The sequence below is a fragment of the Myotis daubentonii genome, chromosome 6 (assembly GCF_963259705.1).
Source record: "Myotis daubentonii chromosome 6, mMyoDau2.1, whole genome shotgun sequence".
NCBI classification, from domain to species: domain Eukaryota; kingdom Metazoa; phylum Chordata; class Mammalia; order Chiroptera; family Vespertilionidae; genus Myotis; species Myotis daubentonii.
This window is the reverse complement of record NC_081845.1, coordinates 98257232-98327447: the sequence shown is the minus strand read 5'-3', so window position 1 is coordinate 98327447 and position 70216 is coordinate 98257232. Positions and strand designations below refer to the sequence as shown.

Genomic DNA, 70216 nt, shown 5'->3' with positions numbered 1-70216 from the left:
TACTGGAACTTGCCTGCCTAAGGGCTATGGTTGTATCCCATAAAATGATGGCAAGGCCTGAGCACAAGCAGAGTATATTTTCTTGGGATGGGCTCTCACCTGACCCCCGCAATTTCCAAATTATCTCGTCTCTTTCATTTGTGTGCGGCTCCTCTTCCAGATCCTGAACCCTGAATCATGCGGGATGTGGGGGAACATACACATCTACACATATTTTTGTTCATCAGTTTATGTTTATCTTTATATCCCATATATGAGTGAGATCATGTGATATTTATCTTTCTCCAACTGGCTTATTTTGCTTAGCATAGTGCTCCCCGGTTCCATCCATGCTGTTGCAAATGGTAAAATATATTTTTATTGATCCAGAGAGGAAGGGAGAGGGAGAGAGATAAAAACATCAATGATGAGAATCATTGATTGACTGCCTCCTGCACACCCTCCACTATCTTCACATTTTTGGATTCTTTTTTCTTTTTGTTTTTCCAGTTGGGTATTTTTTGCTTCTTTGTATTTCAAATCTTTGACTTGATTCTTGTGATCCTCTAGTCTGCTGTTGGAACTCTGTATAATATTCTTTATTTCAGTCAGTGTATGCTTAATTTCCAGTTGGTCCTTTTTTATATCCTCGAGGGTCTCACTAGATTTCTTGAGCATCTCAATAAATTTATTGGCAGTTTCTAGAAAATTCTTGAAAAACCTTATAAGTGTGGTTTTGAACTCTATATCCAGTAGTTTGCTTTCCTCCCCTTCTGAATTTGTGACCTGTTTCTTTGTCTCCACATTTTTTATGCTTCCCTGTGTTGATAGAGTGGCTTTGTGTGTTAGGTGTCCTTTAGGGCCCAGTGGTTCAGCCTCCCCAATTACCTGAGTTGGACACTCTTGGTGCACCCCATTGTGGGCTTTGTGTGCAGTCTTGTTGTAGTTAAGTCTTGATTGTTGTAGGTATCACTGGGAGGAATTGACCTCCAGGCCAACTGTCTGTGAGAATCAGCTGTGTCTGCAGTTGGAGAACTTCTGTGCTGAAGACACCCTTTTGGGGCAAGACTTGCTTTAGTGGGACTTTGGTGCTCACTGAGTCTGCCCCCTGAGTGTGTCCCTTATGGATCTGAGGAGTTGTAATCTGGATGGTCCCACTCTGATCACTGGGTACACTGGCTCTTGGATCTCTAAGGAGGTGCTAATTTAGCCTCTGCCTGAGGCTACCCAGCAGGAGCTATGGAGAGATCTGCAGATTCCTCTTCTTTGTTTGGGGTTTGGAGGTGCCCAGATGAGGCCCAGCTGTGAAGCAATGCAAGCTGATGTGGGGCCTTGGGCCTTCTTTTGCAAGTTCTGGGTCTCTGACCCAGCTGCAGTTTGTTAGGTAATTTTCAGATTGCACAGGGCCAGGCCTTTCATGTGCAAAAGCCTCTGCCACAGCTTGGGTGGGGCGGGGTCTCAGGGAATCAACAGGGTGACGCAAACAGTTATGGTTGATCCTCAGTCCTACCCTAAGAGGCCCCATGTCTCAGTGTCCTGGTAATCGCTGCAAGCACCTCTGAAAGAAAGCTGCCCCTGAGTTCCGACCTGAGAGAAAGCTGCCCTCAAGTTCCAACCGATGCCAGACAGTCCATTTTCTCCCCATATGAGTCTGGGTCCCCAGAGACTTGCCCGGAACTAGATTTCAGAGCAGTCGGGAGCTTGAGACTCCCTCCCGATTGAAAAAGACAACCCTGTCCTCAGTTGCCAGCCCTTTCCACATGCGCCTCTGTACCTCTGCATTTTATTTCCGCATCTCCTGAGTCTCAGTGTGCTTTTCTCTTTCCTTCTAGTTGTAGAATTTCCACTCAGGCAGCCTTCCTGTGGTTCTGGATGATGTCCATTTTATGTTTTAGTTGTATTTTTGAAGTGGTTGGGTGAGGCAGCAATTTCTGGTGTTTACCTATGCCGCCATCTTGGTTTCTCCTTGCCTACGCTTCTTATCTCGTCATTTTTATGATAGCCACTCTAATATGTGTGAGGTCATATTTCTTTGTGGGTTTGATTTGCATTTCAAGGATGGCTAGTGCTATTGAATACCTTTTCATGTTTCTGTTGGCCATTTGTATGTTTTCTTCCTCTGCCCATTTTTAATCAGGTTTTTGTTTTGTGTTTTTGTTTTGTTATTGGGTTATATTAGTTCTTTATCTATTTCAGGTATTAACCCTACATCAGATAAAAGATTTGCAAATATTTTCTCCTATTCTATACATTGCCTTTTCCTGTGCAGAAGACTTAGTTTGATGTCATCCCACTTAGTTTTGCTTTTGTTGCTTGTGCTTCTTGTGTCATAGTGAGGAAATCACTACCAAGGCAGTTGTCAGACAGCTCATTTCCTGTCCTCTCCTAGGGGCTATATGGTGTCAGGTCTTACGTTTAAACCTCTAACCCACTTTGGTCCCATTTTGTGAGAAGTCTAAGACGTTAGTAACCCTCTTATGCCTGTGTTTATCCAGTTTTCCAACACCATTAACTGAAGAGATTATCCTCTTGCCCTTTGAATGTTCTTGGCTCCCTTGTCAAATATTAGTTGACCATATATGTGACAGTTTATTTCTGGGTTCTGCTCTATTGGTCTATGTGTCTATTTTTAGGCCAGTACTGTTTTTGAATACTGTAACTTCCTATATAATAAAAGCTTAATATACTGCCCTGCCCTAGGCCTGAACTTTTGTCTGTATCCATAGGTAAGATATTTGGTTAATCTCTTCCCATCTCCCCACCTGCCTTTCCTCTGAGATTCATCAGTCTTGTTCCATGATTTCATGCCTCTGGTTCTTTTTTTTTTTTTTTTTAATCCTCAGTATTGGGCTAGGACGGTGGTTGGCAAACTGCAGCTCGCAAGCCACATGTGGCTTTTTGGCCCCTTGAGTGTGGCTCTTCCACAAAATACCACAATCACATGTACAGTGCAATTGAAACTTCGTGGCCCATGTGCAGAAGTTGGTATTTTGTGGAAGAGCCACATTCAAGGGGCCAAAGAGCTGCATGTGGCTTGCGAGCCGCAGTTTGCCGACCACTGGGCTAGAAAGTGCTCAGGCAGGCCAACCCGTGAAGCAAGGCAGGCTGGTGCTAGTGCTGTATCTTGGGCCTTTTATTGCTAGGTTTGGGGCATGCTGATGCCAGCTGCAGCTTGTGTGAGAGATTTTAGCAAATTCTGAAGCCTGAGCCAGGACAGGCCATTCATATGGAAAAGCTGCTGCAAACAGTTTGGGTGGCGCTGGATCTAAGGGAATCACCAGGGCTGAGCAAACAGTGTGAGTCACGCTGATAGCAACTCAGATATGGCTGCCAGTCATCTCTGCAGTGGGTAAGGTCCCAGCACAGGAACAATGACCCCTGTGAGCAAGTTACCTGGGAGAAAACCATCCAAGTTCTTACCCCGATGTCAGACAATTCAGTTCTGCAGTGTTTGTGTCTGGATCCCCAGAGTGATTGAGTCCAGGCAAGTTCATGCCTTAGCCCTTTATGAGGAATACCTGGGTTTCCAGCAGCCTCAGTGTCAGTTAGCCACAATCCTTGCTGGTTTTTACAGCCCATAGTTACAGGGACTTCTCTTCCCAGCTCTGGAAACTTGGGCTGGGGGTCTGCTGTGGGGATGGGACCCCCTGCTTCTCACAGGTGGCCTCCGCAGAGATGATCTCCCTCCCAGTTAAAAAAATGGCACATGTGGATGTTGGATCATGTCGTTCCACACCACCACCCCACCTACCAGTCTCAATGTGCTTTCTTCTTTAATTCTCTATTTATAGGACTTCCATTCAGTTATCTTTCAGGCAGTTCTGGATTATGGTTGTTCTGTATTTTAGTTGTTATTTTGATGTGGTTGTGGGAGGTAGAGTGTATCAGCATTTACCTATGCTGTAATCTTGTTTATTTTAAAAGTATAAATTCTTCTACTTTTTAAAATGTGTTTTCTTCCATCTCTTTCATCAAAGTCTGTAGTTTTCAGTAAACAGATCTTTTTCCTCCTTGGTTAAATTTATTTCTAAGTATTTTATTGATTTTGATGCTATTGTTAATTAGATTTTTTAAATTTTTTCAGATGTTTGTTACTGTATAAAACTTATCTGCTTTCTGTATGTTGTTTTTGTAACCTGCAACTTTGGTTCTAACATCCTTTGTAGTAAAGTCTCTTTTGTCTGGTAGAAGTATTGCTATAGCAGTTTTTTAAAATTTTCATTAGCATGAAATATTTTTTTCAATATCTTCACTTTCAGTCTTTTAATCTAAAAGACACTGTGTATCTTTTAATCTAATGCGAATCTATGATAAGCAGTATATGCCTGGATCTTTTTTTACATCCATGCATCCACCCTATTTGATTGGAGCCTTTAGTCCATTTATATTTAAAGTAATTATAAACAGGTATGTAGTTACTGCCATTTTATTAATTGTTATGATGTCTGTGGTTCTTCTCTGCTCCTTTCTTTTCTTGCTCTCTTCTCTTGGGTGTTAATGATTTTCTATAGTGGTATTTTGGATTCCTTTCTCCTCTAAATTATTACCTATATTGGTTTTTGGTTTGTGGTTACCATGTGCTTCATATATACCAAGCTATGTTTATAGAAGTATATTTTAAGTTGATAGTCACATAAGTTCAAATGCATTCTAAAATCACATTTTTTTTTTACTCACCTCCCTACAGTGGTCTTTGTCATCAATTTTTACCTTTTATGTATTCCTTTATTATTTACATAATCTTACTGTTTTTAACTTTTAACCTTTATATTACCTTTGTAATTGGTTGACTCAATACTTTTACTGTTTGCCTTTGTCAGTGAAATTTATCCTTTCCAAAATCTTATTTTTAGCATTGCCCCTTGTTTTTCTATTTAAATCCCTTTAACATCTTTCATAATGCTGGTTTAGTGGTGATAAAATCCCTTAGCTTTTCTTTTCTTAATATATGTTATTGATTTTTTACAGAGAGGAAGGGAGAGGGAGAGGAATACAGAGTTAGAAACATTGATGAGAGAGAAACATCTATTCAGCTGCCTCCTGCACACTTGCCACCGGGAATGTGCCTGCAACCAAGGGACATGCTCCTGACCAGAACTGAACCCAGGACCCCTCAGTCCGCAGGCCGATGCTCTATCCACTGAGCCAAACTGGTTAGGGCCCTTAGCTTTTTCTTGTCTGAGAAACTCTTTATCTCTCCTTCAATGTTAAATAACCTTGCTGGGTAGAGTAGTCTTGGTTCTATGTTTTCCTTTGGATATTTCATGCCAATCCCTTCTGACAGGTAAACATTCTGTTGAAAAATCAGCTTAAAGTTTTATGGGAGCTGGTATGATGCAGATGTTGGTACACTTGATGTTGTGCCAGAGATTCCCTAAGCTACCCTCATTTTTTTAAAATTTATTGATTTTTTACAGAGAGGAAGGGAGAGGGATAGAGAGTTAGAAACATTGATGAGAGAGAAACATCGATCAGCTGCCTCCTGCACACTCCCTACTGGGAATGTGCCCACAGCCAAGATACATGCCCTTGACTGGAATTGAACCTGGGACCCTTGAGTCCACAGGCCAACGCTCTATCCATTGAGCCAAACCGGTTGGGGCGCTACCCTCATTTTTAAAATAAATACATATTTTTGTTGATTTCAGGAGGAAGGGAGAGGGAGAGATAGAAACATCGATGAGAATCATTGATCAGCTGCCTCCTGCACGCCCCCTACTGGGGATTGAGCCTGCAACCCAGGCATGTGCACTTGACAGGAATCAAACCTGGGACCCTCTATCCACTGAGCTAAATCAGCTAGGGCTATCCTCATTTTTTAAATTGTTTTCTTTTTATTGTTCCAGTTGAGTGTTTTCTACCAGGTTGTCTTCAAGATCACTGATTTGATCCTCTGTTTTGTTTAATCTGCTGTTGATCCCTCTAGTGTAATTTTCATTTTTAGTTATTGCATTCTCCAATATTGGTTGGTTCTCTTCTATGTTATTAGTTCTCTTCTCTTTTCTCTTTGTTGAAGTCTTCATAGATTTTATCTATTCTTCTGCTAACTTCGTGAGCATGCTTACAGTCAGCGTTTTGAACTTTGTATCTGTTAGATTGTCTCTATATCACTTAGTTCTTTTCCTGAAGTTCTGTCCTATTCTTCATTTGGAACATGCTCCTTTTGTCTCCTCAATTTGGCTGTTTATTTCTGTGTATCAGGTAGATCCACTACATTTCCACCATTAAACAGTGGCTTTATGTAGAAGGTGTAGGGCCCAGTGATGCACTCTCCCATGGTCACCTGAGCCAGGAGTGTTGCATGTGTCCTCTTGATGTAGCTGGACCTCAATTGCTGCTGGCTCATTGGTGGGTGGGGCTGACTCTCAGGATGACTGTAAGGGCCAGCGGCAACTATAGCAGATGAGCTGATATTCAGTGGCCGACCCCGCAGAGGAGTCATTCATTAGGGCTCTGTTGCTAGCCAGGGCTGCCCATTAGATCTGTCAGTCATGGAGCTAGTTGTGTGTGTCTCTACTGCTCTCTGGCCACTGTATTGGGTCTGGAGCCTCTTGGGAGGGACTCAAGCATGGGCTGAGGTCACCACCACTTCTGTCAGGCTTAGGGCCTCTTGCTATAATCCACAACGTAAACCACCGCTTGTGCCAAGTGTGGAAGTGCTTGGAAGAGGCTGTGACGCAAACTGAGGCTGGCTGGCACTTGTGCCAGGCTTGGAGCCACTTGGTAGGAGCTACAATGTGTGCTGAGACTGGCCGCCATTCCTGCGGGGTTAGGGAGTCTGTAACACAAGCGGGGGCAGATGCTCACGAGGTGGGTCTAGAGCAGCCGTGGGCAAACTACCGCCCGCGGGCCGAATCCGGCCGTTTGAAATGAATAAAACTAAAAAAAAAAAAAAAAAAGACCGTACCCTTTTATGTAATGATGTTTACTTTGAATTTATATTAGTTCACACAAACACTCCATCCATGCTTTTGTTCCGGCCCTCCGGTCCAGTTTAAGAACCCATTGTGGCCCTCGAGTCAAAACGTTTGCCCACCCCTGGTCTAGAGCCACTGAAAGAGGCTGGGGCCAGGCAAGTGGGTTGGGTAGGGCTAAGTCTCAGGGAGACCCTGGGATGGGGTGAACAATGTTAGTTTAATAGAGAATGAGACTGCATGCCTGTCTGGGCTGGGCCGTCTGGGTGGTAAAAGAACTCAACCAAGGAACAATGGCACCTACCAGTGCTTCCATCCCCTGGGAATACCCCAATCCCTGCCCTACCAGCTCAACCTTGAAGCTAATCAGCTTAATTCCTTCCAGTTGCTCCTAGGCACTTCTCAAACTGCTGCTCCTGTGGTGATTAGGGTTAGGCAGTTTGTGTGCAAGCCCTTTAAGAGCAGCATATAGGTTTCCCAAAGCCTTTTATCTCTCTGATTCAATCCCTATTGGTTTTCTTTTTAAAAATATATGTATATTTATTTCAGAGAGGGACAGAGATAGGTAGAAACATTAATGATGAGAATCACTGATCAGTTGCCTCCTGCAAAGTCCCTATTGGAGGCCAAGCCCACAACCCAGGCATGTGCCCTGACTGGGAATCAAACCCTGACCTCCTGGTTCATAGGTCAATGCTCAGCTACTGAGCCACATCAGCCAGGCTCCCCACGTTTCCAAAAGCTAGATGCTATGTGGGCCCCTCTCCCCATACCTAGTGCCCTGGAATGAGGAGCCAAGATATCCCATAATCACCATCCAGTGGGTGTGGAACTTGCCCAATCTGCATCTCCAATCCTCCTATGTATCCTAATGCGGCTTCTACATTGGTATCCTTAGTGATAAGAATTCTGTTCAGCTAGTTTTTGGGTGGTTTACTGATGGATGTTCAATAATTTAGTTATAATTTCAAAGTGTTCATTGGAGATGAGTTCAGGCTGTTACCTACTCCACCGTCTTGTTTTTCCTCCACCTTGCATGATCCTTTAAATGTGCGGTTGCATTTGGTTTATTAGTATTTTATATAAAAATTTAGCACCTTATCAGAACTATTGGCCTATTGTCTTTTCTTGTAGTGTCCTTTCTGGCTTTGGTATCAGGGTAATGCTGGCTTCATAAAATGAGTTTAAGAGTGTTTCTGCCTTTTCAATTTTTAAAAAGTTTGGAAAGGATTAATTCTTTACATGTTTCATAGAATTCACCAATGAATCTATCTGGTCTGGACTTTTCTGTGTTGGGAGGATTTGATATTCAGTCTGCTCAGAATTTTCTATTTCCTCATGATTCAGTCTTATTAGGTTGTATGTTTCTAGGAATGTATTCCATTTCTTCCTGTTAACCTGGTTTATTTGACATATAATTGTCCACAGTGGTCTTTTGTGTTTCATTGTTCTTCTGTGGTCAGTGGTAATGTAGTCTTGATGAGAGGAAGAGACCACCTCCTTCCCTACGAGAGGAAAATTCCATTTACCAAGCTTCTTGCAGTTGGACATAGACATGAGCTTCCAACAGTCAGATGACCCCATGACGGACTGACTCAGAATGTGGTGTCACCAAGAGGCTGGGGCTGTGCAGAATTCATTTGACAAAGGTGGTGTGAATAGGAATAGTGACATCCAGTTTCCAAGAGCATCAATGATAGCAGCGCTAGCAAGTTTCCAGGGTCCATGAGTGTCAGTGGTGTGAACAATGGTGTCTGTGCCCAGGAGCAGGGGTGCATGCGGGACACAACTAGTCTCTCTCACATCAGTGTTTCTCTCTCCCTCTCCCCCCCCCCCCCACACCACTCCCTCCCTTCCACTGTCTCTGAAAAGCAATGGAGAAAACAAAGAACATCCTCAGGTGAGTAGTGACAAAAAAATGAATAAAATAGGAGGACAATTGCACAAGTGATTTCCAATTCCATAGAGTATTCTTTGGGAAAATTCTGAGAAACAAAGATGTTAGCACAAACCTGCAATGAAAAAAGTTCTACGAGGGAGCTGTCCTTGAGCTGAGCTTGTATAAGTAGGGAGATCTTTAAGTGGAGAAGTTTTAGAAACATTCTGTCTTGAATTGTGATATGAGTAGCCTAGACATAGGATCCTCCTCCAGGTCAATAACTAGGATGTTGTAGTACCTCAACTCTTGACCATTCCCTCCTCCTCCCCACTAATGCCCCCTTTTCCCAGATCACCTTTGATGTCACTATGGAAAATGGAATGACCTGAGTCAGAAAGCTCCAACCCTACCATGCCCTGTCTCCTGGGGAAGCCACTTCCCTCCATGGGCTTCTTTATGTCTACTAGAAAGCTATTAGGTTAGAAGGCCCAGAACCTCCCAGTACTAATCTACACTAATAAAAGAGAAACATGCAAATTGGTGCCCACCAGCCAATCAGAGCAGCTATGCAAATTAACCCAACAAAGGAGGTGATTAATTTGCATATGCAGGCCCAGAGAGAAGACTGAAGGCTCCAGCCAGAGTGAAGACTGAAGGCTCCAGCCAGAGTGAAGACTGAAGAGGCTTGGCTTCTCACTGCAGCCGGACCAAAGGCCTGGGTCCCATGTGCCAGAGGAAAACCGGTGCCAGCAGTCAGGGGAAGGCAGGCCTATTGCATGAAATTCGTGCAATGGGCTTCTAGTATTCTATAAGTGCACAGCTTCTAGGGCAGTGATGGCGAACCTTTTGAGCTCGGCGTGTCAGCATTTTGAAAAACCCTAACTTAACTCTGATGCCGTGTCACATATAGAAATTTTTTGATCTTTGCAACCATAGTAAAACAAAGATTTATATTTTTGATATTTTATATATTTAAATGCCATTTAACAAAGAAAAATCAACCAAAAAAATGAGTTTGCTTGTCACCTCTGACACGCGTGTCATAGGTTCGCCGTCACTGTTCTAGGGGCACCCAGTGATTCCATGTGACAAGTGTGTAGGAAATGGTGCAGGTAGAGGGAGGGACAACCTTAGCTCTCTTTATCTCAGCCACCTATCACTTTTCTGTTCCTCAAATGTATCTTTTCCATCCCTGAGTTTTTTAGTCCCTTATTCTTCCCTCATCTGGTATACTCTACCATATCTACTCACCACAATGTTTGGTCTTGCCTCTTCTAGTTTCTGCTGAAATGTTACTTCCCCAGGGATTGACTAGCCCCCCACCCTTCATCCCACGCAAGGTGCCACTGTGGCCAATAAGCATCATGTCATTGCATATTCACCCCAACCTCGGTAAATTCCATGAAAACACTTCTTTTCTTAGTGCCCATAATAGTATAGAATTAGTCAGGATGCTCCAAGAAACAGATCCAGTAGGATGTATGTGTATATATGGAGAGAGGGAGCGAGACTGACTGACTGATTTATTTTACGGAATTAGCTTCTGCAATTGTGGAGTGATGGCAAGTTCAAAATCTGTAGGGCAGACCTGTGGACTGGAGACCCAGGGAGGAGCTGATGTTGCTGTATGTATCCAAAGGCAGTATGAGGCTGAATTCCCTCATTTTCAGGGACTTCAGTCTCCTCTTAGTCAAGGCCTACCCATGTTATCATCAAGGATGATCTGTTTTACACAAAGTCTGCTGATTTCACTTTAATCTCAACTAAAAATACCTTCACAGTAAGATCTAGACTGGTGTTTGACCAAATACTAAGTACCACAGCCTAGCCAAATTGGCACATAATTAACCATCACAAGTACTTAGCATAAATGCATAATTATATACATATTTTATTTATATACTAGAGGCCAGTGCACAGAATTTGTGCACTGGTGGAGAATGTGGCCTGCAGGGATCAGCCTGGTGTGGGAGCACCACTCATCCCAGTCAGCCAAGCGGCGCTTCCACTGTGTGTGTCATAGTGACTGGTCAACCAGTCGTTCTGGTCATTCCGCCGTTCAGTCGCTGGGATTTTATTATATAGGATATTTATATACCTATCATACATATGTTTATATGAGGGGAGTAAATGAACTATCCATGTCCCACCTTTGGCCACTGAACGCTTCCAGGTTGGCTCCTGTGTCCTTGATGCGTCCTTATCCTTTGACTGAGCACTGACAACACAACATGCCCAATGCTAGAGTGTTTCTTATGCATGTATCATAATTTATTTGACCATCATTCTATTGTTAGGTAGTTTTTTATTTTTGGTTCATTTTCTATTATAGGTATCCTCCATTTTCTGAAAGTCTCTCCATTGTACCTACATTAATATGGTAAGTGTTTTCCATAAAAGCAAACATCCTCTTCATTTTTCTTAGGCTAGCAAAAAACAGGTACAAATGTAGATCTTTCATAAAAGTGAAGTGGCAGCCTGGTCTGTGTGGCTCAGTGGTTGAGCATCAACCCAGGAACCAAAAGTCACCAGTTCAATTCCCAGTCAGGGCTTATGCCTGAGTTGTGGGCTTGATACCCAGTAGTGGGCATACAGGAGGCAGCCTAATGATGTTCCTATCTCTCTCCTTCTTTCTCTCTTTGAACTAAACAATATATATATATATATATAATGTTTTAATTTATTTCAGAGAGGGAGAGGGAGAGAGACAGAAACATCAATGAAAAGAATCATTGATTGGCTGCCTCCTACACAGCCCCCACTGGGGATTGAGTCTGAACCCTGGGCATGTGCCCTGACCAGAAATCAAATCATGACCTCCTGGTTTATGGGTTGACAGTCAACCACTGAATCGCACCAGCCAGACAATAAAAACATTCTTTGTTAAAGTGAAGTGGCATCGATGACCTTTGAGGAAGTAGGGAAACTTCATGACACCACTTCAGCTTATAAAAGGTTTCCTAGGAATGCACTACTTTGGACAGTGGTGTAAACAGCATATAATAGTACTAGCATGTAAAGTTTCATATATGAAAAAATTAAAGATAGTAAAATGATCCCATCACCAACTTTAGTAATTATCTCTCCCTTAGAGAATTACAGCAGCCTGGACAGGGGTTTGGATTAGTGAGACCTGTTTAGATAAGCAAAGCAGTAAAAAATATCTTCTCCATTAATTCTGTGGGAACAGTTTTCAATAGTAACATACATGTACAGTAGTGAAATACAGGTTCTCCTCCCCATCAACTGATGGTGGCTCTGAGCATGCCCTTTGGCTGTGGGGTGCTATGAAACCTCAAAAGTATTAGAATGACTCACTGGGGAAAATAAAGAAGCAATTAACCCAAAATAAGGTTTAACAACACACACTTATCACCTCACAGCACTGTGGGCCAGCAGTCCAAGCATAGCCACTGAACTGTCTGCCTCAGGCTATACACAAGTATGCAACCAGAGCTGGATCTGAAGGCTCAACTAGGGCAGGATCTACTGCCAACCTGACTTACACATTTGTTGACAGGATCCAGTTCCTGGGGGGGCTATTGGCCTGAGGGCCTCAGATCCTCAAGGGCAGTTGGACAGGAGACACCACTCAGTTTTCTACCACGTGGGCCACCCGCTTCCTCAAAGACAGTGAAGGAGAGTCTCTTCCAAGAAGAAAGAGATTTTGATAACCTCCTCATGGATGTGATATCCTTTCACCTGTGCCACATTCTATTGGTTAGAAGCAAGTCACTAGTGCAGCCGGTGTGGCTGAGTGGTTGAGTATCAACCTATGAACAAGGAGGTCACGGTTTGATTCCAGGTTAGGGCACAAGCCCGGTTGTGGGTTCTGTCCTGTGTGGAAGGTGCAGAAGGCAACCAATCAATGATTCTCTCTTATCATTGATGTTTCTATTTCTCTCTCCTCCTTTTCTCTCTGAAATCAATAAAAAAAAAAATTTTTTCCCCCAAAGAAGCAAGTCACTGGATCCATCCCAAACTCAAGGGGAGCAGATTTCACAAGTGTTTATACCAGTGTAAGAATCACTGGGAGCCACTGGAGAAGTCTGCTTACCACACAGCAAATAGCTGACACCCTAACACAGAATGTTTGGTGCTTAAGCAGTTTGTGTCTCCTCATCAAAAAGGCTACTCAGAGTGAATATGAGGCAGGATCCTCCAATGCCACATACCCCAACCTGCATGTCCATAGGGTGCCCAGTTTTCTCCACTACAGAATAATAGAAGGAATGGGACTCATGTCTTCTCTTTACTTGCTAACACTAAATTGAAAATTTCCCAGGCAGCCTGTTTCTTAACTTACAGCATATGATATGGTTTTTCACCTGAGTCCTGTTGAACAACAGGAAGTGACTCCAAAGGGACCTGCTTTGCATTGCAACAAAAAAATTAAGATACTTAGGAATAAACTTAACCAAGGAGATAAAAGAACTGTATTCAGAAAACTACAGGATGTTGAAAAAATAGAGGAAGATTGCTGGGGTCCAACCCCAGCGGGTCCAGGGGTTCCCCAAAGGTGTAGACGGAGTCGGCGAAGAAAGAATGACACGGAGACAGTGTTCAGTTGATCAGCAGCCTAGCCAGGATCTCCAGCCAAATTCTGGTCTCGATCTCCAGAGAGGTTCTGCTTCAGATCTCCAGCCAGGTTCTGTAGCCATGTTCCCTCGCTAGGTTCTCCAGCCAGGTTCAGTCACCAGGTTCTAGTCAGGTTCTCTTGCCAATTTCTGTAGTCAGGTTCAGTCCAGGATCTTTTGCCATGTTCTCTCGCTAGGTTCTGTCTCTAGGTTCTGAGTAGGTTCTGTCTTCTGAGTTCTGTGTTCTAAGTTCTGTGTCTTGCTGTCTTGTTACATCTGTATTTATACCAGTTGATTCAATCCTATCAATCTCTATTACAAAGGTTAGGGCGTTTCTTATCTCCATTCCAGGGAGTAAAGATTATGTAGCTTAAGCATGATTGTTCCTAGTTAAAGGGATTAATTACCCGCCTGGCACTTAGTTGAGGGGTTTTATTTCCTCCCTAACTTCAGGGGACAATCCCTACCTGGGGATTCAACCTTTCTCGGAGAGGTGACCTTGGTTAAAACACAGCGCCAAGAAGGTGAGCAAACATTTTAAGAACAGTATGCCATATATGCCAGGTCCTTTGAAACAGCAAGGATGGACCGGCTCCCGGCAGAAGATATAAATAAGTGGAAGGATATACCATGTTCATGGATTGGTAGAATCAACATCATTAAAATATCCACACTACCCAAGGCAATCTACAGAATCAATGCAATCCCTTTTAAAATACCAAGGGCATATTTCACAAATCTAGAACAAATACTCCAACAATTTATACGGAACCAAAAAAGGCCTCAAATAGCCACAAAACAAGTTTTAATAAATTTAAGAATGAAATCATATCAAGTATTGTCTCTAATTACAATAGTATGAAATTAGAAATCAAGTACATGAAGGAAACTGAAAAACTCACAAATACATGGAGGCTAAATGACACACTATGAAACAATGAATGGGTTAACAACGAAATCAAAGAAGAAATCAAATGATACCTTGAAACAATAAAATGAAAATACAATGACCCCAAATCTGTGAGACAAAGCAAAAGCAGTTCTAAGAGGGAACTTCTTAGCAACACAGGCCTACCTCAAGAAAAATCTGAAATAAACAAACTTACATCTAAAGGAACTAGAAGAACAAAAACAAACAAAGCCAAAGTGAGTAGAAGGAAGGAAATAGTCAAGATCAGCATAGAAATAAACAAAAGTCTAAAAAAATAATACAAAAGTTCAATAAAACCAAGACCTGGTCTTTAAAAAGATAAAATCGATAAAACTCTACCCAGACTCATAAAGAAAAAAAAGAGGATCCAAGTAAATAAAATCAGAAATGAAACAGAAGTGACATCACTGGAATACAAAAGATTATAAGAAAACTAGTGGCCCAGTGCACAAATTCGTGCACATTGAAAGGAAATTAATTAGAAATATTTTAATATCACTATTCGCTCTCTCTCTATAATAGAAGTGTCAACCTAATTCATGATCGACAATGACAGATCGAAACACACGCATTCAATTGGCACCAGCAAGAGCTTCATATATATCATGCATGCACGAGTCAACTTAGCCTTTTATATATATAGAACTAAAGGCCCGGTGCACGAAATTCATGCACTGGGGGTTGGGGAGTCCCTCAGCCCAGCCTGCTCCCTCTCACAGTCTGGGAGCCCTCAGTGGATGTCCTACTGACAGCCACAGTCTGGCAGCAGAGGCTCAGAGCAGGTGCTGTGTGTGTGTGTGTGTGTGTGTGTGTGTGTGTGTCCGTCCACTGGGGGCCTGCCCCCAGCCACACCGCGGAGGCTTGGAGCAGGCACCCTCTGTATTGATCTCTCAGGCTCCTGGCCTCGCCTGCGTGTTGTTCTCTCCCTTGAGCTGCGGCCAGGGCAGGGTGCTGCCCACAGGCCGCACTTGCCTGATCGCAGGTCCCCGCAGCAACCCGCGAGCAGGCCCTACTGGGTGCTGCCTGCTGTGGGCGCTTGCCTGCTCGCCAGTCGCCAAGGCAATACCTGCTGAGCTCACGTTGCCAGGGTGACGCTGGCAGCGTCCTGCCCTAGCCGCTATGCATGCCGCCACCTTTGTCGCAGAGTGATGGTTAATTTACATATTACTCTTTTATTAGATAGGATAAACTTGCTTAATTAGACCTGCTTTCTGATTGAAACTTTTTCCAGCCCAGTGAAGCACCCCAACTTCTCTTTCAGGTAATTTCAAGGTCCACCATTTCTTTTCTTTTTAAAATATATTTCTTTATTGACTTCAGAGAGGAAGGGAGAGGGAGATAAACATCAATGATGAGAAAGAATCATCGATCAGCTGCCTTCTGCACGCCCCCCACTGGGGATCGAGCCCACAACCCGGGCATGTGCCCTTGGTTGCATGGGCCATGAAGTTTCAATCGCACTGTACATATGTACCCGCACGTGGTATTTTGTGGAAGAACCACACTCAAGGGGCCAAAGAGCCGCATGTGGCTCGCGAGTCGCAGTTTGCTGACCACTGGGCTAGGGCAAGGTCCATCATTTCTGACTTCTTTTCAAATTTCTAAGCTTTCTAAATCTCCATTTTCCGGATAATGAAAAGAAAATAGGATTCCACCGAACCTCCTATCTACCTAAACCAGGACTTCTGTGAGGATCAAATGAGATGAGGCACAGGAAAACGCTTCACAGACACTTGGTTAAAGTGTAACATGTTTCCACCTGTGTTCTCGGGCTGAAGAAACCACAAAGAGGCTAGTCGTCACTAGGAAGAGGAAGCTGGGCGTTGCTATGTGACGTCATTACCCGGCGCCCACAGTGACCATTTCTGGGCTGGGCTGTGGGTTGCATTTTGCACCACAGGGTCTCGGCAGTGTTGGCTGCGAATTGGTGGGGTGTCGCTCGGGGTGGTGGCAGAGCCTGTGTCCCACTTGGGATAGGCCCAGTGATGCTTTGTCAGCGCCAGGTCCGCAGTGCCGTTTCTCTGTGCACATCACAGCAGCTCCTGTGTTGAGCATCTGCCCCCCGGTGGTCAGTGCACGTCATGGCGACCAGCCGGACAGTGGGAAGGACACTTAGCGTACTAGCCTTTTACATATAGAAATACTACGAGTTTGGCTGGTATGGCTCACTTGGTTGAGCATAGTTCCATGCACCAAAAGGTCACCAGTTCAATTCAGGTTGTAATTCTATCCCCAGAAGGGATGTATATGGGATGCAGAAATTGATGTTTCTCTTTCATATCAATGTTTCTCTCTCTCTCCCTTCCTCTCTCTCTAAAATCAATACAAACATTTCAAAAAAAGAGTATGTATGGCCCTAGCCAGTTTTGCTCAGTGGATAGAGCATCACCCTGCAGACTAAAGGATCCTGGGTTCGAATTCAGTCAAGGGCCCATGCCCAGGTTGTGCGCTCAGTCCCCAGTAGGGAATTTGCAGGAGGCAGCAGCCGATCAATGATTCTCTCTCATCACTGATGTTTCCATCTCTCTCTCCCTCTCCCTTCTCTGAAATTAAGAAAAATATATATAAAAAATAAAATTTTAAATTACCTATTTTTAAAAAAAGAATATGTTTAAAAAATACTATGAATAATTATATACCAATAAATTAGATGAGCTGGAAGATGGATATATTTTTAGAAATATACAGCCTTCCAAAACTTAGTAAAAAAGAAACAGAAAATCTGAACAGACTAATAACTACTAATAAAATCAAATCAGTAATCAAAAAACTCCGAATAAACAAAAGTCCAGGACTGAATGATGTCACAGGTGAATTTTACCAAACATTCAAAGAATACCTATCCTCATACTCCAAAAAATTGAGGGAAGACTCCCAAGCTCATTTTATGAGACCAGTTTTACCCTTATTCCAAAACTAGACAAAGACATTACAAAAAAAAGAAAAATATACACCAGTGGTCGGCAAACTCGTTAGTCAACAGAGCCAAATATCAACAGTACAACGATTGAAATTTCTTTTGAGAGCCAAATTTTTTAAACTTAAACTATATAGGTAGGTACATTGTTATTAACTTTAATTAGGGTACTCCTAAGCTGGCCTTTGCTAAAAACGACCTCAATCCGATTGAGGTATGTTTGCTGAGGTCGACCCCTTCCAACTCTCCCATCCACACTCATCTTGTATACTTGTTTTGTTTATCTTTTGTCAACCGCGTGCGATATGCGGACCGAATAGCACTAACCACTGCACAATGAGACTGCTGACTGACTGGCTCACTCAACCCGTGCATGAATCACACGCACCTCCCACGTGCTGCGTATCCCACGGCCCGCCTGCCTGCGCCGCGTCTCCTGTCGCCCGAACCGACTTTACACGCCCCACTTTTTCTAACGCCACTTCTTCAAAATAGACTCGCCCAGGCCAAAAACCGACCTCTGTGCATGGGCCACGAAGTTTCAATCGCACTCTACGTGCGCACCCACACGTGGTATTTTGAGGAAGAGCCACACTCAAGGGGCCAAAGAGCTGCATGTGGCTCGCAGCCAAGGTTTGCCGACCACTGCTATAGACCAAAAGCCTGATGAACAGATGCAAAAATCCTCAAATATTAGTAAATTGAATCCAGTTGTATGTTAAAAAGATCACAAACGACGGTCAAGTGGGATTTATTCCTGAGATTTATTCCTGAGATTAGTTCAATATCCACAAATCAAATAACATGATACACCACATTTAAAAATGATGGGTAAAAATCATGTGATCATATCAATAGATGCAGAAAAAGCATTCAACAAAATCTAGCATCAATCTGGCTGGTTTTGCTCAGTAGTTGGTTGTCAACCCATGAACCAGAAGGTCAAGGGTCAATTCCCGGTCAGGACACATGCCCAGGTTGCAGACTTGATCTCCAGTAGGCAGCTGATCCATGATTCTCTCTTATCATTGATGTTTCTATCTCTCTCCCTTCCTCTCTCTAAAACTAACAAAAACATTTTTTTAATCCAACATCCGTTTATGATAAAAACTCTCAGCAAAGCTGAAATAGCGGGGACTTACCTCAACATGATAAAAAGCATATGTGACAAGCCCACAGCTAACATGATACTCAACTGGAAAAAGCTAAAAGCATTTTCCTTATGATCAGTGTACCTGTCCAATTTCCCAACACCATTTATTGAAGAGACTGTCCTTACTCCATTGTATGCTCTTGCCTCCGTTGTCAAATATTGAGTTGAATGGCTTGGATCGATTTCTGGATTCTCTGTTCTGTTCCATTAGTTTATATGCCTGTTCTTGTGCCAGTACCAGGCTGTTTTGAGTACAGTGGCTTTGTAGTATAACTTGGTATCTGGTATTGTGATTCCTCCAACTTTATTCTTCTTTCTCAAGACTGCTGTGGCTATCCAAGGTCTTTTATTGTTTCCATATAAATTTTTGGAGCGTTTGTTCTAGATCTGTGAAATATGCTGTTGGTATTTTAATAGGAATTGTATTGAATCTATAGTGAGTCATCAGCTGTTAAAGTGTGTATACATTTTTTGGGAGACACCCTGGGTATACACACTTTTAATAATTATAAAGGCAGTGTTTATACTTCAACTGTATTTTCAAACTTCTAGTAGCATTTCATGATGAATTTCCTTTATTCAAAGCTTAGTCTGGCTAAAAAGAAAGGAACATCAATTGAGCTACCAGCTGTTAAAAAGTGTATACATATTTTGGGAACACCCTGTAGATGAGAGGATTAGAGTACAGAATCAAAAATCCAGAAATAGATCTAACTATGAAGGAATTTCACACATGACAGGAATTTCTCATTCACCTAATCCAGCGGTTCTCAACCTGTGGGTTGCGACCACTTTGGGGGTCGAACAACCCTTTCACAGGGGTCGCCTAAGACCATCGGAAAACACATATATAATCACATATTGTTTTTGTGATTAATCACTGTGCTTTAATTATGTTCAGTTTGTAACAATGAAATTGGGGGTCACCACAACATGAGGAACTGTATTAAAGGGTCGCGGCCTTAGGAAGGTTGAGAACCACTGCCCTAATCCATCTAATGCGTCCTGTTCAGTACAGTAACGACGAGCCCCATGTGGCCACTGAGCACCTAAAATATGCCTCGTCTAAACTGAGATGTGATGTAAGTAAAATATACACCAAATTTCAAAGACTTAGTATAAAAACAAGAACATAAAATATCTCATTAACAATTGTTTAAAATTAATTACATGTAAAAATATTTTTTTATAGAATGGGTTTAGTTGGTGAAATTAAATTTCACCTATTTTTTTTTTTTACTTTTTAAAAATGGAGCCACAGATAAAAAACTTGAGTGGTTTACATTACATTTCTAATGGACAGAACCGCTCTAAGGAAAAATAAAGAGAGATGGCGGCGTAGGGAGTAGACCTGTGTGTGCTGCCTCCCACAACATCATTGAAACTACCAACTATAAGACAAACAACCACCACTCAGAACCCTGGGGAGCTGGCCCAGTGGAAGCTCTACAGCTGGAAGGGAAGAAAGAAGCGCAGTGGGACTGAGTGGGAGCTACGGAGGCGCCAAAGACAGAGGTACACAGTCACGCTCCAGGCGGGCTGCAACCGGATGCACGGTTTTTTTTCGTTAGGAAGCGGTTACGAACCCTCGAATCCTCTGGGCTTGCTCGGGGCGGGTCTCTGAGGCCCCAGGCCCCACGGGGAGAGGCGGCGCAGCCCTGCAGCGGTCGGAAAGCGGGGAGGCTCTGGCCCACGGCTGCTCGCCGGCACAGGGGGACGCGAAGACCCGGTGTCCCAGAGAGGCGAGGAGGCGCCGCGGAAACGCCGCCATTGCTGTTTGCCCCGCCCTGGCGGCTTCCTGAGACCCCGCCCTACTCAATTTACATCCCCATACAGGCTGTGCCAGGTGCACAAAAAGACCCACCTGCGCTTTTGCAGCCTAGCACAACAAATTGCAGACTTCAGCTCCTCCCACCCATGGGAGACGCGCTCAAGAAGCAGACCCAGGAGAACCAAAATGGCGGCGTAAGGAAGAGACCTGTGCGTGCTGCCTCCCACAACAACATCGAGGCTACCAACTGTAGGGCAAACAGCTATCATACGGAACCACGGGAAAGCTGGCCCAGTGGAGGCTCTACAACTGGAAGGAAAGAAAGAAGAGCAATGAGACTGAGTAGGATGTGCAGAGGCGCCAAGAACAGAGCCCAACCCAACAAACTGCAGATTTCGGCTCCTCACATCCGGGAGGTACGCACTCGGGGGGCGGAGTCAAGTTCGAGGCAGGCTGGGGTCGGGCCCGGCTGGGCTGGTGATGTGGAACCACTGTACCAGCAGGCGCACAAGCACGCCCACCGGTTCCAGTCTCGCGTGGGACGCTGGGGGACGGCAGACGGGCAGTCTGTGCACTTGGTGGAGGGCAAAGTCCGAGCAGGCGTACTGGATGTTCAGCCACCAGGAAAGCCTGGAGATTTTGTCTGGTGGGGAGCCGCCCGGCAGGGGACAGAGTGCCAAACTTTGTGTTTCCCCAGTGAGGCTGGGATGGCCCCGGTGAGGCCGATACAGCCCCGGTGAGGCCGGGACGGCCCCGGTGAGGTCGGGATGCCCCCGGAATGGTTGAGACGGCCCCGGTGAGGTTGAAACAGCCCCGGTGAGGTCTGGACGGCCCTGGTGAGGTTGGGACAGCCCCGGCGAGGTTGGAACGGCTCCGATGAGGTCGGGACGGCTCCAGTGAGGTTGGGACAGATAATGGGGACCAGTATAGACTGATGAACAGGGGTAGAGGCAGAGGCAGAGCAGCACTGAACAGACTGCCAAACTACAATGGGAACCCTGGGGAGGGTTTGGGCGGGGGGTGGGGGGTTAAGAGATCAACCGAAGGACTTATATGCATGCATATAAGAATAACCAATGGACACAAGATACTAGGGGGTAGGGGCCGGGGGAATGTCAAGGGGGGAAAAAAGGAGACATATGTAATACTCTTTGTAATACTTCAAACAATAAAAATTATTTTAAAAAATTAATTAATTAAAAAAAGATAAAGAGTTAAATTTAAAAATAAAAAATACTATACGAGAACCTAGGAAAGTAAATTAGAATCTGAGGATCAGGATGGATTTCTTAATGAGGACAACTTGTCACATGTACACGTGTACGTAGAAATAGATAAAAAGACAAACAACCCAATAGGAAAAACAGGCAAAGAGCAGGATTGGAAATGCACAGAAAAACAAATCCCCGTGACAAACAAAGAACAAAAAAATACTCTAAATTACTAAGAGGAAATGCAATTTAAGTGACTAAGACATCTCTTTACTGGCTGGGGGGATGGCCAACACAGATGATACTGTCGGGGATGTGGGAAAAATAACAGGCTCCTGAAAAACCAACATCGCAATACCCATTAAAATTAAAGCTATAGAACACCCTTCAACACAGGAACCATTCTCAGAGTAAGAAATCCACTATACATATTGACATATGTTCAGAGAATCTGTATTGTAACACTATTTATGCAGCAGCAAAAATTAAAAAAGGAAACTAAGAAACATTCAATAAATTAATAAATGCCATCTGCTGACAAAAGGCTGAAAAATGTATGGTACCTGCAACATAAGTTAGGCAATCATTAAAAACGTTAAATGAAAAATATTCGCAAAATTTTTTACACTTGAAATATCAACACTGGCTCCGTGGTAGGGATAGACTATCTCATAACATGCTGGTGCAGGCATAAATAGGTTCAACCTTATGGGAAGACTCTATTAGACGTTTAAATGTCCATGCCTTTTGATCCAGCAGCCCAACTTCCAGAAATCTATCTTATTACTTTACTAGAGGCCCGGTGCATGTAATTCATGCATGGGTGCGATACCTAGGCCTGGCTGGCGATCGAAGCATGAGTGTCTGGCATGGAAAGGCAGGTCCTAGCTGACCTCTGGGCCCCTCGACCCCCACGCACCCCCTTCTGCCTGAGTCACAGTGCCCAAGTCTCCATGCGCAGATGTGGTGAGCGTGGCCAGACACTGTAAGCCAGAGTGCAGCTTGGGCCTCTAGGCTGCCCAGTGGCGCCATACAGAAGCCAGGCAGGCAGCGCACTCTCTCCTGGTCAGCCTCACAGACCCTCACCTGTGGCAACCCATGGGGAGCCCGACCAGCCGCTGTGGTCCCAGTGGCTGCAGCCCAACTCACCCGGAAGAGGCCACATGGGTACAGGGCTGGATCCTTGCAGGTGCCCAGCACCTGAACATGGGGGCTTCCTTGGCACGCAAGCCCTGGCGTCCCAGGGGAGGGTAGCAGGGGGAGTGAGAGCGAGCTTGGCAGACCCCCCTCATTCTCACTGCACTTCCATCCCCATCACCCCTGCCCTCAGGTAGCAGGCCCCCGTCTGGGTGCTGCAGGAGGTTGGTTGCCACCACACAACCCCAGCTCCCCATCCCAGCCTGGGGCCCCACCCTGATTGAGTGATCAGGGCCTGCTGGCCACTGATCATTGTCTTTGGGGCGATTGGTCAGGGCCAGGCCCACTGCCAGGCTCTCTCAGTGCCTGGGAGCTGGGCAGCAGCCCTACCCCCCGTTGCCGCCGCTGGTTGCTATCTGTGGGGCAATTGGTGGGGTAATCAGGCCCCTGCTCACCCGCCTTGGCTTGGTGCCACCCACTCACTTGCCCCACCATCCACCATGGTCCCGCTCTCGTCAGGGCCCATGGGGGTTGGAAGCACCTCCATTGCCACCCATTGCCAGCACTGTGTTGCCAACACCCGCCATGTTCCGTGCCACCCCCTGGTGGTCAGCACACATCATAGCGAGCAGTCAAGTTCCCACTCAAACACCGGTCAAACAATTTGCATATTAGGCTTTTATTATATAAGACTAGAGGCCCGGTACACAAAAATTTGTGCGCTCAGGGGGAAGGGGGGGTCCCTCAGCCCGGCCTGTGTCCTCTCACAGTCTGGGAACCCTCGGGAGATAACGACCTGCTGGCTTAGGCCTGCTCCCGGGTGGCAGAGGGCAGGCCCAATCCCTAGGTGCAGCCCCTGGTCGGGCTCAGAGCAGGGCCAATTGGGGAGTTGGGGCGCCGCCCCCTGTCATGCACAGAGCAGGGCAATCGGGAGGCTGTGATGCCACCCTCAGTCACGCTCAGGGTAGGGCCGATTGGGGGGTTGGGGCACCATCCCGTCACACTCAAGACAGGGTCAATGGGGAGGTTGCAGCACCACCCCGTCACGCACAGAGCAGGGCCAATCAGGGGGTTGGGGCACTGCCCCCTGTCACGCACAGAGCAGGGCCCATCAGGGGGTTGGGGCGCCGCCCTCTATCACCCACAGAGCAGGGCTGATCAGGGGGTTGGGGCGCCACCACTCTCACACTCAGGGCAGGGCCGATGGGGAGGTTATGGCTCTACCCCGTCACACACAGAGCAGGGCCCGTTGGGGGGAGGGGGGGTTGGGGCGCCGCACCCTGTCACAGGGCCGATCAGGGGGTTGGGGCGCCGCACCCTGTCACACACAGAGCCACAGGGCGATCAGGGGGTTGGGGAGCTCCCCCCTATCAGGCACAGAGCAGGGCTGATCAGGGGGTTGGGGGCGCCTTCCCCTGTCACGAACAGAGCAGGGCGGATAGGGAGGTTGTGGCCCCACCCCCTGTCACACACAGAGCCGCAGGGTGATCAGGGGGTTTGAGCGCTGCCCCGTCATGCTGATCCCGGTGCCGGGAGGCCTCACGGCTCCGCTGATCCCGGTGCTGGGAGGCATATTACCCTTTTACTATATAGGGTAGAGGCCTGGTGCACGGGTGGGGGCCGGCTGGTTTGCCCTGAAGGGTGTCCTGGATCAGGGTGGGGGTCCCCACTGAGGTGCCTGGCCAGCCTGGGTGAGGGGATGATGGCTGTTTGCAGCTGGTCACACATCCTTCAGGGTGGGGGTCCCCACTGGGGTGCCTGGCCAGTCTGGGTGAGGGGCTAAGGGCTGTTTTCAGGCTGGGGGTGACTGAAGCTCCCAACCGCTCCTTTTTTTTCTTTTTTTTTTATTCTGGGCCAGCTTTACCTTGAGGCCTGGCTCCAGCTCTTAGGCCTCCACTGCTGAAAGTAGGTTTCTGGCCTTTGCTTACAATGTTGCGATCCTGCTGGCTGAAGCCCGGCAGCTTCTATATTTGTTACATAGTTGCTTAGAGTTGCAGCTCAGAGGCCTGCAGTGGCAGGCGGGGAATGTTGGAGTCCTTGTCACTGAAGCAAGCAAGCCTCATGTTAGTTTCAAGCTGCCTGGCTGCTGGCCGCCATCTTGGCTGGCAGTTAATTTGCATATTGCCCAGATTAGCCAATGGGAAGGGTAGCGGTGGTATGCCAATTACCATGGTTCTCTTTTATTAGATAGGATGGCATGACAATCTAAACATACCTGTGCAAATATATCAAATCATTATGTTGCACGCCTTAAGCTACTACAACATTGTATGTCAATTATATCTCGAAACTGAGGGGGAAAGATATATGTACAAGGATGTTCACTATAGCCTTCATTTAGTAAGACTTGGAAAGAACCTAAATGTGTACTCTAAATAATATAGCTGAGCAAGTTATGTCTACAGAATAAAATAATAACACAGGCTTGAAAAAGAATGAGGTAGCTTAATATTACTGAACTAAGACAGAAAATAGTATAAAGTACAAAAAGCCCAAACTGAAGACTGTGTATGTTTGAAATTTTTCATAATTAAGGGAGTGGGAGGGAGGAATTAGGTACGTTGCCTTTTTCTAAGAAATCTGAGCAGTTGAAACCTCTCCACCTGCACTGCTAATATAGCTATTTCTTCTATACGATTCATTAATTTCAAGCCATCTTCTAGTCTCCTTTCCTGATATAAAAACAATATTAAAAATATGTTTATAAATTTTCATCTCATTTAAAAAAACCCACCTCATTATAATTCACTTTTTGCATCCCTTGGCATAAATCAGCATTACAACACTCATCAATCTCCCTGCAAAGCCAGACTACCTTAGAATTGAGGCATTTTGTGAACTAGAACAAGTACTGCTGCTACAGTTTCTAATGGCCCAATAGCAATGATGGGGTTAATAAATGTCATTTTCCCAAGTTTAATCCTCTTCAATCATTGGCTACTGAAAAGAAAAGTGAGCAAAAGAACAGTGAAGAAAAAGTAGACCGCCTGTATTCAGCACGTGTGATCACAAATCTTTATAACTCGCACATCTGAATATTTTCTGCAAATACATAGTTTCTGGCTCCCAGGATGAGGCTAAACGCCGAGCACTGTTTGTAAAGAGCATCCCAACTTACACGGGCCACGTCGGGCCTCTGGCCACCGCCCTGGGGGGAACATCAGAACAGGTGCCTCCTTCAGGCCGACTCCGCAGCCAGGGGCGCGGGAGAGGAGGCGCGACCCTTCCGCACCCAGGGCCCACTCCCGGCCCGGCTCCTCCCGCCCGCCGCCCTCCCCCTCCAGCCCCGGGCCGCGCAGCTTCCGGAGCAAGGCCGCCGCAACGCAGTCCGAGTCCACACAAGCGCCATCGCCGCGCGGAGGCTCGCGCGCAGCCCCAACACGGGAAAGGGAGCGGCCGCGGACGGAGCGAGGCGCTGGGACCCAGGCGAGCAGCAGAGGCGCAGGGCCGCTCCCGCGGGGTTCCCACTCCGGGGGCACCAGATCACAGGGCGAGGGGCACGAAGCCCACGGCGGGGAGGATTCACTCCCAGGTGGTCAAGGCTAACCCTAACCCAGTCGGAAGTGACGTGTCCACTGAGACCTGCAGGTCCGCCCCGTAAATGGCCGCCGCAACTAGGCAGCTTCTCCCGGACTGGCCAGCCGAGGCAGGTGTAGCTCCAATCCGCCCCCGCCCGGCTCCGGCAGCTCCCTGCGCCACCCAGAACCAACCGAACCCAGCCCGAGCCGAGCCGGAGCCCAGCCCAGCGCAGCCGGGTGGGTCAGCTCACCGCCCGCGTCCGTCGGCGCCCGCGGGCACTGGGCCTCAGAGCTCAGCCACGCGCATGCGCGGCCCTCGGTCCAGTGGACTCCTCGGGCCACCTGGGCGACCACGTTTCGGCCCCCTGCCCCTCCGGGTCCCTTCTCGCCCGGGACTCCGGCCGGCGTCCCTCACCTCCGGCCTCCCGCCTTCCTCCGCCGCAGGCAGCGCCAGGCCAGCGGCCGCCCGCGGCCACCCGCTCCCAGACACGAGCCTCCAGGAGCGACTTCCGCTTCCGGCGAGTATTGTGTGTCGCGCTGCGGGCGGGGCGGGGGGAGGAGGAAGGAGGCAGCTCTCCGGAGGCTCCGCGCCCCGTACTGCCGGATCCGAGGCCGGGAAGGTAGGTGCCGTCCCGCCGCCGGGCCCGGGCCCGGGGTCCGGCCCCGCACGCCGCGTCCCAGCGCCCGCGACCGCGTCGCCGGCCCGCACGTACCCTCAGCCGCCTCCACCCGCCTCGGGCCGGGGACGTTGGCCGCCCCGGCGACGTCAGCGCGTCCGGCGTTGCTTGGCTACCCCGCCGTGCCCCCTTCCCGCCGCCGCTCGCCTCCCCCGTGAAACTGACGTCGTCCCCGCGGGTCTCGGCTGCGCCCCGGCTGCGGGCACCCCACCTTCAGTCCTCTCCGCTCCTGGACACGCACCCCGCCCTCCCGGCCAACCTCTCCCCTCTCCAGCCCCGGCGCCTGACCGGCCGGGAGAAGATGGAGACGGGGGTGGGACCGAGCTGTGGCCCACGCTCAGGAGCGGGTCGCCAGGTGGGGCCCCGGACAGTGTAGACGCAAATGAGGACGTGCCTGGAGTTGGCGCTTCGACAGACACGAGGAACAGGGAGAGAAAGGTCCAGCCCGGCGGCGCCGCGGCCCCAAGTCCTCGCCTCCTTCCCTCACCTCCCCGTGCTCTCCGCCCCGTGGCAGCCCAGTCCCTCACTGCATGCAGTTGGGTCCGCAGGGAGGAGGCCGCCCTGTGCTGGAGACCGGGCCTTAGGTGGGGACGCTTCGCGGGTGCACAATCTCCTGGCCGAGGGAGGAACTGAGATTCGAGTTAGTTACTACAAATTAAAGACCTCCTGTGCGCCCTCAATGTATGCAGGCATGAGGGTCGTTATGAACCCAGTTCCCTCTCAACACAGGCCTACCCAATTGCTTTCCCTCTGTCCGGCCCCATGCAGGGAGGGAAGGTGGACAGGAGGGGTCGCGGAGATAGAGAAACCAGCCAGTTCTTGGGGGAAAGCGATGTTTTACCAGCAGAGGACCAGCCTTCTGCTTTAGAAACCCTCTGATACACTTCTCATTCTCCGGAGGCTTCACCTGAGGGAGATTTTGATTGCCTCTTTACTTTTCTTCCCCAGCCATCCAATACCCATTAGCTGGATGCACAGTGTGTCAGGAATTCGTTATTGATAGCTGTTTCATAAGACTCCAGTCACTGCTGAATATTTAAGAGACTTTTCGGCCCTCTTTTCAAGAAGTTGAAGTTACTGGCCTGGGCTCAGTAATACACTCTTTAGTGTAGTTGCCATGAATTTATCACTTTTCAGTAGTTCTAAATGTCCAAATGCACAAATAGAATTGGGATATTGTATAAATCGTTTCATTCCAAGAGAAGGGCACACTTCCTCTAGAGCAGTGGTCGGCAAACTGCAGCTTGCAAGCCACATGCGGCTCTTTGGCCCCTTGAGTGTGGCTCTTCCACAAAATACCGCGTGCAGGCGCGCACGTACAGTGTGATTGAAACTTCGTGGCCCATGCGCAGAAGTCGGTGGGGAGGTGGGGAGGAATAATCAGTTTGCTGCATAGGAAAAAACATTAGATTGATGGCTGGGAGTCACAAGTTTTGGAGCTAGAGAAACAAAAGCGAGGTTGAATCTAATGGAAGAAAAGATGTAAAATACCAACGTGGGGCTAAACTAGAATTAGGGTTTTACATGTGGGTAAATGTTGGGGCAGGAATGCAGAAAAAGAAAGATTTAAACCTCCAACTAACATTTTTCTCTGCCTCCTTCCTATCCCTAAGTTAAATAATGGCAGAGACGAGTCTGTTAGAGGCTGGGGCCTCTGCAGCATCCACAGCCGCAGCTCTGGAGAACTTACAGGTGGAGGCCAGCTGCTCTGTGTGCCTGGAGTACCTGAAGGAGCCTGTCATCATTGAGTGTGGGCACAACTTCTGCAAAGCTTGCATCACCCGCTGGTGGGAGGACCTAGAGAGGGACTTTCCTTGTCCAGTCTGTCGAAAGACCTCCCGGTACCGCAGTCTCCGGCCTAATCGTCAACTAGGCAGTATGGTGGAAATTGCCAAGCAGCTCCAAGCTGTCAAGCGGAAGATCCGGGATGAGAGCCTCTGCCCTCAGCATCATGAGGCCCTCAGCCTCTTCTGCTATGAGGACCAGGAGGCTGTATGTTTGATATGTGCAATTTCCCACACCCATCGGGCCCACAATGTCGCACCACTGGACGACGCCACACAGGAGTACAAGGTGGGGAACCAGACACATGAAGTCAACGTGGGGCAAAGGGAGGAATACAGTAGAGGGAGGCTCTCTAGGTAGAGGATCGTAAGCTCCTGAGAGCAAGACTGTGTCTGGGTCTCACTCTGTAGTTCCCTCTAAGGTGCATACACAGGGGACACAAAGTACATCTGCCCAGTTATCCCCAAGCATGAAGAACAGTGGTGAGGAGTACCCCAAAATTTCTCTCTGACCTTTCTAACACATTTGAGCATGAGGGATCTTGGACTATAACATCCTATATAATAAAGAGGTAATATGCAAATTAATCCTCATCCCCTCACAAGATGGTTGCCTACGACTGGACAAGCAAGCTGCATGGGGTAACCAGGCCAGTAGGGGGGTTAGTGAGGGGTGACCAGGCTGGCAGGGGGGAGGGCAGTTGGGGGCAACCAGGCCAGCAAGGGGGGCAGTTGGGGGTGACCAGACCGGCAGGGGGGACAGTTGGGGGCGATTAGGCTGGCAGGGGGAGCAGTGAGGGGTGACTAGGCTGGTGCGGGGGGCAGTTGGGGGCAACCAGGCCGGCGTGGGGGGCAGTAAGAGTTGCCAGGCCGGCAGGGAGGGCATTTAGGAGCAACCAGGCTGGCAGGGAGGGGGCAGTTAGGGGCAATCAGGCTGGCATGCAGAGGCAGTGAGGGGTGATCAGGCCGGTGGGGGGGGGGGGGGTACAGTTAGGGGCAACCAGGCAGGCAGGCAGGTGAGAAATTAGGAGCCAGCAGTCAGACATCCCCCAGGGGGTTCCGGGTTGGAGAGAGTGCAGGTTGGGCTGAGGGGACACCCCCCACCCCTGCACGAATTTCATGCACCAGGCTTCTACTCTATATATATAAAAGCCTAAGCCACCGTTTGACCATTCAACCAGTAGCTATGATGCACACTGACCACCAGGGGGCAGATGTTCAATGCACAGGCATGGAAACATGGAACAGACTAATGAATCTCAGAGGGGAGGAGGGAAGGCAGAAAGAGATTAAGCAAAGGTCTTCTATGCATGCTAGAGGCCCAATGTGCGGATTCATGCATCAGTGGGGTCCCTCGGCCTGGCCTGCGGGGATCAGGCTGAAACCGGCTCTCCGACATCCCCCAAGGGGTCCCGGATTGCAAGAGGATGCAGGCCAGGCCGAGGGCCTCTAGTATTTCTCATAATGAATGAGAACACATAGAGAAGATCCACGTTAGGAAGAACTGAAAAGTGGTCTGGTTTCCTCATTCTGTCCCCTGCTCAGACTATCCTTTCCTTTCCCATTGGTACTGGGAAGACTGTCATTTCAGTTTAGACTGAACCAGTCTGTTGTTTGCATCTTCCCCAGATAATGGATAACATGACATCTGGTTTAAATTATTGCTGGGACAGAGAGTAAATGTTTGAGTAACAGAAATTAGAGCTGCTAATGTCTTAGCACTTTATCAAGTAGTTTAATTAATTATGTTAATAAAATCCTAATAAAGAGGGAATATGCTAATTGACCCTCGCGCCCACAGCCAATAAGGAGGGAATATGCTAATTGACTGTCCCACCCTCAAAGATAGCAACGCCCAGTCCCCTCAGCCGCATGCCTGCCTCCGGAGTCCCCCAATCCCCTCAGCCGCCCAGGGCCAGCCTAAGGCACAGGAAAGCCTCAGATGGCGGCTGCCCAGCCACCCAGGGCCGCCCAAGGTGTAGGCAAGCCTCGGATGGCAGCTGCCTGGCCGCCCAAGGCTCAGGTAACCAGGGCCAGCCGAGGTGCTGCCGGCAGTGGCAGCAGCAGAGGTGTGATGGGGCGTCGCCTTCCCTGATCACCAAGTCACCTCCCGCCCCTGAGGACTCCTGGACTGTGAGAGGGGGCAGGCTGGCTGAGGGACACCCCCCCTCCAGTGCATGAATTTTCATGCACCGGGCCTTTAGTCTTGGAAATAAGATTTAAGGTTGTTTATAAGTAAGATTTCATTATATTTTCAGGTGGTTAGAGTTGAATGGAAATGCAAGTTTAAAGACGGACATCAGGGTCCAGAAGGTCACTTTGACAGTAATAGGAGTTACTTGAGTTAGAAGGTGGATGGGGTTGGTGACCGCTGGACCACTGAGGTTCAGTGAGAGGACATTTACCCCCGTGTAAGACCCTAATTCTAGCTTTAGTCCCACATTGGTATTTTACATCTTCTCTTCTGCTAGATAGGAAAAAAAAATTGGTGAGTAAGGAGGGTGATAGAGACAGGCTGGTGGCAGGAAGAGAGAACTGTAAGAAGTTAACATCACAAGTGACAGGCAAGGGAGGAAATTGGCTCAAGAGCTGGGGAGATGGGTAGGATGCAAACAAATGGTTTAAAACAAATGGGTTAACCTCTGAATGTAGGCTCTGCCAGCCAATCTCAGATGTCACCTCTCCCACTTCCTACCCTCAGGAAAAACTGCAGAAGTGCCTGGCGCCTCTGGAGCAGAAGCTGCAGGAGATCACCCGCTGTAAGTCCTCAGAGGAGCAGAAGCCTGCAGAGCTCAAGGTAAAGGCAGGCAGTGAGCCAAGCATTAACACATTATTTAATCCACCAGTTCTGATTCATTAGAAAAATGGTGGTATTTTCTCAGGCTTGATTGTCTTTAGACACTGTACTTACATTACTTGTCATGAATTAAGTATTGAGGAGGAGTTTGGAAGAGGTAAAGGACAGGCGGAATGTCTTACATCTGGCGAGTTCAGAGGGTCTGTGCCTGTTGGTCTCCTGTGCTGTGTACAGCAGGGAGGAGGCTGCTCTGCTGAGTGTGCAGGGGTAGGACTTTCTTAGAGGGATGGAGGAGAGGAGAATTTAGAAGGTTCACTCGGGAGAAAGGGAGAAGGAACTGACCGAGACCTCCCAGAAGAACTGTCCAATGACCTTCTCTTAACTCCAGTGAGCTCGGGAATGACAGGTGTGTTCCGGGATGCTCTTCCTCTTTCCTTCCTCAACCTGCGGAACCCTGTCCATGGTCGGGCAGCGGGAAAGGCACTTTCTGTGCAGCTTTTCCCGACCCTTCAGAACTTAGCTTTCTTCCTTTTCATATATTCCGGCATCTCCTTCAGAGCACCACCATGTTTGCAGCGTGGTGTTTTTGTTTCTGTCTTATTTCTTCTAATGGTCAGTGAATAAGTATTAATAGTAGCAGTAATAACTAGTATTTATTGAATTCTGTACATTAATTCATTAGATATTCATGACATTCCAAGCTTACAGAATTGTATTAGGTCTTAGGGTTCTGCCCTGGTTGGAATCCTGAATTCAACTAGACTTGGCACAAGGGGGACATAGAGAAGCCAGAAGTCCCAGCGGTCATCTTTGGCAAGCGGGAACTCAGTTCCTCGTCAGGTAGCTGTTACACACACTCCCCCTCCCCAAGTGTACACAGGTGGGAACAGCTTGGATAGTCCAAGGCTAATCCAAGATCACACAACCAGTTTGTAGCAAAGCTAGGGATACTAGTTCTGCATGAGTCAATAAATATTTCTTAAGCTTCCAGTAAAGGTCAAACCATGTATTTGACACTGGGAAACAATGATGAACAGCCCTGCCCTTCTTGATCTTACAGTCAAGTAGCAAAATAATGACATGGTATAAAAAGCATAGGTGCCAGTTCACGAGGGGACAACACAGAAATTTGACCTCATTAAAGGATGCCAGAAGAAATGATGAGCTTTTGGTATCACCAGAAATTAAACACATATTTAAAAATAGTAGAAACAGTAATTTCTTAACAATGACATTTCAACAGAAAGCAAGTATTGATACCTTAGTCCTTTATACATTTTAACAAAGTAAGCATTTGATTTTTGTTGTTGTTAAACCTTACCTGAGGATATTTTTCCCATTGATTTTTAGAGAGAGTGGAAGGGAGGGAGGGAAGGAGGAGGAGAGAGAGAGATAGAAACATCAATGTAGGAGAGACACATGGATTGATTGCCTCCTGCAAGCGCCCCAACCAGGGTCAGAGATCGAACCCTCAACCCAGGTATGTGCCCTTGACTGGGAATCAAACTGGAAACCCTTCAGTGTGTGGGCCAATGATCCTCTAACCATTGAACACACCAGCGGGGCTGAAATTTTTTTTAATTGAACTAATTTTGATTGCAAAGGTGGGTTTAAAAAGAAATTCTTGCCCTAACTTGTTTGACTCAGGGGATAGAGCATCAGTCTGCAGACTGAAGGGTCCCAGGTTTGATTCCTGTCAAGGGCACATGCCTGGGTTGTGGGCTCAATCCCCAATAGGAGGTGTGCAGGAGGCAGCCGATTAGTGATTCTCTCATGTTTCTATCTCTCTCCCTCTCCCTTCCTCTCTGAAATCAATAAAAATATATTTTTAAAACGTTCTTTGATCTTTTGAAAGGCTCCAGAGAAACTTAAAATAGGTGAAAACGAAGCTTCTTCCCAGTCATTAACTTCCCTCTTCCTGTTGATCCTCTTCCTAAAGGTAAAGGATCTAGAGGTGAACAAAAATTTTAAAACCTTCAAAATACAGAACTGTGGTTTTTACAGATGTAAGCTACCATTTCAATGGTTTCAGAAACTATCACTAGCCTTTCTTTTTCTTAAATTCTCACCTGAGGATATTTTTTCTATTGATTTTCCGACAGAGTGAAAGGGAAGGAGTGGGGGAGAGAGAGAGAGAGAGAGAGAGAGAGAGAGAGAGAGAGAGAGAGACACGAGATGAGAGAGACACATGATTGGTTGCCTCCCACACAGTCAAACCCAAAACTGCCTGATCAAACCCAACACCAAGGTACATGCCCTCAACCCTTCAGTCCATGGGCCAACACTAACCACTGAGCAACTGGGCAGGGCATCAACCTTTCTGTAGTGACCATTTGAGTTCTCCTTCCTCCTCCCTCATCCATCTCCACCTCCAGAATCAGACCCAGTGCCCTTTTATTTTATTTTTTAAATATTTATTGTTGAAACTATTACATATGTTCCCCTTTTTCCACCGTCGACCCACTCCAACCCACCCATGGCCTCCACCCCAGGCCCTCACCACCCCACTGTCTCTGCCCATGGGTTATGCATATATGCATACAAGGTCTTTGATTGATTACCTCCCACCCACCCACCCTCCCTTGCCTCCCCTCCGAGATGACCCAATGCCCTTTTAAAACTAATGTGTTAGGGTGACGAAGGCCTGGGGTGGGGTGGGACCCTGGTAGAGGAAAAAAGAGGGACATCTGTAATAATCTCAACAATAAAGATTAAAGAAATAATAATAATAATTTGTAATTAACCATGCTGAAATGATAATTATTCATAAAATAATCTACATAATTTTAAAAAGAAACTGTCATGCAGATTAGGCCAGGACGCCATAACGGTTCACAACCAGACTGGAGGAGGTTGAGCGGGCAGGTGAGGCCCAGAGCGGAGACACAGACACGGCCAACAAGCTGCCGCACCGGCTGGGGCTGGGGCTGGGGCTGGGGCTGGCCCCGGGAGCCGGAGCAGACACAGACAGGGACAGGGGGGCCGGCCCGAGCACAGGCCCGGAGAGGAGACGGTGAGCCCGCCTCCCGCGGAAGCAGCTCAGCTCCCTCCTGGCTCCCTCCTGGCTCCCTCCCGGCTCCCATGGGCGCCAGTGGCTGACTTCCGCCTCCTGCAGAAGCCACACGGCTCCCATGGAAGCAGCGCGGCTCCCAGCGGCGCACAGCGGTTCCCTCCGGCTCCCACGGAAGCGGCGGGCGGCCTACTGTGTGCGATATCGCGCGATGGGCTACGAGTATTAGTATAATATAATACAACAAAAGAAAAGTGACGTGTAATGAAACCTGCTGTGTAATATTTAAACATGAGTACCCTGAAAGACACTGCAGTATAGCTTTGTCCTTTCACCTACGCGATAGCACAACAATGCCACAAATGCGAATTCAGACAGGTCATTGTGAGCCATGTTGACTCAAATACCACAAGCACTTAGCTCTTGGTGACATAATATCTCAAAATGATATTCCAAATATAATTTCACACCCTCTTTAAGAACCACTGCACTGCAAATACAGAGTGAAAAAAGAGAAGGGACTATGGGGTTATATGAAGGAGAACTATTTTGCTACCTGTTTATCAGTTATGAATTCTAAATTCCACCCATTCATCACCCCTAAACACACACCCAGGCTGTGCTTTATGTGAAGGTATGTGTTGTGGGAATGTGGGTTTTTTTGTGGGGTTTTTTTTTTTAAAGATATTTTTATTGATTTCAGAGGGAGGAAGGGAGAGGGAAAGAGATATAGAAACATTAATGATGAAAGAGAATCATTGATTGGCTGCCTCCTGCACGCCCCCTGTGGGAATCAAGCCCACAGTCTGGGCATGTGCCTTTGACCGGAATCGAACCCGGAACCCTTCAGTCTGCAGGCCGATGCTCTGTCCACTGTGCCAAACCAGCCAGGGCGTGGGAATGTGTTTTGTTCCATGTGGTTCTGCAAGGGCAGCAGTGAAATGGGAGCAGCGGCCGCTACCCCACTGGAGCTCATCAGCCTCTCCTGGCAGCAGGCCTGGGAGGCCACCCAGGCTGCAGGGCCACTGCAGTCACCACAGCCCTGCCTTTCAGTCCCAGCCACTTCCTCCTTCCACAGTCCTGTCTCTGCTTCTCACCTTGCTCCCTTTGTGTGGGGTGATTCCTCCCCGCCAGCCACATGACGCTGGGAGCAGCCTTCTTTGGGGAGATCGCTTCTCGTTGCAGTGGAAGTACAGAGGTGGGATGTGCTTGCTGATAACCCTCAGAAAGGATTGTGGCTGGTGTTTGAACCCTATATTAGCAAGTTCCCGGAATGCGAAAGGTTCAAGTCTATGTGCTGGCTGAGAGAAAGCATGTTTCAAATTTTAAGCAACTCATTTACTAAGAAACTTTGGAACCTGTTCCTGGGACAGCAGTTATCAAGTCTCAGAAATGACTTGAAACTGTTTCAGGTTCAGCCTGAAGTCTGTATATTTGTTACAGCCCATTGCTAGAATCTTACTGATTCTTTTTCAGTTAATTCTATCTGATCGTATTTGTATCAGGTAGCTATCTTGCAACATACAAATGATGACAGTCATATCGCTTAACTTGCCAGTATTTGTATTTTCCTTTTCTTTATTTTTTTTAAATATTTTTTTATTTCAGAGAGGAAGGACGGGGAGAGAGAGAGAGAAACATCAGTGATGAGAAAAAATAATCGACTGGCTGCCTCCTGCACGCCCCTACTGGGGGCCCTTGACCAGAATCAAACCGGCAGCCTTCAGTCCACAGGTCGACACGCTCTATCTGCTGAGCCAAACTGGCTGGGGCTGTATTTTCCTTTCTTAACGAATTACAATAGCTAGAACTTTATCATCAGATATTTCTGATATCTGAAATAGTTTGTCATTATATTATTGAGTTCTTATGTCTTGAATTATTTTTCCTAAAACATAAAAGCATGGCTTTTTAGAAATTAATGTAATTTAAGAAAATTAAAACTTTTAAACATTGATTTTTATCTTCCCACTGGTCTTCACTCCCAAGTCCTCAGCGGGATAGAGCTATTCTTTATAGAAGGAACTGACAGTGGAGAGAAACAAGTGTCTCGTTAAACTGTTTGTGATGACACTGGAATTCATACGCATGGTCGGTAGGGAAAGGGACGCTGTGCCCCTGCTCAATAAGCAGCACTCTCCCTCTTTTCTCAGAGGCTGGTGGAGAGTCGCCGACAGCAGATCCTGACAGAGTTTGAAGAGCTGCACAGGCGGCTGGATGAAGAGCAGCAGACGTTGCTGTCGCGACTGGAGGAGGAGGAGCAGGACATTCTGCAGCGCCTCCGAGAAAATGCTGCGCACCTGGGAGACCGGCGCCGCGACCTGGCCCACCTGGCTGCTGAGGTGGAGGGCAAGTGCTTGCAGTCGGGCTTCGAGATGCTTAAGGTTCGACCTTTGCTCCTGCGTGGCCCCTCAGGTCGGGCACAGTCTAGCTTTGCACAGGCTGTTTTGTCAGCCCGGAATGCTCACTCCTCTGCTCTGCTTCTTTAAACCCAGTTCTTCTAGACATAATCAAAGGATCTATTTCTACAGAAAAGCTCCTCTGATTGCTCCCATTTCCTTCTAATCATTTTTGTGTTCTTATGTCTTGTCAACAATTATGTGCGTAATTTGTACCAAAGAAAAAAATCCACTCTTTTGAGAGGAGGGAAATCTAGTCTGAATTTGTGGGGAAAAAACTATGCATTAAAAAAGTGTGTAAATGCAGTTACTTTGAAGTCCTAGAATTTGATTTACCTAGTGCTAAAAAAGAATAGAAACCGCCCCACTGGTGTAGCTCAGTGGTTAAGCATCGACCTATGATCCAGGAAGTAATGGATTGATTCCCGGTCAGGGCAATACCCAGGTTGTGGGCTCAATCCCCAGTAGGAGGCATGCAGGAGGCAGCCAATTGATGTTTCTCTCTCAACATTGATATTTCTCTCTCTCCCTTTCCCTTCCTCAATAAAAACATCTTTAAAAAAAAAACACAATAGAAACCTAGTTTGAAGGACACTTAAAATGTATTAAAAAAATATATTGTTTTTGATTTGTAAACATCTCAAAAATGTTTGAAATCATTTGTTTTCTTAAGGAGATGCATGGTGTTAGCAAGGCTGTAGGAAACATGTTTCTTACCTTAGAGATCAGACCAGCAGCATTGGACTCAGCGAGGCGCCGTTGCACATTGATTTGCATGCTGATGTACTCCTTGGTGTTTATTCTCATGTCCTTTCATGTATGTGTGTTCTGCCTTCCACATTAAACTGGGAAATCCTGGGGGCAGAGATTTGTCTTCTTTGTCTTCTGGACCCCAAGTATTCGCAAATCAGGATTGGCACACAGTTATTAGTGTTTATTAACCAATACCAAACGGGGGATACCAACCCATAGTGGGAAGTAGGACCTACTCCTCTGCCACCAGTCTGGAGCTATCTGCACTGATCCTCAAGGAGACAGGTGTTGTGGTTGGTACTTGGGGGACAGAGTGAAGAGCAGACACAATCCCTGCACCCTGCATTGAGCTCCCAGTGTCCTTGAGAAGCAAAGACAAACATACAAGAAACCATTTGGAAGGAATAGAAATTGCCAAGCTTCGTGATGACCAGAAGTTGAAAGTGAGGAGGAAGTTGGGAGAGATGTACTCAGACCCCTCTGGAGCTCTTCTCCTTGCATTGCAGCCTCCGTTTGCCCTGTTTCTGTTTTAGAGATCTGGAACTTTTGGGAGGAGGGGGACCCTTTTGCCTGTAGGACCCTTGACTACCAGGACCAATACTGCTTTCTTTTCTCCTTCCCTCTAGGATGTCAAAAGTACCCTGGAAAAGTAAGTGATTCCTGCAACTCTTTAAGTGAGTTAGATCTTGGCTTAGAGACTTACAGTACAGTAAGGAGTTGGGGGGATAAGATGGGAAAGTCATGCAGCTTCTGGGTCGGATATGGGAAAGGGTTATGCATCCATGAAGCCAGTTAGAGAGCAAATCATGGGGAATAGTAGCCCTTTGAGCATCAGGACTTCCTTATTAAGGAAGCTACCAAAATCATGTAGAACCAGGTTCTACCTGTGCCTGGATGTAGAATTGTGTCCAACCAAGATGGAAGAAGGAAAGGGTTGGGAGGGGGAAGGGTAATTACCCATTTGCATGAAATATAACAGATACCTCCAGAAAGTTCTGAGGCTCGTTTTAAGGATTTGTCCAGGGGACCATATGGCTCTCCACAGATTGGCAAAAGACAGCAATACACAAGTGCTTGTCCTCAGGGAGGAGGGAGGAGGTGGGAGGATGGAGCGTCCCTGTGACCTGCCCTTTCTTCCCCTGTCTCCCTGCCCCTCCTAGATGTGAAAAGGTGAAGACCATGGAGGTGACTTCAGTATCCATACAGCTTGAAAAGAACTTCAGCAGTTTCCCCCGACAGTACTTTGCCCTAAGGAAAATCCTTAAACAGCTAATTGGTGAGTTGTTCCCAAAAGGAAAAGAGCAGAGGGAGTCAGCAGAGAGCAGCAAGTCTTCCCATGGGCTCAGTTACCATCTGTCCCTTTCCCCGCCCACACCCACCCACACCCAGCCCTTTCCCTGGCTCTCGGTCACTGAGTCACAGCACTCGCAGTGAAAAGCCTCGCTGTCATCTAATCTTAGGCCCACGCTTTTCTGAACAGGGGCCCAGAAAGGTTAAATAATTTGCCTAAAATTGGTCCACTCTAGAGAGTGAAGGGAATGTCATTCATTTTTACTCAGAGAATAGTCATAAACCAGGACGGTTCCAAGAAAACGGGTATCAGGTCACCCTGCCCCTAGTCCTTCTTCACATACGCTTTCCGTTCTTTCTGGCCCTTGAACTGTGCCTGGTGCTTCTCTGCACCGTGAGATGATGATTATGTCGGGGGCTGTGGATGGAGGACCAGGGAGGAGGAGTCTAACCCACCAGCCCTTGCAAAGGCAAGAGCGAGTTAGTCACCTGCTTCTTTAGGGCGGGTGAGACGTGAAGCAGTCTTCCCTCCCCTCCCTTAGGTGACACCATGGATGGAGAAAGTTAACCAAACCACAGTGTTCTGGGGGCCTTTAAGGGAACAGGCTCTGTAAGGCAGGCTGGAAGACTGAGGCAGGGGCGTTGAGCTATTCCCGTCCTCATCTAGCTCCCCACTCTGGCTTCTCCCGCCAGCGGATGTGACCCTGGACCCTGAGACTGCTCATCCTAACCTAGTCCTGTCGGAGGATCGTAAGAGCGTCAAGTTTGTGGAGACAAGACTCCGGGACCTACCTGACACACCACGGCGCTTCACCTTCTACCCTTGCGTCCTGGCTACTGAGGGCTTTACTTCAGGCCGACACTACTGGGAGGTGGAGGTGGGCGACAAGACCCATTGGGCAGTGGGTGTGTGCCGGGACTCTGTGAGCCGAAAGGGCGAGCTGACCCCACTGCCTGAGACTGGCTACTGGCGGGTGCGACTGTGGAATGGAGACAAATATGCAGCCACTACCACGCCTTTTACTCCTTTGCACATCAAGGTGAAACCCAAGCGGGTGGGCATATTCCTAGACTATGAGGCCGGCACACTGTCTTTTTACAATGTCACAGACCGCTCCCATATCTACACCTTCACTGATACTTTTACTGAGAAACTATGGCCCCTCTTCTACCCAGGCATCCGGGCTGGAAGGAAGAATGCTGCACCACTTACCATCAGGCCCCCGACAGATTGGGAGTGACAGGGAGGGATGAGGCAGGATCAAGAGCTATGGGCCTTCCTTCCTGTGACCTGCTGGAGCAGCTTCGCGTCTGCCTGTTCCCGTCCTGAACCATCTGGGAGAAGCGCCTGGGTTTCTAGAGTGGTTTATGTGGAAGCGTAGGTAGGACTGGTCTGGGGTGAGAGCACAGCTATGTCTCCTCCTGTCAGGTGGGGAGTAGGTTCCCAGGGACTCTCCCCTGAAGCCCATCAGGTTTTCTGTTGCACAGGATGGGTTGGGAAGGGAGGAGGGGCTTTTCCAGAAGCAAAAAGTCTGGGAGGGTATGACATACTCAAACCAGAGGAGGAAACAGAAGCCCCTGAGCATTTTTCAGGGGCTCTGACGCAGAATAGTTATGTTTCTTGAGGAAGAGCATAGAGGCATGTAAACCTCTAGATTGAAATAAAAATGAATGACAGTTGCTCTCATGGATCTAGGAGTTGAGGACCCACAAGAGCAAAGATTTTTTTGCGGGCAAAGATTGGGCATCAAGAGGTTAGAAAGAAGGTCCAGGAAGGGGCTACGGGAGCAGATCCCTAGGTTCTAATGAAGGAGGGGGTTTCTCTGGTCATCTATTCCCAGAGTAAGGCTGCCATTATGAGTTGGCTTGGCCAGAGGTAGCAACGTGGGGAGGAGAGGGTGAGAAGGAGGAAGCGGAGGACCCAGGCTCCTGTCTCAGCCTTCAGCAGAGCTGGCTTATTGCCTGCCTCCTTAGAGTCCATCGTCTCTGAGAAGTTGGTCACCTTGTTCTTCAGGGATGAGTTGCCAGAGATCCTGCAAGCAGTCTGCCCTTTTACTGCTTTCCCAAGGGAACTTGGGAAGGCGAGAATCCGGTATTGGTGGAAAGAGAACAATATTTCTATCCAAAGCTCTTGCCTTAAGGAACGTTACTAGTTACTCCCAAGTTGTCAGCTTTTTACCTGGATCAAGTGTCTAAGCCAGAAAAGGAGAGAGGGAATAGAGTCTTCCTCACCCTGAGGAAAGGGTAGAAGAGGGTGGTGTGTGTAGGGAAGGACCAGATTGGCAGCTTCCTTGTGCCTGCGTGCACCTGGCCTGGAACTAGTGTTCCCGGAGCCAGTCTTTGCTTGTTGGCTGCCATCCCTCACCGTTTGCCATTTCCCCATCAGAGAATGTACGTCATTTAATGTTAGGCCAAAATAATCCGTAGGGTACATGTCAAAAGAGGTAAAGCGATGCATGCCAGACCAAATCGACATGACTTGAGCCATCTGCTGTTCAGGTAATGGGGTTCACAGAAGGTTAGTGAGGGCATTTTAGTTCCTCCAACCACCTCAACAGGACTCTGTCCAGATTCTCCTCTTACCTTTGTGCCTTGACTGTGGTTCTTTGTGGCAAGATGCTTTGGTTGGTAAACAATATGGAACAAAGGATCCACTGACGTGATCTCTGTGCTGTGTGGTGATTTGATGGCCGCCACTGCCCATGTGTCAGAATCACTGGGTGTTAAAAATGCATGTTCCTGGGCTCATCCCAAGTGACTGATGAAGGTCTGTGGGCCTGGGCATCTACATTGTAGGCATATAACTTTCATGTGAGTCTGGGGATACTTGTAAAACACTTGTGAAGAGGTTTCAGCCACTTCATCTGAGCTGGAGTCCTGGTCCCCTACCCAGCCTGATGGGGTTTGAGAGGGGAGAGAGGCCTCACCCTCCTGTAACTTGGGCTGCCGTCTCCCTGTCTCAGGGTTCATCCACGTTCTCCCCCTCCATCTCTCTACTCTGACCTCAGGAATTGGTCATTAATATGAAGCAGAGGTGAAACAGGATGCCAAACAGAACAAATTGGAGGCAGGTCAGAGGGAGGAACTATGGTCCATGACTCCCTGTGTTGGGGGTGGGGGTGGTTTCAGGGCAGGAGATGCTGTCATTCTCTCTGTGCTCCAGTACCTAAGACTAGGAGTTAGTGTCTGTTTAGAACTGTGTGACAGGACGTGTGTGTGTGTGTGTGTGTGTGTGTGTGTGTGTGTGTGTGTGTGGTTCAGGGGAAGAGAGTTGTGCTGAGGGCCAGAACCCTGTTCCTCCCCTCCACCACTCATGATCCTTTCCAATTTCACTCCCACTGGCGCCAGTGGTTTTTTAAATGTATAACCTCTGTGCCTTCTATCTGTACATCTTCCAGGCACTCACCTTTGGCTTCAAAGAGTAGTGCAGAAGGTCTATCTGGCTATAAATTGCACAGAACCATCCCCCCAACCTAGCTGCAGAGAGACCCGTCTTATGTCCTGAAAATGTATAGCAGTTTGAGATTCTCTCCTGTTTCACCAGCCTCTCCAGTCTCTACCGAGTATAGCTAGTGATGGGCTTGAAGATAGAAGGAAGCCAGGACTCACAAAGGGACCGTGGCTCAGAATGCAATTCAAACAGATGGATCTCTGAGGCCGCAGGGTGGTGCCTCTCGGGCCTGGAACTACATTTCCCAGGAGGCCTTGCGCTGACGCCGGGGCGGACCTATCTGAGGGGCGGAGCCTAGGGACTAGCGTGTTCCGGGCGTTCGCGGGGCCCGGATGGCGGGGCAGGTGAAGGACCGCGAGGCCTTCCAGAGGCTTAGCTTCCTGTACCAGGTGAGTCCGAGTAGGGGCGCTCGGGCAGGACGCCCGGCGCCGCCGACTCCGCGTGACCGCCTCTCCCGTAGGCTGCCCACTGCGTCCTCGCGCAGGACCCCGAGAACCAGGCGCTGGCGAGGTTCTACTGCCACACGGAGAGGACCGTGGCCCGGCGCCTGGTCCTGCGGCGGTGAGGCGCGGGCCGGGCGGGAGGCCGGGCGGGTGGGGAGCGAGGAGCGGGCGCGCGAACCCCTCCCCTCCTTCTTCCCTCCGCCCGCAGGGACCCGTCGGTGAAGAGGACCCTCTGTCGTGGCTGCTCGTCTCTCCTCATCCCAGGCCTGACCTGCACGCAGCGCCAGAGACGTGAGTGCGCCCGTGGCGGCGGGAGGCGGCGCGCGGGGGCGAGCGGCCCTGCCTCGCGGTAGACGGTCTGCGCGCAGGGCCCGCGGGAGCCGGCTTTGTCCGCTCGGAGGTCACCCGCGGGCCGCGAGGGCAGCCTCGCCCGTGCGTGCGGACAGCAGTCCCCGGGCGTTGTGCGGGACGCGCCCTCCTGTACTTGCCTTCCTCGGTGGGCCGGGCGCCCCGCGGGAGTCATTGTTCCCGGGGCAGGGGCGGCTGAGAAAGGAGCAACGGGAACAGGGCAGGACAGCGGTTTTTAACCCTTTTCATCTCATGGCACGCACAAACTACTGAAATTCTGCAGCGCACCAAAAAATCTATTTTCGGCTGGCAAAAAGAAGTAGGAACAATTTTGGTTCATTCGCCGCAGACCCGAGGACGCGTTGACTGACGGGAGGGGGAGGGGGAGGGGGAGGGAAGCTGCCTCAGTTGCCTCCAGCGCCCAGACGAGGTGCCCGGGACCTAGGCCGGTGCCCCGACCCGGAAGCGGACCCCCGGCTTTTGTGCCTGAGCCGCCTGATTTGACAAGGGAAAGAGGTCAGGGCCCTGACGGATCGGGTACTGCGTATTTTAAAAATCCTTGCGGCTGTGAGGGAATGCCTTCACTGGAGGAGTACAGTGCTGTTACTTCTGCCAGTGGTCCAGTGGTGCTGAGAGGCAGAAGGCGATGGGAATTCTCAGCCTGGGTGTTGACTCCGAGGAGAGCTTGTGGCGCACGTGCTGTCAACTAAAGGAGCACTGGCTGGTGGCTCAGTAGTTAGAGCGTCAAAAGCCTCTCGGTCCGGTCAAGGGCATGTACCTGGGTTGCAGGTTCCAGCCCCAGTTGGGGTGGGTGCAGGATACAGCCAATAGATGCATCTCTCTCACATAAATGTCCCCCCCTTCCACTCTCTAAAAATCAGTGGAAAAAATATCCTTGGCTGAGGTTTAGCCAAAAAAAACGCAAGAGTTTAGGAGGCTGGAGTTTAAAGTGCACAAGACAGGAGGCTGGAGAAGGAGACAGGGCAGATCTTGTAAAGGGGTTTGGGCTTTACCTTAAAGCGTACGGAGGCCCTAGCCCATTCCGCTCAGTGGTTAGACTCGAGGGCTGGAGGGCTGGAGGGCTGCAGATTCTATCCCAGCCCCCATCAGGACTCGTGTGGGAGGCATCCAATCGAGGTGTCTCTCTTACATCGATGTTTCTCTCTCTGTCTCTCCCCCTCCCTTCCACTCTCTCTAAAAATCAACGGGAAAAAATATCCTCTGGTGAAGACTTAAAAAAAAAAAGGACCAAGAAATTGATAGTTTTGCTCTGGGCAGTTTGACAGTGATTGGAGCATTGGCCTGTAGACTGAAGGGTCTCGGGTTCCATTCCCAGTCAAGGGCACATACCTTGGCTGCAGGTTTGATCCCTGGCCTCGTCAGGGCACATGCTGGGGGCAGCTGGTCAATGACTCTCTTTCCTCCTCCTCCTCCCGCCCTCCCACTCCCTCTAAAGATCAATGGAAAAAATATTGTTGGGTGAGGATTTTTTTAAAAAAAGAAATTGATAGTTTATGCAGGGGACTCACACTATCAAATCTTCATTGAAAGTGGAGAGCAGGTGGAATTCCTACCAGAAAACAATGGAGACAAACCTGGGTGCAAGAGACCTTTTCTTGTAACCCACGCACTCTCTTCCGTTTTCCCACGTTCACCCCAGGCTGCAAGGGACAACGCTGGACAGTACAGACCTGCCTAACATGCCAGCGCAGCCAACGGTTCCTCAATGATCCTGCACATGTTCTCTGGGGAGATCTGCCTGAGGCCCAGCTAGGGAGCCAATCAGGTAAGAAGTGGACAAAAATGTGGGATATCCCACGGGAATAGGGATGGATTGGGGACAGAGAGCTGAATAGGACACAGGTGAGTTCTGGGTCGGTGTGACAGGTGCCACAGTCTTAGAAAACTAACTCTGCTCATCGATCCAGATCCAAAACCACCGCAGCCCCTGCCAAGCACAGCCCGCCCCACCCCGACCCACCTTACTGAGGAGAAAGTGCAGCCCCAGAGTTCTCATCACCAGTAATAGAGTCAGCGTCTTCCCGATAAATAAAGTTTAATTCTGTTTCACTTTGGTGAGTCAGTAACGTAAGTATTTCAGCTCTTAATTCCGTTTCCTCTGTATCTCTCTGTCACCAGGTAACCTCTCCTTTGTCTTTATCGCCTTCCTACTCCCGCCTTTCAGGGAGGTCCTATTTCCATAGACCACTTGGCCCCACTAAGCAGCTCGCATATCCAGGGCCCCTTCGCACCTGGTTCTTAATGCAATGCCACATGCCACGTGTGGAACTTGGGCCCTAGGGTTGCCTGTGAGGGCCTGGGCCTTCTTAGGGCATTGCAGGTTTAGGTAACCCTGACTTGTTGACTGATGGGCTGGATAGACTGCTGATGCCACAGATGCTGCTTTTAAATGAGGGAAAAAAGCTGTCAGGGGAGGGACTTCAGACCTTCTCGGCCCACTCCAGAGTTGGTCTTTCCCAATCTCTGCATTTTCCTTAACATTCCAATAAGGGAAGTGGTACAAACCAGAACTAACAAGGTCAAAGGTGATAATCAAAAGGACACTGCAAACATTATACAAGTATGCTCTGTAAGTAAACCCTCAAAATTGTCTTGAGAATTAGTAAACAACAAGAATAGTTTTCTTCAGTACCCTAGAGAACTTGCCAAGGACAGAATTTCATCCTGACCTCAGTGCTAGGTGCCAGCTAATCAGTCTGCCCTAAAAGTATACAAACAAAATTTACTCTCCCCACAATGTGCTTTTCTTCCCTTTCTCTTACAAATCCTGTGTCGCACTTACTGCTGCATTAAAATCAACAGCTCCATTAAAACACTTCATGGTGCTCTCCCTCCAGGGAGCATGCCCTGCGGGTCCCTTCCCCCTCTCCTCCCCTCACAGGCAGGTATTCTTGAACCCCTAAGGCAGTGATGGCGAACCTATGACAAGCAAACTCATTTTTTTGGTTGATTTTTCTTTGTTAAATGGCATTTAAATATATAAAATAAGTATCAAAAATATAAATCTTTTTTTTACTATGGTTGCAAAGATCAAAAAATTTCTATATGTGACATGGCACCAGAGTTAAATTAGGGTTTTTCAAAATGCTGACACGTCGAGCTCAAAAGGTTCGCCTTCACTGCACTAGGGGCCTCATGAAATGCGATGGGAGCAGTGGACAGCTTGCCCTGGCTAACGCCCTTAACCTGTCCCCAAGGCTCCCTTTTCTCTGACTTCCCAGTGAACCAGAGCAGCCCAGCCTACACTCTCCTGTTGCTTCTTTTGTGCCCTTGTTTCTCATCTAAGTAATTTTTGCTGCAGTCAAATTCTTGCTTTCTTTTCTTTAAAAAAACAAAACACTCCATCATGTGTGACTTAAAACAACAGTGATTTATGATTTCCCCTGCTTCCGTGGGCTGGGCTGTGAGAGGGCTGGCTGGGCTGGGTGGTTCTTTTTTTTTTTTTTTTTTAATATATTTTATTTTATTTTTTACAGAGAGGAAAGGAGAGGGATAGAGAGTCAGAAACATCAATGAGAGAGAAACATTGATCAGCTGCTTCCTGCACACCTCCTACTGGGGATGTGCCCGCAACCAAGGTACATGCCCTTGACCGGAATCGAACCCGGGACCCTTCAGTCTGCAGGCCGACGCTCTAGCCACTGAGCCAAACCAGTTAGGGCAGTTCTTTTCTTTTTTAGTTTTTTGGGGTTGTTGTTTTTTTGTTTGTTTTGGTTTTTTTTATTTCACAAAGTGGGTGGTTCTTCTTTTCCAAATAGCACCACCTGGAGTTACTCCACTGCATTTTGCTGGTGGCCGGTACCTGGTCTGGAAGATCCAAGAAGCTTCATTGTATATATGTGGGACCTCATTGCTTCTCCGTGGCCTTGCTGATGTCTGCACAGCATGGCTATCGCAGGGTGCTTAGGCTTTTTTCCAAGAAGACAAGCTCCAAGGTGCAAAGTGCTTATCAAGCCTCTGTACTCACCATGCTGGCTAATTAATGTCCCCTTGACCAAAGCAAGTCACATGGCCAAGCCCAGGTTCAGCACCAAGGCATGAATACTGGGAGGCCCCCTGGTCCCCTGGGTACCACAGATGCAGCAGTCTGCCATGGTTGCCTTTGTCCCTGACTCAGTCTCCACTGAAAATTGTTCACATGGAAATACTGAACTGTGCAAGAAAGCTCTGAGTTAGTCCTTCACAGTTGATTTCTGGTGCTAATGCCTACTTGGCCGACTGTAGCAGACATTAGAAACATGTAGCCTAGAGTGCATCCTGTGCAGACCTGGGCCCTTTTCCTCTCCAGCTGACCTTCCTTGGCTGCACCCACCAGTCTCATTTCTGAGCTCATTGGCCCTTACACACCAAATCTGATTCTTGGCAAAGTTTATTTTGAGTATGATTATGACTGCACATGCCGACAGTGGAATAGCAGTGGGGGAGCTCTGAGTTTTGTTTTCATGACAGCCATTAAGTGATTCATGTGCGAGAATCCGGAATCGGGCCCCAGTCAGTGTGGAACGTGGTTCACTTATGAGTCTGGCTGGTTGGTCTGTTTATGTTTGCATCAGTATAGGTTCCTGTAACTTGGGTGGCGTCTGGCCCTGCCAAGGCATTAGGGTTGAGTTAATTAAGTGTTTGACCAAATACAGCAGGCTAATTTTTAAGATGATGATTCGTATGGCCCACAAGTGATGTTACAAATATCCAAATGGCCCTTGGCAGAAAAGAAGTTCCCTAACTAGAGGTCAGCCCTCCATCTAATACTCTCCTTTTTCGTGCTTGCTCATTATGACGTGACAGTTGTCAATATATGCAAAAAAAAAAAAATGGATTTCCTATAACAGGAAATCTCTTATACACAAGTTAGCTTTCTTCAATGTTTCTAAACAGTTTAGTAATTCAAAATTTGAGCCCTTTTGAGACTTTAAGTAAAATTAAACGGGACAAAGAAGAAAAGCTACTTTTCTAGAAAATGAGACCTCCGAAATGCCATAGAAATCAAGACTTAATCCCCAAATCATAGGTAGGTACATTTAGCACTTTTAAAAACTGGTAAAAATGAGTATAATTGTCAAGGAGAGAGCACGAGAGAAAGGATTGAAAAACCATCTGTCTGAATTCAAAAGGAAATTGGAAAATTACTTAGATTTTCAACAAAGGGAATAATTCTAGTATTTACATCACAGTTATTGCAACTGTCAAATGAGAATATATGTGAAGGCATCTTGAAAAGGGGTATTATAGGGCATTGTAATAAAGTGTATGTAGGAATCATAATACTTTGGAAGTAGTAAGAATCAGCAAAATATATTAGAAAAGACAGGTCCTGGACATCAAGGAATCTGAGTTATTGTCCCCACAATACATATTTGTAAAAGGAGATACTTTCACAATAGTTTTACAACTCTGGAAGCTAACAGAAGTTACCTAGTTTTCCCACTAAATGTCAAAAAGCCAGGTTTCTCTCAGATTTTTGATGCACTCATTCAATATTTTCAGAGGGCCTACTCTGGCGGCATTGCTCAGGATTTGGGATACACATGAGTGAACAAAGAGTTGGAGGGAAGATGAGCAAAAAAACAATGTATGATAAGTTGTAAAGGGATGTGTGCAGTGGAAAAAAAACGGTAAGGTCAGGCCGCTGCGAGGTGTGGCTTCCAGTTTTAAATAGAGCCGTCTAGGTGAGCAGCACTGAGAAAGTGACCAGGACAAACAAGGGGCCGCTCCTGTGTCCGTGCAGACAACCCCAAGAAGCTTGCTTTGTGCAGCTGGCGCACATGACAAGAGCTTCTGCCTGCCCAGGGGTGTTGTCTGGAAGAGGGAGCCTTGCAGAGTAGGCCAATCATGCCAGGAAATAATGCCCATGCAAGCGACCCCGGACTGAGGGATGAAAGTTGGTGGATATTCTGCATAATCCCTCAGGGTCACTAACAGGGTTGAGCCCTGGTGCTTAGGTGTGCCCTTTTTCAGTTATTTTTGTGGTGTTAATCCTCACCTGAGGATTTTATTTTTTATTTTTCCCATTTATTTTTAGAGAGAGTGGGAGGGAGGGAGGGGCAAAGAGAGAACCATCAATTGGTCGCCTGCCACAAACAGCCCGACCCGGGACAGGATCGAACCTGCAACGCAGGTACCTGCTCTTTACCAGCAATCAAACCCGTGACCCTTCAGTGTGTGGGCTGATGGCCTAACCACTGACCCACTGGCCAGCGCTGCACATGCCTTTATACAGTTCCCTCCCCTGTTTTACTCCCCACTCCCTCACTATAATTTCTGGGATAATCTTCCAGGTAAACTACCTGCACCAAAATATTCGTCTCTGAGTTTGCTTTGAAGGAACCCAAAATGAGAGTGACATTGAAAAAAGGAGGTGAGGGATCTACCGTGTAGATATCTGGGAGGACCTGAGCAGAGGGAACAGGGAGGACAAAGGTCCTGAAGTGGGAGCCTGCCCAAGGGATTCCAGGGTCTGAAAGGCCAGTATGAGTGAAACAGAATGAGCAAAGTGTAGAGTAGTCAGTGTGGCCAATCAAGGAAATTGTTCACTGAGAGGCCATTGGAAAGTTTTAGCAAAGAAAGATGGCTTAATATTTTAAAAGGATCACTTTTGCCCTGGCTGGTTTGGTTCAGTGGATAGAGTGTCAGCCTGCAGACTGAAGGGTTGAAGGGTCCTGGGTTCGATTACAATCAAGGGCACATGCTCGGGTTGTGGGCTTGATCTCCAGTGGGGGGAGGGAGAGTGTAGGAGACAGCCAATCAGTGATTCTCTGATCATTAATGTTTCTTACCTCCCTCTCTGAAATCAATAAAATAAAAAAAGGGTCACTCTTTTTTCCAATTACAGTTAACATTCAATATTATATTAGCTTCAGGGACAATTAGTGGTCAGACGTTTATATAACTTACGAAGTGACCCAATAAGTCTAATACCCCCCTTGCACCATATATAGTTATTACAATATTACTGAATACATTCCCTGTGCTGTTCTTTACATACCTGTGGCTATTCGGTAACTGCCAGTTTGTACTTTTTATTTAAATATATTTTATTTAATTTTTAGGGAGAGGGATAGAGAGTTGGAAACATCAATTAGCTGCCTCCTGCACACCTCCTACTGGGGATGTGCCTGCAACCAAGGTACGTGCCCTTGACTGGAATCAAACCTGGGACCCTTCAGTCTCCAGCCCGACACTCTATCCACCAAGCCAAACCGGTCAGGGCAAGTTTGTACTTTTTAATCCCTTCCCCTTTTTCCCATCCTCCAACCCTCCTCCCATCTGGCAACCATCAGTTTGTTCTATCTGTGAGTCTTTCTGTTTTCTTTGTTCGTTTACAGTCAAACCTCGGTTCTCCAAGGTCTCCCATCTCAAACAGTTCGGGTTCGACCAAGTTGTTCACGGAAAAATGTCTCAGGTGTTGAACAAAACTTCAGTTCTCGACTCAACAGCCCTTTCATGCTGATCCCTGTATGATCAGTCATGCATCTCTCAGGTGACAAAGGAGAGAATGAGCAAGTATGAGTCAGTTTACTGCTAAACCTCATGCTGTTAACATCTCGGGAAATTGTGCTCTGAATGTTTTTGTGTTTTGCCTTTTTGCTGCTTATTATTAAATACGTAAGTAAGTCATCATGGGTCCTAAGAAAGTTAGTGATACCAAAGTGAAAAGGAAAGTTGTGAGAACAACGATAGAGCTTAAAAAAGAAATAATTGCAAATTATGATAAAGGTGTTCGTGTGTCTGATCTGGCTACCAAGTATGGCATGGCAAAATCGACAATTAGCACAATTTTAAAACATAAAGAGGCCATCAAGAAAGCTGATGTTGCTAAGGGTGTAACAGTGCTCACAAAACAACGATCACAGGCCATTGAAGAGGTAGAAAAATTGTTGTTGATTTGGGTAAATGAAAAACAGTTAGCCGGTGATAGCATTTCAGAGGCAATGATATGTGAAAAAGCAAAGATGCTGCATACTGACCTCCTGAGAGACAGCCCTGAAATGAGTGCTCAGAACGGTTCGTTTAAGGCTAGTAGGGGGTGGTTCGATAAATTTAAGAAAAGAAGTGGTATTCACGTAGTGAGGCATGGCGAGTCTGACAGTACTAACAAAGTAGCTGCTGATAATTTTGTGACAGAATTTCAAGAATTCATCGAGGCTGAGGGATTTGTTCCCCAACAAGTGTTCAATTGTGATGAGACAGGGCTCTTCTGGAAGAAAATGCCAAAGAGGACCTACATCACACAGGAGGAGAAGTCATTGCCAGGACACAAGCCAGTGAAGGACCGGCTGACGTTACTATTGTGCGGCAATGCGAGTGGGGACTTCAAATTGAAGCCTCTTCTCGTCTACCATTCTGAAAACGTACGAGTTTTGGGGAAAAATAATGTCATGAAAAACAAGTGGAATGTGATGTGGAGGGCTAACCGCAAAGCTTGGGTGACCAGGCAGTTTTTTATTGAGTGGATTCATGAAGTGTTTGCCCCAAGTGTGAAGAAATACCTCTGGGAAAAACAGTTGCCACTCAGGGCACTTCTTGTCATGGACAAGGCTCCTGCCCACCCTCCAGGCTTGGAGGCCGAGCTGATGGAGGAGCACAGCTTCATCACTGTGAGGTTCTTGCCGCCTAACATAACTCCGCTCATCCAGCCCATGGACCAGCAGGTCATTTCTAACTTTAAGAAACTCTACACCAAAGCACTGTTCCAGAGGTGCTTTGAGGTGACCTCTGAAACTAATTTAACCCTCCGGGAGTTCTGGAAGGAACATTTTAATATCCTCACCTGCTTGAGGCTCATAGATGAAGCATGGGGGGGAGTGTGTTCCAGGACCCTGCAGTCGGCCTGGAAGAAACTGTGGCCCGAGTCTGTTGCTGACAGAGCCTGTGAGGGCTGTGAGGACAAGCCTGTGTCTGTTGTGGAGGACATCGTGTCTCTGGGCAAGTGCATGGGCTTGGAGGTGGATGATGATGATGTGGAGGAGTTGGTGGAGGACCACAACACTGAGCTGACCACTGAGGAGCTCCAAGACCTTCAGAGGGAGCAGCAACAGCCGGCAGCTGAGGAGCCCTCTTCAGAGGGGGGAAGGGAGGATATTCCTACTTCACTTATCAAGGGAATGCTTGGGAAATGGGGAGAAATGCAAAGTTTCATTGAGAAATATCACCCTGACAAAGAAGTAGCACACCGAGCAATAAACTTGTTCAATGACAATGCAGTGTTTCACTTCAGGCAAATGTTAAAACGCAGGCAAAAACAATCATTGGGTAGGTTTTTAGTGAGACAGAGGCCCAGTGAACCTGAAGCAAGTTCTAGTGGAGCAAAGAGACGAAAGAGAAAGAACCCCAGAAGAATCGCTCCCTGATGTGTTTACGGAAGGGAACTCCTCTTCCAAACAAGAACACCCTCCTCCATATTCAGCCACCAGTAGCTCTCAGCATTCAAGGTAAGTTCTAGTGTGTACCTACATTTTCATTTTTTACTCTACACTTCCTTTCCTTTTTGTTTTTTAAAGTATTTGCTTACAAATAGTACATTAGATGTGTACCGTATGTAAGAAAGTTTAAAACGGAATCATTTGGGGTTCTGGAACAGATTCAATTTACAGTTAAACTTCAGTTCTTGAACATCTCTCATCTCAAACAATTCAATTCTCAACCAAGTTGTTCATGGAAATAATGTCTCAGTTGCTGAACAAAATCTTCAGTTCTCAACCTGACAGCCCTTTCCTGCTGATACGTCAACATGACAAAAAGCTCTCTCAGGCCATAAACAAAGGAAATAATGTAAATCAGTTGTCTACATCTCAAGAAATCATGCTGTGGATATTCTTGTGGGTTTTTTGCTTTTGTTGCTGGCAAAATGGATAATTAGCACAATTTTAAAACAAAGGCCATCAAGAGTGCTAATGTTGCTAAAGTTGTGAAAAAATGGTCACAGGCAATTGAAGAGGTAGAAAGACTGTTGTTGATTGGGATAAACCAAATGCAGTTGGCAGGCAGCATTTCGGAGGCAACAATATGTGAACAATTGAAGATGCCATATACTGAATTCCTGAAAAACAAACACCCCTGAGTGCTGAAAGTGATTCATTTAAGGATAGCAGGGGGTGGCTCCATAAATGTAAGAAGTGTTTGTTTATAGACTAAACAATACGGAATCATTTCGGGGGGAGAGGGTCTGGAAAGAATTAATTTACATAATTTATAAGGGCGGGGGGATGATTCAGTTTTTCAAACAAATCACTTCTCAAACAGCCTTCCAGAACAAATTAAGTTTGAGAACCAAAGTTGCACTGTATTTTGTTTTTTAGATTCCACATCTAAGTGAAATCATATGACATTTGTCTTTCTCTGACTGGCTTATTTCACTCAGCAAAATATCCTCTCCTTCCATGTTGCTGCAAATTGTAAGATTTCAGTTTTTATGGCCATGTAACATTTCCTTGTATATATGTACACACCTTTATCCAATTGTTCATTGATAGGCATTTGGGCTGCTTCCATAGCCTGGCTATTGTAAATAGGGCTGCAGTGAACATAGGGGTGCATACATCTTTTCAAGTTAGTGTTTTGAATTTCTTCAGATAAATGCCCAGAAGTGAAATTGCTGGGTCATAGGTAGTTTTATTTTTAATTTTTTTGAGGAATCTCCATATTGTTTTTCATAGTGACTGCAGCAGTTTGCATTCCCACCAACAGTGCATGAGGGTTCACTTTTTCCACATCCTTGCCAGCACTTTGTTGATTTATTGATGCTAACCATTTTGACAGGTGTGAAGTGGTATCTCATTGTGGTTTTAATTTACATTTCCCTGATGATTAGTGACGTTAATCATCTTTTCATATGTCTATTGGCCATCTGTACCTCCTCTTTGGACAAGTGTCTATTCAGGTTCTCTGCCTATTTTTTAATTGAATTGTTTGTTTTTTTGGTGTTAAATTGAAAGAGTTCTTTATAAATTTTGCATATTAACCCCTTAGTGGATTATCATTGACTAATATCATCTTCTGATTGGTAGGTTGTCTTTTTGTTTTGTTGATGGTTTCCTTTGCTGTGCAAAAAACTTTTAGTTGACATGGCACATTTATTTTTTTCTTCTATTTCTCTTGTCCAAGGTGATTTGATTTTTTTTTTATATGAGTAAGAGCGATGTCAGAGAGTCTACTCATGTTTTCTTCTAGGAGGTTTATGGTTTCAGTCTCTTATTTAAGTCTTTAATTCATTTGTATTTTATTTTTGTATATGGTATAAGAAGATGGTCTAGTTTCATTTTTTTGCATGTATCTGTCCCCAACACCATTTATTGAATAAACTGTCTTTACCCCACTGTGTAGTCTTGCTTTCCTTGTCATAAATTAATTGACCATATAAGCATGGGCTCTCTATACTGTTCCATTAATTTATGTGTGCTTTTATGCCAGTACCATGCTTTTTTTTTTATTACTATGGCCTTGTAGTATAGTTTGATATCAGGTAGTGTGATATCTCCAACTTTGCTTTTCTTTGGCAAGATTGCTGTGGCTCTTGAGGGTTTTTGTGGTGGTATAGTTTTTTTACTTTTCAATTACATTAACCTTTTTCACTCATCCCCCTCAATCCCCTCCCATCTGGAAGCCACCAAAAGGTTCTCTGTATCTATGAATCCGTTTCTGTTATGCTTGTTCATTTATTTGGTTTTTTTATGTTCAACTGTTGATAGATACATACTTATTGCCATTTTATTATTCATATTTTTGCTTATTTTCCTTCTTAAAGAAGACTCTCTAGCCCTAGCCGGTTTGGCTCAGTGGATAGAGCGTCGGCCTGCGGACTGAAGGGTCCCGGGTTCGATTCCAGCCAAGGGCATGTACCTTGGTTGCGGGCACATCCCCAGTGGGAGGTGTGCAGGAGGCGGCTGGTCGATGTTTCTCTCTCATCGATGTTTCTAACTCTCTATCCCTCTCTCTTCCTCTCTGTGAAAAATCAATAAAATATATTTAAAAAAAAAAAAAAAAAAGAAGACTCTCTAACATTTCATGTAATATTGGTTTGGTGGTAATAAACTCCTTTAGCTTTTTTTTTTTTTTGGTCTGAGAAGTTCTTTATATGTGCTTCAATTCTAAATTATGCCTTTCCTGGGTAGAATAATCTTGATTGTAGGTCCTTGGTTTTCATCACTTTGAATATTTTTTTGCCAGTCCCTTCTGGCCTTCAAAGTTTCTGTTGAGAAATCAGTTGACAGTCTTATGGGAGCTCCCTTGTAAGTAACTAACTGTTTTTCTTTTGCTGCTTTTAAGATTCTCTTTTTGTCTTTAACCTTTTGCATTTTATTATAATGTGTCTTGGTGTAGACCTCTTTGGATTTATCTTGTTTGAGACTCTCTGTGATGGGGAAAATAAGACATTTGCGGGGGTGGAGGGGGCTAGTAATCTGAATTTGTGCCAGTAACCTAATGTACATTCTTGATAGCTTATAATTAAGTCACTGTCCCTTTCCCAAAATCTGGTCTTGCAAGAGCTGAGGCCATAAACTGAACAATACACAACCCCTGGAGGGGGTTATCAGTGCTGACACCAGGCCAGGCCCAAGTGTGGTTTCACTGCCCTCGTTCCAGCACATGGGGTTTTTGCAGAGCCCACGAAAGGTCCGGAAGTCCCATTCTATTTCTGGGGGACAAAGACACCAAAAGGAGATAAAAGAGGGGCTTCCACCATATTGGTTTGCTCAGATTTTGGAGGTGACTCCACTGAGACCGTCGGCGTAATAAAGCTGTGTAACTCCATTTCTATAAGCGTCACTTGGGTTTCTTCTGTCTTCTACAACATCTGCTTTCTGGACATGTATGTCTATTTCCTTCACCAGGTTAGGGAAGTTTTCTGTCATTATTTCCACATGGATTTTTAATTCCTCACTCTCCAATTCTTCTGGTACCCCAATGATGCAAATGTTGGTATGCTTGAAGTTATCCCAGAGGCTCTTTATTCTATCCTTATGTTTTTGGATTATTTTTTGCTGTTCTGATTGGTTGTTTTCTGCTTCCTTATCTTCCCAGTCTCTTACTTGATCCTTTGCTTCATCTACTTTACTGTTGATTCCCTGCAATGTATTCTTCATTTTAGCTCATGTATTCTTCATTTCTTTTTTTAAAGTTAAACAATTTGGGTTTATTATTTAGTGTAGTGAGGTAAAACACATGACATAGGGAGCTGTGGGGTATCACAGTAGAGGTTGTTAGAAAATACATATTATAGGATTTAGACTTTGGTTGAATGATTTGAAAATGGGTCTGTGGAAGCAGACTGTATTCATTCCCTAGGCCTTTTGTAACAAGGTACTATAAACTGGCTGACTAAAACACAAGAGAACTTATTCTTTCACATTTCTGGAGCTGGAAGTTAAAAATCAAGGTGTCAGCCCGGCCATGCTCCTTCTGAAGGCTCTATGGAAAAAATCCCTCCTGTTTCTTCCTGGCTTCTGGGGGTAGCCAGAAATCCTTTGAATTCTTGACTTGCAGGTGCATCATTCTAATCTGTGCCTCCATCTTCACGCAGACTTCTATTCTTCATTCCTGACTGGTTCTCCTTTATGGTTTCCATGCCCTTTTTATGCAGTTGAAGTTCTCACCAAGTTTACCTACTCTTCCCCTAAGTTCATTGAACATCCTTATAACCAGTGTCTTAAACTCTGCATCTTGTGAATTGGTTGTCTCCATTTTGTTTAGCTCTTTTTCTGAAGTTTCAGGAAATCACCAGGGCAGGACTAATCATGTTAGCCCGGTTGATGGAGCTCACCTGACAGGTCTGTGGGAGGAGGGCTCAGAAAAGGAACAATGGCCTCTGCCAGCACTTCTGTCTGGAAGGAAGCTGCCCCTCCAACTCTCGCCCTGATGCCAAACACTTCAGTTCCTCTCCCTATGTCCCTGCTTGAACCGCATCCAGCACAGCCAATGGTGAACCTGAGGAGGGGTGGTGAAGGATTAAAGAAAACAGACAAGAGAATACAGTTGGGACCAGGTGATCACTGCACCTGGATGAGGACACAGTGACTGTGCCACACCAGCACGGCCAAGGGTAAACCTGAGGGAGGGCGGTGAAGGATTTAAAAAAGATAGGCAAAGGGCCGAAACCGGTTTGGCTCAGTGGATAGAGCATCGGCCTGCGGACTGAAGGGTCCCGGGTTTGATTCCGATCAGGGGCATGTACCTTGGTTGCGGGCACATCCCCAGTAGGAGATGTGCAGGAGGCAGCTGATCGATGTTTCTCTCTCATCTGTTTCTAACTCTCTATCTCTCTCCCTTCCTCTCTGTAAAAAAATCAATAAAATATATTTTTTAAAAAAAGATAGACAAAGGGAATATAGCTGGGGCTCAGCCCATCTTCCATGCCTGGGTGAGGACACAGAAAGACCTGGCCTGTAAGCTGAAGCTTTATTTTATAGTCAGAGACAAACAAGGTTGTGGTCAACATAGTTACAATGTTCTTGTGAGTTTCACTTGTTTTGGCAGCACTTGCTGCACCTCCCACAGCCCATTAGCTACCTAGGAAGGATCTAGGGAGCGTCATAAGATCAAGCTTAATTATGCTAAGAGGGCTGTGCCCTCCAAGCTGGGACTTGTTTGTGGCTCTGCCACAGGTCAATCCGAGGCTTAACCCTATAGCAACTCCCTACAGGTGACCCACCTGTAAGCTGAATCTTTATTTTATAGTTAGATCACACAGAGCAAAACAAGGGAGTGGTCAAGATATTTACAATGTTCTTGCAAGTTCAAATCTGCTTCTTTCCTGTTATTGTAATTCTCTGAACTCGGTAAAGCTTTGTTTTGGCAGCACTTGCTGTACTTCCCACAGCCCACATCCCTTAGCTACCTAGGACTACAAGGTTAGACTATAAGGTCAAGCTTACATACAACCATAGCCTTTGGCTATAATTGTGCTGGGACGGCTTTGCCCTTCAATCTGGGACTTGTATGTGGCTTTGCCACAAGAGTACCATGCCCTCTCATCAGTCCGCGGCTTGATCCTGTCCAAATGCTGTAGCGCTCTCTACACCTGATGACTTTCAAGCTGCTGCCCTAGTGCTGAAGCTCAGAGCTAAGTGAGTTTGAGTAAGTCTGTGCATGGGCCCTTTAAGAGGAACACCTGGAACTCCAGCAGCCTTCCATCTCACTCATCCATAATCCCTGCTGGTTTTTACAGCCAGAAGTTATGGGGACTTCTCCCCCTGGCATTGGAACCCTGTGCTGGGGGGGGGTGGGCTGGTGTGAGGCTGAGATCCCTCGGGGGGACCTCCACAGCCAAGCTATCCCTCCCGGTTTTTATCTGCCACATGTGGGTATGGGACCATCCTGTTCCACATCTTTGCCTCTCCTCCAGTCTTGATGTGGCTTCTTTATATCCTTAGTTGTAGGACTTCTCTTCAGCCAGAATTCAGGTGGTTCTGAATGTTGGTTGTTCTATAGTTTTGTTGTAATTTTGATGTTATTGTGGAAGGATGTGAGTGCTGCATTTACTTATGCCACCATTTTCGCCATTGGTATTTTGATAGGAATTTCATTGAATTTGTAGATTGCTTTGGGTAGTATGGAAACTTTAACTGTATTAATTCTTCCTACCCATGAGTACAGTATATCCTTCCATTTTTTGTATCTTCTTACATTTCTTCAGTGTCTTATAATTTTCATAGTACAGGTCTTTTATTTCCTTGGTTAAATTAATTCCTAGATATTTTATTTGATACAATTGTAAATGGGATTGTTTTCTTAGTTTTCCTTTCTTATAGTTTACTATAAGTATATAAAAATGCATTTGATTCCTGAATATTAATTTTGCATCCTGCTACCTTTCTCCATTTATTAGTTCTAATAGCTTTTGGTGGAATCTTTAGGATTCTCTCTCCATACATGTATATTACTATGTCATCTGCAAATAATTACAATTTTGTTTCTTCCTCTCAAATTTGGATTATTATTTCTTTTCTTGTCTGATTGCTATGGCTAGGACTTCCAGTACTATGTTGGATATAAGGGGTCAAAGTAGACCTCCTTGTCTTTTTCCTGATCTTAAGGAAAACGCTTTTAGCTCTTCCCCATTTTGTATGATGTTAACTGTGAGTTTGTCATATATGGCCTTTATTATGTTAAGGTATATTCCCTGTATTCCCACTTTGCTGAGAGTTTTATCATAAATGAATGCTAGATTTTATCAAATCGGTTCTTTTACCAGTAAACTAGGTGAGCAAGATTGGGAAAAGGGAAAATAGGAGGCTGTGAGAGATGATAGTGGCTTGGACCAGGATGTTAGCAGTGAAATGAAGAGAAATGTTCAGATTTTAATTGTAGTTTGAAATTGGGACCCATAAATTTCCTGAGACTAGCAGTGGGATATGAGGGGAAAAAAGGATAAACAATTACACAACTAAAGTTTAAATTTCTTAATATGTACTGTATAATATAATAGTCAAAATAAGATATCGGTCTGTACTTTAAAAATATCCTTTGAAAGGGATACTTTCTGAGTTCCTGTTTGATCAGAATGTAGAGAGCGTCCAGTGTATCTCCCATCCTGATGTGGGAGAAAGAAATGTGCATTAGTTTCCTAAATAACAAAATACCACAAAGTGGGTGGCTCAAGACAATAGGAATGGCCATACCAGCGTGGCTCAGTAGTTGATCATCAACCTATGAACCAGGAGGTCACAGTTCAGTTCCCAGTCAGGGCACATGCTGGGGTTTCAGGCTCGATTCCCAGTGTGGGGCATGCAGAAGGCAGCCAATCAATGATTCTCCCCTCCCTTCCTCTCTGAAATCAATAAAAAAATATATTTTTTAAATCCAGAAATGTAGGGGAGAAGGGTCAATTGGGGGAAAAGGAAGCATATGTAAAACTTTAGACAATAAAAAAAAATCCACAAATGTTTTCTCTCACAGTTCTCGAGGCTAGAAATCAAGCCATGAGCAGAGCCATTCTTCCTGTGAAAACTTTAGGGGAGGACCAGTCCTTGCCTCTTTCCAGCATCTGATGGTTACCACCAATCTTTGGCAATCCTTAGTTTGTCAACACATCACTCCAGTGTCTGCCACCATCATCAGATGGCATTTTCCCTGTGTGTCTCTGTCTTTGTCCAAATTTATCTCTTAAGGACACCAGTCTTTGGCAATAGCCCACCCTAATCCAGTATGACCTCATCTTAACTTGATTACAGCTGCAAAAAACCTATTTCCAAATAAGATCATATTCACAGTTTCTGGAAAAAACTTTCAGACAAAAGTTTTGAGGGTTGGGTTTTGAATTTAATCCAGTCATTCCCAGGGCTTATGCAGAATATACTGTAAAGTTATTTAGAATGGAGAGACATCCGTAATACCTCTAACTCTCTATGAATCTTTCTGTAATGTTAATGCTATAAGGGTATATTCTTTCTTTATAATGATAATTAAAGAAAAGTTACATGATCTACCAAGTTCACTGCAAAGCCAGGACTAGAGGCCAAGCTTTCTTATTCTAAGGAATATTTTTTAAAATAGATTTTTATTGATTTCAGAGAGGAACGGAGAGATAGAAATATCAATGATGAGAGAATCATTGTTCGGCTGCCTCCTGCAAGCCCACTACTGGGGATCAAGCCCACAACCTGGGCATGTACTTTGACCAGGAATCAAACTGCAACCTCCTGTTTCAGAGGTAGACACTCAACCACTGAGCCACACCAACTGGGCACTAAGAAATATTTTCTTGGTCACTGTGGCTGAAAAGAAGGTGAGACCCTCCTGGCTAAGTCTAAAACTAATAAATAAAGCAACCTAGTTTTATAAATTCCTTCACATTAACCAGGATATTTTATCTATTATTTGTTCTACTGAGTGACCCTATTCCCAGGAAGGTGGAGACCAGGCAGATTAGGCTCAGGCTTCAGTTTATATCACAAATTAATAAACTGAATTTGAGGATACTGTTCTGGCTTACTAGAAAATTAAAAATTAATCATCTATTTGTTGCTAGAACTGCCATAACAAAATACCATGAACCGGGTGGCTTAAACAACAGAAAGTTATTGTGTCACAGTTCTGGAGGCTAGAAGTCCATGATCAAGGTGTCAGTGGGGTGGGTTCTTTCTGAGGGCCATGAATAAAGGGTCTGTCCCAGGTCACTCTCCTTGGCTCATAGGTGACCATGTTATCCCTAAATCTTCACATTATCATCCCTCTGTATCTGTGTGTGTTCAAATTTCTCCTTTTTATAAGCACGCCAGTCCTTTTAGGTTAGGGCTCACCCTAATGAGCTCATTTTAACTTGCTTACCTTTATAAAGAACCCATCTCCAAAAGAGTTCACATTCTGAGGTATTGAGGGTTAGTGCTTCCATGTGGATTTGGGTTGGGGGTGGGAAGGACACAATTGAACTGTAACAAGCATGGGAGGGTTCAGAGCCATCTTAGTCGTTCTTAGGGACACAGAGGTTGACTCCAGGTTCACCCTACCAGTGGGCTGCCGCCTCAGTTGTCTGCCTGGGTCCCGAGCTGAGTGCCCAGGGTGAAGGAGGTTTTTTTAAGACAGTTCTCATCAGGCCATAAGGGACAGGCTTCTGCTTGCAGACTACCCCATAGTGTCTGGCCTGGATGAGGGCTCTGCATCTCAGCCACTCAGCAGAGCAGCCCCACCTTGCTCTTCAGTGAGTCAGCATAGCAGCTGTTCTGATGTTTCCTCCAGTCCCAGCATGGCACCAAGCTAGGCCAGAACGGACTCTGGTTCTGGTGTGAGAAGAGGCTTTAATAATGGCTTCAGTTTAGGATTGCTTTTGCTTTGTCTTCTGAAACAGCAAATAAACCTTGCAAAGGCTATACCTGAGATAAAGAAGGGAGCCCCAGCCTCAGTGGTAAGACGGCCACAAGGTCAGAGGGACTCAGACTGTGGGCAACCTCACTGCCTGTACTAAGATTAAAGGTGTCATCACCCAAAAACAGCTCAGACCCATACAAGGGCATCATCTGTCACCCTGCCGGTCGGGCCCCCTTAGTCCACTGCGCAAGCTCCATGCCTTAACTTTGTTAAAGACTCCTCTACCCCAGGCAATGATGCCTGGAATTTCTCTCCTTATAGGGCATTTGGGGGAGTGCTAGCCAGTGGTCTACCGCAGACAAGTCCACTCCATGGCTTTCCCCAGGGATATAAACAACTCTCTGTCATTCATAATAACAGGGCAATCAATGTGCATTCGCTTACTGGACGGCCATTTTCCTAACACAGTGTCTTTAAACACCACAGCAAGCCCTACCACTGCTGCTCATGGGGCACCAGGAACTCATCTTGGCTGGTCTGTTACAGGAATACATTTAATTTTGAGAGAGTCTTGAAGATGTGATTGAACTATCCAGAGCCTGATGACCCTCAGATACCTGATGCCTTGCAGGGCTGAAAGCTCAGACAGCAGCCAGTGACCCCATCAAGGTTCAGGCATATGCTTTGTAAAGACCTGCATTTCTTTTATTTTTACAGTTTTGCCAATTTTATTAAACCAATAAAATTCCTACTAATGACAATGAAATAAATTTTTGCAAGTAAAATGTTTAACAAAACCTATTCTGTACCTATAGATTTCCAAAATGTCATAAAAAGTGCAGCTATGAATTGTTAACATGTACACAGTTCCTTTATTTCAAATGTGTTTGTCTTGACTCACTAACAGTTCCTTCTGCATCTGTTCAAATAACATTGCCCACCCCTCCATAAAAAAAGGCATTAAAGCACTAGAATATTACACATACACTGATCCATTCCGGTCAGCTTTAGTCAGAGTTGTAAAATCAGCAGCATAAGAAAAATAAAACCTAGTTGTACATACAAAAAGCTTGCATGGGTTCTATAATCTCCTTACTGACTCATGTGGAGGCCATAACAGTGGAGAAGGCTCATATGGGTAACTACCTCAGACTACAGCTACAGCAGAGTCTGGTTCGCCAGAACAAGTTTAAAGTGGCTGTTTATCAAGTTTGCTATTTTTGGAATTGAAACTATAAATATAAGTGCCATTTGACAATGCAAATTGTGTAAATCCTAAACTGCATCAATGATCTATTTGATAAAAGCTTATTCTAATGGAAAACCCTATATAGTAAGAGAGTGATATATATGTATAGCAGTCTTAAGATCATCTGCCTCAACATTAGTGCAAAGTCACGTGCTTCGTAAAAAAACACACCACACATTACAGTAACAAAGCAAAGAACTACAAAGGCAAAACATCACAGCTTCTGATTACATTGAATAAAAAGGACCAAGGAACACAAAAGATAATTCTGTATTAATACTGATGAATTAAAGAACTATAGTAGACACTTAACAGCATGCTATATATATTGCTCAGCACTTAAGGATAAAATGAAGTCTAAATTTGAAAGTCAAGAAGTTGGCAATCTGATCTCATGTGCAATCCAGCTACAAAGTCTTAATATATACATTCATCATCTAGCTACCCTGCAAAATCAGGACTTAAAAATTAAGATTTCAAGTTCAAATCCTATTTCATAAGCTAAAGGATACATCCAGTTCTTAAATGACCAGAGGACGTATTTCCAGGTTGGAAGGAGCTAATCCAAGTAGCAAGGCCATGTTCCACGTCGACCTGACAGGGTCCTTTCTGACCTTGCTCAGACTGTGCCTGTGATGTCACTCTTCTAGTAGCACAAAGATGCAACACTGGCTGTGGTTGCTTTTTCTGTCTGTCCTATCTTAGGTTGGAAAGAGTAAATGTGAAGGGAAAGAGGAAGGGAAAAATTGTAATTTCTTTCCAGGAAGATACGTGAATGCAAAGGAAATAACTGCCTTAGAGTTCCTATAACTTCCCTTGAGGCACAAGGGTACCATTTACCTCTTACATTTTATTTTATTTTTTTAATATTTTTTAATTGATTTCAGGGAGGAAGGAATAGAGAGAGATAGAAACATCAATGATGAGAGAGCATCATTGATCGGCTGCCTCCTACATGCCCCTTACTGGGGATTGAACCCGCAACCCAGGCGTGTGCCTTTGGCCAGAATCAAACCCAGGATCCATCAGTCAGCAGGCCGATGCTCTATCCACTGAGCCAAACTGGCCAGGGCACATTTTATTTTAGAGAAGCAGCAAAATTCAGACAGTAGAAAACAACCTCCATGTTACAAAGGAAGGCACTTGCTACCCAGTTGATGTGTTTCCTTTAGCCTACATTTTGATTCTTCGTTACAAGATTTAGAAGCCAGTTGGAAATTTGTGCAGACTGATTAAGAAAGATGTACAATCCATTTCATTCAGTGTCATGATGCATACATCTAGTTAGCCAGGGCTCGTACATTTGCTTCTAAGAGGTTAAATTGAGGGGTAGAAGAAAAGAGACTGTTTTTGCAAATTTATATACCAAAAATCATATTTGTTACATTTAAACTTACTAATGTTTGGTACTATCCTATGAGCTATAAAACGGGGTGTTTGTTCTAAATGCTATTTTATAGTATGCATTTCATTATTCCAAAATTTCCACAAGCACTGCAAAGAATCATATTCTTTCTTCCCCCTACCTCTTATCTCCTTTTTTAATTCTGTACTTCATGGCGGTGCAGCCATGATGAATGTAAAGCTAGAACAAATACTTCATGACTTGTGATTTAATAAAAACCATTGCTTCAGTCTCCATTTTTGTCTCATTCCTTAGCGAGGCATTGATTCATTCCTGGGCCCTTAAAGGCATTTACTAGACTCTGCTGTCAGGTTGGGTTGCTCATGAATGGGAGTGGAAAGCATCCAGATGCCACCATTGATCATAATAATCGATACTGTCAAATAGGTGGTTTGTTCATCCCCAGGTCAGACATCCACCTATAGACAAACCCGCCCCATGTTAGAACCCTGACAAGTTTTCCTCTGGTGACACCGAGTACACCCAGGCGGGAGAGGAAGAACTGCTGTGCCTTGCTCTGCATTTCCTGCTCCTCACAGATAACTGTCTGGATGTACCTAAGTGCAGCCAGGAAGTACAGACAACAAAGTCGATACATACCCTCTCCAGCCCATGGGACGTTTCCCACCAGGAGAACAGGGTAAGCCTGGGGGTGAGAAGCTTAGTCTAACCCAGGAAAGCTTCACCAAACTCTCACGCAGCCAATTTTGTGGTATTTTAAACGTTATAATCCAGTGGGCGCCTGTGATCCAATAGGACCACGTAACCATCGTTTATCATACATCCTTCTATTAGACGTGTCTCAAGTCCCAGGTGCCACCACATTAATCACGTGAAACCGCCCGTTTGTATGCCAGAAACCCCCTGTTACACTGAAGGGTTATGGATCTGTCTGGACTCCTGGGGAACTTTCACTTCACATTCCAATAACTTGGACTAATACCAGTACTTACTACCTAATACAGACCCAAGTTAGAATGGCAATTTAATCACTTTAAAATCCTGTTAAATGCTAAATTATGCATGGTAGAAATAGTTTGATTTCTGTATCATCTTTCCTAGATAATAAAACGGTAATATTCAAATTGTCCCCTCGACTGGGAGTTCAGGGGACAGGGATGGCCTGCCAACGGCCCTCTGTCCCTCCCCCACCGCCAGCCCCAGCTGGCCTGGCTGATTGGCTCCAGGGCAGGCCAGCTGGACCCCACCCATGCATGAATTCGTGCACCGGGCCTCTAGTGTATAAATATAAAGATTCCTACTTTGTTAGAAGGCAAAAATCTTCTATGATTTATTTAAACTATGGAAGTAGTATTACTGAGCAACAGAGTGAATCCATGAAAAGGCTGGATCATCTGAACTTATAGGCTCTTTGGGGATGAGGTGAACAAGAGCAAGACATTTTGGCAGCTGAGAAAGGTCGAAGAGTCTGGGACAGATGGGGTTGCACTTGGTGCTGCATAACATCTGGTAGGGCATCTGGGCAAGGATTAGCCAAAATATAGCGGGATAGTACGGTGATTTACAGGAAGTTGAGACGAAGTCAGATTCTTTTTTTTTTTTTAATTAAATCTTTATTGTTCAGATTATTACAGTTGTTCCTATTTTTTCCCCCCATAGCTCCCCTCCACCTGGTTCCCACCCCACCCTCTGCCCTTACCCCCCCCTCACTGTCCTAATCCATAGGTGTATGATTTTTGTCCAGTCTCTTCCCGCACCCCCCACAGCCCTTTCCCCCCCGAGAATAGTCAGTCCACTCCCTTTCTATGCCCCTGATTCTATTATATTCACCAGTTTATTCTATTCATCAGATTATTTATTCACTTGATTTTTAGATTCACTTGTTGATAGATGTGTATTTGTTGTTCATAATTTGTATCTTTACTTTTTTCTTCTTCTTCCTCTTCTTAAAGGATACCTTTCAGCATTTCATATAATACTGGTTTGGTGGTGATGAACTCCTTTAGCTTTTTCTTATCTGTGAAGCTCTTTCTCTGACCTTCAATTCTGAATAATAGCTTTGCTGGATAAAGTAGTCTTGGTTGTAGGTTCTTGGTATTCATCACTTTGAATATTTCTTGCCACTCTCTTCTGGCCTGCATGGTTTCTGTTGAGAAATCAGCTGACAGTCGTATGGGTACTCCCTTGTAAGTAACTGACTGTTTTTCTCTTGCTGCTTTTAATATTCTCTCTTTGTCTTTTGCTCTTGGCATTTTAATTATGATGTGTCTTGGTGTGGTCCTCTTTGTATTCCTTTTGTTTGGGGTTCTCTTCGCTTCCTGGACTTGTAAGTCTATTTCTTTCACCGGGTAGGGGAAGTTTTCTGTCATTATTTCTTCAAATAGGTTTTCAATATCTTGCTCTCTATCTTCTTCTGGCACCCCCATAATTCGGATGTTGGTACGTTTGAAGTTGTCCCAGAGGCTCCTTACGCTGTCTTCATATTTTTGGATTCTTTTTTCTTTTTGTTTTTTGCTTCTTCATATTTCAAAACTTTGACTTGATTCTTGTGATCCTCTAGTCTGCTGTTGGAACTCTGTATAATATTCTTTATTTCAGTCAGTGTATGCTTAATTTCTAGTTGGTCCTTTTTTATATCCTCGAGGGTCTCACTAGATTTCTTGAGGGTCTCACTAAATTTATTGGCAGTTTCTAGAAAATTCTTGAAAAACCTTATAAGTGTGGTTTTGAACTCTATATCCAGTAGTTTGCTTTCCTCTATTTCTGTCATTTGTGACCTGTTTCTTTGTCTCCACATTTTGGCTGCTTCCCTGTGTTGATAGAGTGGCTTTGTGTGCTAGGTGTCCTATAGGACCCAGTGGCTCAGCCTCCCGAATTACCTGAGGTGGACACTCTTGGTGCACCCCTTTGTGGGCTTTGTGCGCAGTCTTGTTGTAGTTAATCCTTGATTGTTGTAGGTATCACTGGGAGGAATTCACCTCCAGGCCAATTGGCTATGAGAATCAGCTGTGTCTACAGTGGGAGAACTTCTGTGCTGGAGACACCCTTCTGGGGCAAGACTTGCTTCAGTGGGGCTTTGGTGCTCACTGAGTCTGCCCCCTGAGTGTGTCCCTTATGGATCTGAGGAGTTGTAATCTGGATGGTCCCACTCTGACCACTGGGTACACTTGCCCTTGGATCTCTAAGGAGGTGCTAATTTAGCCTCTGCCTGAGGCTACCCAGCAGGAGCTATGGAGAGATCTGCAGATTCCTCTTCTTTGTTTGGGGTTTGGAGGTGCCCAGATGAGGCCCAGCTGTGAAGCAGTGCAAGCTGCTGTGGGGCCTTGGGCCTTCTTTTGGAAGTTCTGGGTCTCTCTGACCCAGCTGCAGTTTGTTAGGTAATTTTCAGATTGCAAAGGGCCAGACCTTTCATATGCAAAAGCCTCTGCCACAGCTTGGGTGCAGCAGAGCAAACAGCTATGGCTGCTCCTCAGTCCTACCCTAAGAGGCCCCGTGTCTCAGTGTCCTGGTAATCGCTGCAAGCACCTCAGAGAAAGCCGCCCTCAAGTTCTGACCAATGCCAGACAGTCCATTTTCTCCTGGTATAAGTCTGGGTCCCCAGAGACTTGCCCGGAACTGGAGTTCAGAGTAGTCGGGAGCTTGAGACTCCCTCCCGATTGAAAAAGACAACCGTGTCCTCAGTTGCCAGCCCTTTCCTCGCGAGCCTCCGTACCTCTGCACTTTACTTCCGCACCTCCTCTGAGTCTCAGTGTGCTTTTCTCTTTCCTTCTAGTTGTAGAATTTCCACTCAGCCAGCCTTCCTATGGTTCTGGATGATGTCTGTTTTGTCTTTTAGTTGTATTTTTGAAGTGGTTGTCCAAAGTCAGATTCTTTTTTTTAAAAAAATATATTTTATTGATTTTTTACAGAGAGGGAGGGAGAGGGATAGAGAGTTAGAAACATCGATGAGAGAGAACCATCAATTCAGCTGCCTCCTGCACACCTCCTACTGGGGATGTGCCTGCAACCAAGGTACATGCCCTTGACCGGAATCAAACCTGGGACCTTTGAGTCCACAGGCCCGATGCTCTATCCACTGAGCCAAACCAGTCAGGGCCAAAGTCAGATTCTTAATGAATGGAGAAGTGACTCGGAAAAGTAAATGCTGGTGACTACCAGCAGGTGGCTAGTGATGTTTGGTTTGGGTGTGAAAAGGCATTCCGATCAAGATGGGCTGAGGGAAGGGGAGACCTGCATTTCTGACCTCCCTCCTTAAGTAACCAGGAAACTGGACGAAATGGTGGCAGCAGTTGTTTCCAGACTGTGGACAACAGGCGCCTGGGCACTGCAGCTCTTGAGGGAAAGAATGTAATTATGAAATGGGTTCCTGGGCCCATCTGCCTTAGGACAGGGTCCTGCCAGGCGGGGGCTAAGGACAGTGTGCAGGCAGTTCTGCTGCACTGAGGGGCCCCAGAATTCAGGGCTGTGGAAGTGGCTGGGACTTTGAGGGTACAAATGAGAGCAATGCAGGGGTGAGGGTGACAGGCTGTGTGGGAGTTACCCAGGGCCCAGCGGAGGCTGCTGCTACAGGCCAGAGAGCAACAGTTACCAGGGCCGCTGCCAGAGACATGGCCTCCAGCCCCGCAGAGTGCGGACCTTGCTGAACACCCCAAGTATTCAGCTGAGACGCCAGAGGATTGTTTTTTCCCATTGATTTTTAGTGAGAATGGAAGGGAGGAAGGGAAAGAGAGAGAGAAACATCAATGTGAGAGAGACACATCGATTGGTTGCCTCCCACCAGGGCCCCAAGTAGGGTAGGGGATCTATCCTGCAACCAAGGTATGTGCCCTTGACCAGAATCAAACCCAGGACCCTTCAGTCCCAGGGCCAGCGCTTAACCACTGAGCACCAGGCAGGGCAAGTCCTGGTTTTTATCTCCTAGTTCAGAGTAATCACCCCGCAGTGAACTTGGTTTTCCTGTCCCACATAGCTACCCTAACTATTGGTAATGCCTGCATTTTTCTGCTTCCTCCCTTGGGGGAAGCGCCTTTCACTTGGACTCACTCCAAACTTAACTCTAGAAGTGGGCCAGCAACCCAGGCCCGTGCGATCAGAGCTCAAAACCCCCTGCGCCCCGTGACCCCTGGACCAGGCAGCACCCTGACTCCTCTGTGGAAGCAGCAGGGCTCCTGAGGCTGGAGACAGAAATGCCTGCGCAGTGTGAGCGCTGCCTCACAGAGAGAAGCCTGGGACAACTCGGGACTCGGGTGTGGAGGCCACACCACAGAGCAAGGACCAAACGCCCTGTGGACTGTCCCAGCTCACTGGCTGGCCACTGGTTTGCCTGCACGGCTGTGGGACGGAGCCCAGCACAGGGCGCCCTGGGCAGACAGGTTGCCTCGTGCTCCAGGGACAGGAAGGTCTGAAAAGCAAGTTCTGGCTTCTGCTGGAGGAAAGGGGTAGGGCTAGCCAAATGGGAACCCCCAAATCAGAAGGCTGATACAGACACTAGGCAGCCACAACGCCCACATATGTGCTGGACCAGCAGCTCTTGAAGTGGAGTCCTGAACCACTGGGGTCTAGCAAATCTTATTTTCATATTTAGACTGATTTATCTTATTTTACTTTTGCCATTTTCCCTGTGTTGACATGTGCCATGGTGGATAAACTGGTATCTTAGGATGAATCAAGACAGTGCCCCATCTGTATGCCTCACTGCCACACCCAGGGCAGGGCCGGGGTGGGTAAGCCAGTTCCACATAAGAATGTCCTCTAAAAAGCAGTAAAATTCTGAATTGCATGAAGCCTTGACCCTCGCGCGTTTTCACGTTCTGTGGGACACGTTTGGAAGCGCATACAGCACCCGCCCGCCAGCCCAGGACAGCGTGGGGTCTCCTCGCAGGAGCTGAGCCAGCGGCTCAGCT

The 70216-nt window shown here is 46.4% G+C and overlaps 3 protein-coding genes and 1 long non-coding RNA gene across 15 annotated transcripts; 3 read left to right on the top strand and 1 right to left on the bottom strand.

The window, feature by feature from the left end:
* Positions 1–13950: 13950 nt before the first annotated feature.
* LOC132237565 (uncharacterized) lies at positions 13951–26501 on the bottom strand. The gene is made up of 3 exons (XR_009453551.1): positions 26403–26501; positions 15277–18945; positions 13951–15231 (listed from the first exon to the last, which is right to left on the bottom strand). It is a non-coding gene; the product is annotated as an uncharacterized LOC132237565 (long non-coding RNA).
* On the top strand, positions 25891–41355 carry TRIM39 (tripartite motif containing 39). Of its 2 annotated transcripts, XM_059702215.1 has the most exons (7): positions 26473–26607; positions 28278–28737; positions 31150–31245; positions 36409–36639; positions 38034–38056; positions 38568–38683; positions 39391–41355. In XM_059702215.1, exons 2-7 carry the CDS (start codon positions 28285–28287, stop codon positions 39936–39938), a joined length of 1467 nt encoding a protein of 488 aa, XP_059558198.1. In that variant the 5' UTR covers positions 26473–26607; positions 28278–28284; the 3' UTR covers positions 39939–41355. The 2 variants fall into 2 exon arrangements, with proteins under 2 accessions (XP_059558196.1, XP_059558198.1); XM_059702213.1 differs by lacking the exon at positions 28278–28737 and having other exon boundaries at positions 25891–26607.
* Positions 41356–42225: 870 nt separating this feature from the next.
* On the top strand, positions 42226–45009 carry RPP21 (ribonuclease P/MRP subunit p21). The gene is made up of 5 exons (XM_059702225.1): positions 42226–42537; positions 42609–42709; positions 42800–42882; positions 44600–44725; positions 44868–45009. Exons 1-5 carry the CDS (start codon positions 42481–42483, stop codon positions 44963–44965), a joined length of 465 nt encoding a protein of 154 aa, XP_059558208.1. The 5' UTR covers positions 42226–42480; the 3' UTR covers positions 44966–45009.
* LOC132237553 (tigger transposable element-derived protein 1-like) lies at positions 44875–64588 on the top strand. 11 transcript variants are annotated; one of them, XM_059702203.1, is made up of 3 exons: positions 44884–45014; positions 50007–50083; positions 50283–54271. In XM_059702203.1, the coding sequence occupies exon 3, from the start codon at positions 50577–50579 to the stop codon at positions 52305–52307; it is 1731 nt and encodes a 576-aa protein (XP_059558186.1). In that variant the 5' UTR covers positions 44884–45014; positions 50007–50083; positions 50283–50576; the 3' UTR covers positions 52308–54271. The 11 variants fall into 11 exon arrangements, 7 of the variants coding, with proteins under 7 accessions (XP_059558189.1, XP_059558186.1, XP_059558187.1 ...); XM_059702201.1 differs by having other exon boundaries at positions 44895–45018; positions 50013–50083; XM_059702202.1 differs by having other exon boundaries at positions 44906–45027.
* The last annotated feature ends 5628 nt before the right edge of the window (positions 64589–70216 follow it).

Excerpts from the sequence above, each read along its gene's own strand:
- TRIM39 (XM_059702213.1), top strand. The coding sequence starts at position 26,071 with ATGGCCGCCGCAACTAGGCAGCTTCTCCCGGACTGGCCAGCCGAGGCA. Across the intron at positions 26,608-31,149 it reads CCGGATCCGAGGCCGGGAAG|GAAAAACTGCAGAAGTGCCT; the intron begins GTAGGTGCCGTC and ends TCCTACCCTCAG. Across the intron at positions 31,246-36,408 it reads AGAAGCCTGCAGAGCTCAAG|AGGCTGGTGGAGAGTCGCCG; the intron begins GTAAAGGCAGGC and ends CTCTTTTCTCAG.
- RPP21 (XM_059702225.1), top strand. The coding sequence starts at position 42,481 with ATGGCGGGGCAGGTGAAGGACCGCGAGGCCTTCCAGAGGCTTAGCTTC. Across the intron at positions 42,538-42,608 it reads GGCTTAGCTTCCTGTACCAG|GCTGCCCACTGCGTCCTCGC; the intron begins GTGAGTCCGAGT and ends CCTCTCCCGTAG. Across the intron at positions 42,883-44,599 it reads CTGCACGCAGCGCCAGAGAC|GCTGCAAGGGACAACGCTGG; the intron begins GTGAGTGCGCCC and ends CGTTCACCCCAG.
- LOC132237553 (XM_059702206.1), top strand. The coding sequence starts at position 50,577 with ATGGGTCCTAAGAAAGTTAGTGATACCAAAGTGAAAAGGAAAGTTGTG.